General features: G+C 41.7%; 1 protein-coding gene across 1 annotated transcript; it reads left to right on the forward strand.

Annotated features, from left to right (window-relative positions):
- The first annotated feature begins 35,505 nt into the window (after nucleotides 1–35,505).
- Nucleotides 35,506–60,337, forward strand: c1ql1l2 (complement component 1, q subcomponent-like 1-like 2). The gene is made up of 2 exons (XM_077526866.1): nucleotides 35,506–36,261; nucleotides 58,994–60,337. The coding sequence occupies exons 1-2, from the start codon at nucleotides 35,653–35,655 to the stop codon at nucleotides 59,171–59,173; spliced, it is 789 nt and encodes a 262-aa protein (XP_077382992.1). The 5' UTR covers nucleotides 35,506–35,652; the 3' UTR covers nucleotides 59,174–60,337.
- Nucleotides 60,338–60,948: the final 611 nt, after the last annotated feature.

Genomic DNA, 60,948 nt, shown 5'->3' on the forward strand with positions numbered 1-60,948 from the left:
TGTTACAGCTTTGTGTTTGTGTGTACACATAAAAGCAATATCAGTAGTGGAGGTGGGATCATTTTAGAATCATATGAGCAAAGAAAAAAAAAACTGTAGTTGTGTGAGAGTGTTTCACAAATGTGCTTGTGAGGGTTCATCTTGAACTACAGGTATGTCTCTGATGGTCCCTTATGAAATATCATGCCGCTAAGTCAAACTGGTTTTGGGGTCTGAATTTCCAAAGATTAAGGGGTGCTACCGAGCTACTTTTTGGGGCTAATACCTGTGAGATCTTTCACATATAAAATTCCACCAGGATGAAGACATTTGTAAAATGTGTTCTTCATCTATCATGAACAAGCCTTCAAAGTGGCAATCTATGTGGCCTCAAAATAATTTATGCAGGGTGTTTTATAGTGCAATATAATGTGTCTCCTTGGTACAACAATGCAGTAAATCTGGACTAAAAAAGATTTGAGAGTTTGGATTAAAATTTGTAGCCACACTCACCTCCTCACTAATGGCCTCCCCGTGTGCGTTTCTAACCGGGGCGACCCAAGGGTGCAGGGAGGGTGTCGCTACCGTGTGGCCCGGCATGCTAATTTCCCCGCTATGCATTGATATGCCGTGAGTGACTGAAACAATAACGAACCGGGACAATGCGCATGTAGTGCTGCCGGAGTTCCTAATTGTTGCTGATGGGAGGGCGTCGTCAACGTGTGGGTGACAAAGTGCGCAGCGAAGTAAAAGGGAAAGGAGGGAATTTTTCAAATTCTGCCACGTGGCGAGCGGGATAGAATTCACGGTGAAAACGAAGCGGCCCCGTCGGTGTCACGGGATGACATCAATCTGCGGCGGGGCGCTGGTGCCAGGTGTTTGTGTTGTTGCAGCGCCATATAGACAGCTATGTAAATAAAAAGGTAAATAATAGACACTGTGGGAGCTCATCAAAAGCGAGGCCAAAAGTTCTCAATCACTCCCTGCTGGCTTGTTGCGGATCGGGCCATGAATCTCAACCTCTCTATTATATTGGAGGAGAAAAATAAACTGCTATCAAATGGATGTGTATACAGTAAATGTGTTTACTGTGTATTAGTATTTCATCTTCTTAACAGTCGGCTACAGTTACGACAATAATACGGTTTCTGAAAGATATATTTTTGGTGTGCATGTAGCCTCTTTCCGTCCAATCTCTATTGTGTATGGATAATTAGTGAATGTAATCTTTTTAACCGGGTGCAAATCATAATGAGAATTTTTCATTCATGTGCACACCAGATCGAGTATATGGCACTGGAGTTCAATTAATTGATTTTGTTTGTTGAATATCAACAGTTTGTATTACATTATGCACTGGATGCTATTTTATTTTATTTTTGGAAACATTTTGTAAAATTCTTTTAATTTCTTACTCCTGATAGTAAAGTGGGAACAAGAGGGTAGCCGATACTGGTATCAGCTGCTGTCACGAGTACCAGTAAGTTGAAATAAGGCCAGTTATTGGCCCAATACTAATACTTGGTATCGGTACTTGCCCATCCTTAACAGGATTACACCACACTATTTTAAGTCCTTCTAACAGTTAACTATAAACATATTATAATGATTAAATCTTACCTTTGACACCATGGCGATGTAATTTTTAATGAAATATTAGGTGTTTTGCTGGTTAGTTTTCTAACGCGTAAGTAAAACGCCCGGTTCAGTAAAACCCCGCCTCTCCCCGTGTGATTGCGTGCCCCCAGCGAGCCGACTACAGTCTGCTGTTGGAGATCTGCATTTGAGCACTCTGAATGCAAGCCATCAGTTCTTCAATAAGAATTTGAAACAAAACAGCTCCTTGACAAAGGAAATCGAGGAGGAGGAGGGGAGGTCAGTGAAGAGCTGGTCTCGAACCAGGGACTTGCTACTTACAGAGCGAGCACACTAACCACTATACTATGCATTCAGTGAGGTTCAATAGTGTGAAAGTTTTACTTATAGTTTACACAAAAGTACAATATGGATAAACCTCCCATGCCAGCTATCTATGACATTAAAGATGAGTTGTTTTTTTTATCCCTTTCTTTCTTTCTTTCTTTCTTTCTTTCTTTCTTTCTTTCTTTCTTTCTTTCTTTCTTTCTTTCTTTCTTTCTTTCAGTAGTATTTTGAAAATAAAGCTTGAGTACTTTTATGTGCATCTGCATCTTATGCCAAGTTATCTTTGGTAGTTCTAAAGGTTCTGCTATGTTAGAAGAACTGTTACATTCAGCACTGTCTGCTACAAATAAATGGGAAAAAAATATGACAATTCATCTTTTGTTTTTTTTTGTTTTTACTGTTATACCAAACTCGTACCGAACCGTGACCCAAAACCGAGGTACATACCGAACCGTGACTTCTGCGAAGCGTTACACCCCTACTAATGCAGAATGATTTGATCATGACATGTTATTACTCCAAAATGGAAAACTTCGTTATGTAAAATTTTATATCTATTAATACAGAGTAGTGACTCATTTGGGAAATTAATAAACATTCTTATTTTTCTATTTCTGAGAATGATTTTCTTAGCAGCTGTCAAACTTTGTGTTGACTCTCTCTGTCCTTTCTCTGTGTGTTGATATGACTGTTGGATCTTATTAGAAACAAATGATGTTGACTTACCGAAATAACTGAATACTTGTAGAAGTAGCTGTACAGTTGCCACCTTCTTCAAACAGACGAGCCGCCGGGATCGCCGTCATCCCATAATTAGACACACACTGCTCGTCATAGTCTCATTTGCTGCCGCCCTGTGTGTCAGAGGATGTAGATACCATCTTAATATCCTTCAGAGAAATGCCTCATTATCATCGTTTGCGAGCGGCAAGTTATTATCATTCTCATCAGTCAATGTGAAGCGAGAGGAACGAGCCTCAGAACAACAAAACGACACGGCTCACACAATGTGTCACTGTGACACAAACACATTTCAACGTGGTTTCTGTGTGATTAGAGGCCGCCAATGGCACAAAATAAAGCGTGTCAAACCATCAAGCCTTCGCACTTGCCTGACAGCTCTCGCTCCTTCTTTGACACACAGAAACCTGCAGTCTTGCCCACGTGGCGACTTGTGTGCTAACCATCCATTGCAATTCAAAGTCTTCTGACCCAAAGGGCACTGTGCAATCTCTTTTTGACACCCTCATACAGAACAATGTTTTTTTTTCTTCCTATACTTTATACACTAAATATTTGGTAGAAAATTCAATGAGAAGATCCAATTAACCACAGAAATGCACTCCCTGAATTTGCAAGTTCCCACGAGAAATTAGTCGAGAATCGTTCAAAACAAAGCACTGTGTTACATTTTCTAAGTGGACAAAATGGCCATGAACGTGCCTGAATGCATCAGACTGTAACACACTCCACAAACATATGTGACTTATTAATAACCTCACTGAAAGTAAGAGTGAGTGAGAGAGTGGCAAAAAAGCAAATGCAAAGGACAAAACTTGGTTCATGAGAGAGAGAGAGACAGACAGACAGACAGACAGACAGAGCGCAAACAAGTCTGAAAAGAGAGAATTGTTATGATGATTTGAGGTGAACTGGTGTTCTCAAAAAACACAACACAAGGACTAAACAAAGCTGTGTCTGTTAATTTGTACATTTGTGGAATAATTATGAAAATGAATAAGCGGATGGATGGATGGATGGATGGATGGATGGATGGATCTGAAAGTGAGTGGTTCAACTATATCTTTTAAAAAAAATGTTGAATGTTTTAGTATGTGCCCTGTGATTGGCTGGCAACCAGTCCAGGGTGTCCCTCGCCTACTGCCCAGAGCCAGCTGAGATAGGCGCCAGCACCCCCCGCGACCCTTGTGAGGCATGAGCGGTCAAGAAAATGGATGGATGGATGGATGTTTTAGTATGTAGTTAGAAGGGGCCAGATGGGAAGAGAAGAGAGAAAAGATCAAAAGAAATGTAGATGTGAGTAAGAGGAGACAAAAAGAGCAAAGGGCAGAAGTAACGAACAACAACTGAGGTTAAGAGGGAAAAGACAAAAATACATGGCAAGAGCACTTATAATAATAAAACAATAAATCATAATATTAAGGAAAGGAAATCACAGATTATTTTTCATTCAGTCCTACTTTCTACTAATTCTTGTCCAAAATGCCACTAAATTCTCAAGAGTAGGCTGCTCTTGCAGCAGTACCTCGTCCCCTCACATGATCCCCCTTGCACTCTGAAGCGCCCCACTGCTGACTGCTGACACATTTGCAATTCAAATGAAGTAAGGTTGGAGGGCTGAAGTTCGGGGGTTCGAACCCCGATCCAAACTCTGACATTTTACCTGGCATACCCGGCGCGCTCGGCAACAATTTCAATACCGGAGCTGCTCTGGGAATTGAACTGAATTTCAAGATAACGCTCGGACTGGTGGCGGCCATCTTTTGAATAAAGAGTGGTGTTACTAAGCGAGCGCAGGTACGCGCGGCAGCCGCGAAAGGTTAATGAATGCTCAGCGAACGCCACACAGCCCCCGGCCCGCTTTGGCCCATCGTGTATTCAGCTTCCACGCCGCTTTGGCCCTGCTCATGATCTACTGTACTCTCCAGACGCTTTATTAATATTTCATAACGAACCCCTCCGCAACCCCCCTGCTGAAAGTCTAAACTTTTTAGCAGAACTTAAACGGTGACGGCAATCATGCGAGCTGACATCACGCAAAGGGCTTTTTTTTTTTTCCAATGAGGTGCAGAGTAGTCAGCATGTCAAGGTGAGAGACTTCTGTAACTGTCACCTTGGGGTGACAGATATGGCCAATTAAAGGAGAAAGTGGTGGAAATGGCACGAGCTTTCAAAGTGACCATTAGTAGCGCCTGTGCTTGAGAGAGACGTGTCAATGGATTTGTCATGGGCAGAACAATGGCCGAGTGTAGTGTATACCCAACATTTAGTCCATCAAACAAAAATGTCACAAAAGCATTATGCAGTGGTACCTTGACTAATGTCTCTGTTTTCATGGACAGTGCATGAGGTGCAGTCTAAATCTGCTCAGGGGTGGGCTAGACTAAGTCTAGGTATTTGCTGGTGCAGGTGTGGCCTGGGGGGGGAAATTAGCGTTTGCGAGGGAATGAAAGCAGTCCTCCATGGCTAGCCCAGGAGATCACAGATCTGGGAATTGGGCACTTGGAGACTGCCTTTCAACTGGATCGTATATGTCCGTGTGTGGACTCAGTGGAGGTAATAACTTAACTAATTAGGCAAGCATTCCAACACAGCATAAATACTACGCTCTCTCTCTCTCCAGTGAATATCAATTGGCCAATAATTTCCCAGCACCTCCTCTCCACTCGCAGCACTTTTGTCACATCTCTTAGCGATTAAATGGGTCGATTTCTGTTCTCCGTGGGTGATTAATCCCACGGGGTTAGAGAGATTAGGAGAAAAAGAGAGTGGCTGCACAGAGAGAGGGAGGCATTCTTAATGGATTCACACAGAGAGCCTCCCATTCATGGGGCTAATGAGATTGGATTACAGGAGATGAAGAGAAAACACACAAGCGGGGGTGGTGGGGGATTGAACAAAAAGGAAGCGAGAAGTGACCCCTCACATGAGCCAGGCTCACACTACCGAGAGTTTGCTCTTACCGGTGTTCTCTCCCACTGTGTGCAAGGTGTCATGCTGCTGAGCCTGTGTAGTGAGTGCGCCATGACTGTGTAGTGACATCGCTTCGAGTGAATGAAGAACGCTCCTATCTCAAGGCCACAGGTGGATGTAGGTAGTGGTGGGACTGCCCGTGAGTCTCGCGCAACCTTGCGCCACGGTGAGTTCCAAGATCACTTACAGATATGGAAGCAGTGAATAAAGTTTACTGGAAGGAACAAATTTATAATCTAACTTGGTTTTGAGATTTAGTTTACATTCAATACAGTAAGGTAACAAAGTAAAAAAAACATAAAACTGAATATATTTTGCATAACAAGGAACATATTTAATGAAATTTAAAGTAAAACCTAAAATATTGCAAAACGCTAGCAAATGCTCCAGTAATCGAAACATTCTCATGCATGCATCAATTTTCTATACCAGTTTTCCTCTTTAAAAGGGCATGATTCAAGTTTAAGTGCGAAATAACTCTATTTTTCTCCCGCACATGTTTTAAAAATTGTATAATGAACAGGAGGCACTATTGTGGCACAATGACTGTAGAGTCAAATAATGAGGAGGGCTTCCGGTACGAAACATAAGGTTTCTGCCTGAGCGTAACATCAGGCGCGTACACGCTCTGGATAGCACAGCAGAGTGCCCATTCGGGAGGAGGGAAGGCGGAAGTGTTGGGAGTGTGTGGACATGAGCATAGAAAAAGTGTCCGCGACAGGGGGTATAAAAGTGTGTCAAAATAATAATAAACCAAGACTTGAGACCCTCCGTCTTTCGGTGGCTCCTTTTGTTTGAACATCGGACCGAAACTTTGGCGATGTCCCCCGACCACAGTCAGGAGACCTAGCAGGATAGGATGACACCTGTCTACTGTGACAAAAAGGGAAAGACTGAAGTTGGGGGGACGTGGATCAATATTGGAGCAGAGTTCACCAGGTGGAAAGACCTAAGAGGATGAAACGGGACCCACAGCTTGAGGACCACGAAAATGCAACAGGTCTATTTATGATGAGCAATGCAGAAAAAACTACCACACACTGACTAACTCGGCACTCTGGGCGCGTGCCCATCGCTGGCTTCCGTTCCGTTCTATTTATGAAGCACTTTAAAACAACCATTGCTGCATACAGAATGTTGTTCATGTACTAATGTAGTCAGTCATATGATAACAAAGACAGTTTTATACTAATTAACTAACCAACCAACAGACCAACCAGCCAGACCAGCATCTGTTCAGTTACACAACAAAGGTGCATTGGATCTTATAAATGATATTGGAAAACAGGTAAGTGCAAAGATACATTGCCATCTACTGGCCTGGCATGCACATTGAAACAGGAATGAAAAAAGATTGATTGCCAGTTCTGATGAAAAACTTGAACTAAAAAATAACAAAATAAAATAATGTACAATTATAACTGTATTCTAAAATGTCATTAGAAGTTACCACTTTTCCTATTCCTTAAATTTTTTAATGTCCATTTGTGTGTGCAGTGTTGCAATGTTTGACCACATTTCTCCCCTGAAAAACTACACACTTGGTCGGACAGAAATGATAGACATATTCCAAACAGCAATAGGCCATGAAATATATTCACACAACACACACCCGGATTGTTTTGCACGTGAATGTATGCACGAGAGCGATCTCGGAGCTGATTTATTTAGTGGCTTGGCGTGTGCGTTTAACATGTCGCCGCATGAGAAGTGACAGGCCGTGAGGGCGGGGGTTACACGAGGAAGCAAACTCGGCCCCCGAGGTGCTGTGTCTCATCACAATGCAAACAAGTCGCACACACTGACCTCAACCTCAGCTTGTCTGCTCCCGTCTGGACAGGATGTGCGCACAATATCACGACGAATGTGTCACCACACAATGGTGAACTAAGGCCTCCACAAATAGGTACAATTATCATGCTGGAAATTGCACATCTATTCGCGTGGACAGGTGCTGAAGGGAAAATTAATACAGATGGAACAAATTGTCTTGGTTTCTAGGCTGACCATACATTATTTTGAACACTGGCATCCCACAGGGTGGTGCGCTCAGCCCCTTATCGACTGTATAAGACAGCCCACATGTTCACGCTTCAAACTTCATTGGCAGATTTTTTTTAAATAAGTAAACAGGCTTATTAGTCACAGAAAACAAAAATCTCATTGCGACAGGGTACAACTAACACACACGTGATCACGTTGATGGACCAAACAAGTCAACTTTCAAATGATATGCATTTCCGACCTCTACTAGACTCTCAACACCATCAATTTGTTTGTCTTTAGATCCAACAAGAAATATTATAACTTATTCACATTACATTAATTCATTGTTACATGCATTCAGATGTACTTATTGCATGGCAATGAAGATATAATAAATGAATTTTACGTAAATAAATAAAATCTTACCTGAAATAAGGTATGATACCATGAAATCTAATTAAATTAAAATAAATTGCACCATTGTGTCTAATTTTCCTATTTAAAATGAATATATATATATATATATATACATACAGTGATACCTCGGCTGACGAACGCTTTAGCTCACGAACTTTTCGCCTCACGAACATTAAATTCGCGAGAATTTAGTCTCTGCTGACAAACTACTTTTCGGCGGACGAACCAAACCACGCGGTCGAACAGCACCACGGTGGCGGCCACGAGAAGCTGACGCACGCTCACGGCGTCCCAGTTCGTCACCCCCTTTCTTTTAGTGCGGACGTGGTTTGTGTTTGATAGACTTTTGAGTGTACTTTTGCTATTATGGGACCGAAAAAGACCCCACCACAGGCTAGTGTTAAGCCTAATGCTTACCAGCGAGGGACGGCGATTCGGCGGCGCGTTTGCATTGTAGTCAATGGAGTTCGCGCCACTAAAAAAAGCGAAAGTGCCATCACGTACCTCAAAAAAGGAGAAAATCGTGCCACGGCTATTTAGTCCCAGGAAAGAGGTGAAAGTAGTTGGCGGTGCTCACTTGTTGACTCGCTAAAGTGCTCCACTTCCTTGTCACCAAGGGACACACCTCCTCCGCTCCGGTGAGCACGAAAGTGCGAATGAGCGACAACCGTTCCATAAACACTCTACGCGGTGAAACGCTCGCGAATGAAGTAAGTCTACCATTGCTACCATCCTTAAGAACTACCATCACAAAGTAAAATAAAACGACTTTATTATACAGTACAATTTATTTCTTTAATTACAATACAATAGCACATTTATTATACATAAAATAAGGTATATTTTTGTGTAGTTTTAAGGCTTATTTAGTAGAAAATTATGTTTTATAGGGACCTGGGAACGGATTATTCTCATTTTAATGGTTTCTAATGGGAAATAAATGTTCGGAAGAAGAACTTTTCGGCTTACACACACTTTCTGGGAACCAATTAAGTTCGTGAGCCGAGGTATCACTGTATATATATATATATATATATATATATATATATATATATATATATATATATATATATATATATATATATATATATATATATATATATATATATATATATGTATATATATTTTAGGGCTTGCAAAGTTAAAGCGTTAATAGATTAATTAGTCACAGAAAAAAGTTAAATTAATCACATATTAACGCAGATTAATAAATTTTTTTGGACCGCACTTGAGCCTTGAACGTAACCGCGGATGGTTCCATTGAAGGCTGCACAGGTCAGTGATGAGGTCAATGCACGGCATTTCCTATGCCTGTTGTTCCAAAATGAGCGGGGTGACTCCATTTGGTGTGCTTGGTGGTAAATTTTGCTTTAAAAAACACCCTGACGGGACTTTAGATAAAACAAAAGTAATTTGCGTTTAATTAATTGCTGAATTGCACCCAATTGTTATGATGCTGTGCATTTAATCAATGTTTTCAAATGACATTCAGATAATAAAATGGGATTAATGTCAAAATATTACGGTACTTTGTATTTATTTTATATTACGCAAATACGCGAGTAATTTAGCTGATTAATCGTGATTAATCAAAATTTAAAAGTGTGATTAATCAGATTAAAAATTTTAATCGTTTGACAGCACTAATATATATATATATATATATATATATATATATATATATATATATATATATATATATATATATATATATATATATATATATATGTATATATATATATATTAGGGGTGTTAAAAAAATCGATTCGGCAATATATCGCGATACTACAGCACGCAATTCTCAAATCGATTCAGTAGGCAGCCGAATCGATTTTTTAACATCAATTTTTAATGGAAAAACATTCAACAAAACGTCTAACTTTCACATTAAGCCTTAATATTTTATTTCAATGCTGTTCAAACATGAAAAATGTTACAAACTGTTTGTTAAATACAGTGGCTCACAGTTCTAAGACTGAAGTTTCAGATCAATAAATAATACATTTTCATACAAATCTTACAGTGTACATGTACAAGTTTACTGAACGGTATTTTCTAAATTTGAGTTAAAATTTTTTCGCAACAATCGACTTGTAAATTCACATCGGGATTAATCGGTATTGAATCGAATCGTGACCTATGAATCGTGATACGGATCGAATCGTCAGGTACTAGGCAATTCACACCCCTAATATATATATATATATATATATATATATATATATATATATATATATATATATATATATATATATATATATATATATATATATATATATATATATATATATATATATATATATATATATATATATATATATATATATGTATACACCCTAGCCATCCATTTCTGACTATGCACTTTTATAATGGGATGCCATTATGAATGGCCATGTTTGCGAATTGGTCTTGTGCAAATTAGTGAGGGGCGGAGTTAGGGTTAGATATTAGCTAGAAGTTTCAACACTGCAAATGCTCCCTTACATCTATTCCAGTAATTTGCATGTGTGCATTAACCAGAGGAGATTCTTCGGTACGCAAACCAAGGTTACCTTAGTGTGTTACATTTTGACGTCACACATTAGAATTATGAGTGCTAATTATGGGGCAGCACATGGGAGCTTTATGTGGTCAAAGTGCACAATTACACGCAACCACACACACACAAAAAAAAAACATGGCAGACACTTTTTGTAGTGCGCACCGTCGTCTCCAGGCAGCAAGGCGCAAGTTTTCCCTAAACGGAGAAGCCATTAGTCAGAATGCTGGTGATTTATGGGATGTCTCCTTGCAGAATTTAAATGAAGTACCATGCTGTTCTCACGGAGAGCGGGTGGGAGTTTACCGCTGCTCTATGGGGGAGTGGGGGGCGCTCCCCTTTGTACTCCACCTCTTGCCCTCGTTGGGGGATGCTCTTTTGGCTTCAGTCGCACTGTCAGGTGGTCCGAGAGGATGAGGAAAGGAAGCAGGACAAGGTCAGCGGTTACTGTGCACTTTCCACATGCTCTCTCACACACAAATTATGTTTCACATGCACAAAACAAACACAATTCTAGCGTAAATACTTTGCTTCCTGTAATTGTTTTCTAGCATTAATAATAAATTTGCCATACAAAAAGACTAATCACGGCGTGGTTTCATTATTCCCAGATTCTGCACTCCACGATTAATGACTCTCATATTAATGATGTTGTTGCACTGTAGTTTCTCTTCCCTCAAGACTGTTTGATATATAATGAGCCGCCAGGACGTCCCGCAGCGTGAGTCAGCTCGCCATCGTAAATCCCCACAGTGGTTGAAGGGGCAAATGGGGCAGTGCCCAATGAGATCCAGCAGATGGTGCTTGGTTTTGCTTTACAGAATAAGAAGATTAGTACAGCATGCCCTTATAGATGACAGCTATAAAGTGCCACTCACGGACAAGGTAAAATGGAAAACCCCAAGCACAAGACAAAGTTTTTCTTGGCAACCATCTTTGTTATCTATATATTTGTATGTCATACTTTTAGTTCAGTTGTAGTGGGTGAAAAAGTCAAGTCAAGTTATTTATATGGCCCTTAATCACAAAAGGTCTCAAAGGTCTTTACACGCTCACAGTTGATAAATATTAACAACATCCCCTGATCTAACTCCCAGTGTGTAATTTGAAGTTTTTTCAGACTTAAATGGTGTCCAGAGTAGGTGTTGTTTCAGTGAGTGGATCACAGATCAACTCCACGTCTTAGATTAATTCCACCTTGCATCTGCATGTCTTCAGTTTGAGAGACAAGTCCTTGCTTATCACTGGGAAACACTTTCCCACAAAAGGAGTTTGGGCCCATGAATTCATTTCCACTCACAGAAGAGACTGTGCTCAACAGTAACATGCTTCAAATGCTCTCTTCAAAAGAGTACTGTATTCCCAGTTAATTGTGTTAAAGTTGAAAATCATCGTTACTCCGGTCTGTCATTGATGGATAACTAACATTCAGTGAGAGGTTCCGCATTTTACTTTACGCAAAGCCTTGAAAAAACTACACAAATCGAGTAGATGGTCCTTCTCGGTCTGTGTATTTTATTTTTATTTTTTTTCAGGCTTGGCTTCATGAAGCATTCGCTGTTTAGCCAGTGACATGTCAATGTTGCATTAAATGTATCTATGATGTGTAACATGTCATGTGGCTGGCTAGCTCAGTTAGCCAATTAGGTTAGCTAAGTTTGGTTACTTTGGTACTGTGGCTCGAATCCTGGTCATGGCAAAACTTGTTTTTATGAGTGTCTGAGAAGACTTAATTCTCGAATCCTAAAATGGATTCTTAACCAGTATGAAATATTGTCACTATTTTAAAAGTGCTGATTTACCTCTGGAACAGTGGTGTAGTGGTCCCAGGAGAAGTGGGTATACTCTCAATTTTCACCAGTTTTTTTTTTTTTTCATCTTTTAGAAACAGTGACATGTAAGAATTAAAAATCTGTCATTTGTACTTCACAATAATAAAATTGCCTTGTTAAGAACCGTTTGGTAAAACAAGCAGCCTGAAATAATGTAAAATGTATTTAGCGCGAAGCATACAAAGTATGTTATAAAACAAATTACTATATTTTGTGAATAATAAACAAAAAATAGTGAAAACAGTCTGGTTAGACTTCAGTATTTTGTGCGGAATATTAAAATATTTGTCCCCTTTTTTCTTTTTTTTTTTAATTTACCGATACTTAAAAATCAAGTAGCAGCATATAGCAACTGTAGTTGGTGTGTAACAGGCAGTGTCCACCCCAGGAATTGAACCCACATCACAATCAAGTATCCTGTGTATGAGGGTAAATTTCTCAGTCACCATTGTGGCTCGGGGGAGCATTTGAAGGATAGTTTTCCTCAACATAACCCACCCTACCCTGCCTCTGGCCAATCAGTCCTCATGCCAAAAGTTAGCCAATCCAATCAGTGTAAGCAGCCAATTCGAGGCAGAGGAGGGTAGGCCATGTCTGAACAGTGTGCATCAGGGGGGAGAGAGTAGTGGGCATACTCAATATTGACTGAAAAAGAAGTGGGTATCCTCAGTGCTGACTAAAAAAAACAAGTGGCTATACTCCGTATACCCACCTATACCCTGGACTACACCACTGCTCTGAAAAGTGTGGAGCTACAGTACAAAACTCTGAAAAAGTGCTAAAATTAACTCTGTAGGAGTCACTTCAGCACTGGGATTTTTGCTGTGTAGTTGATGGAAAATCATGAGTCTGGCCAGTCTGAGATCGAGACAATATCAAGACATTGAGGAGAACGAGACAAGACCATCATCATCAAAATGTGGCCGTGAGACCGGTGAAAAAGTTAGTTCAACACAACACAAAATATTCCACCATAACTCTACTTACTTCCTAATCCATGCTTCACTCTATGGCTTTCGCTGTTTGACTACGCATGCTAACGCTCCCTGTCCTTAGTGCGCAAATACTGCTTGGCAACAAGCAATGACAAAAAGCAATCCGGTTGGTCTTACTACAATTTTGAATTGAAAAGTTTTGTATGGACTCAAGTGGGCTACTAACCGCTTTTAAAACCTGATTTTCTAATCTGGAATAAAACGGAAATCATACAATTTGGTTCATGAGTTCACTGATACAGACTTGGTTCAACATTTGACCACAAAGAGCTGTGACCTCTTGTAAAACCGAACGCGATGCATTCATCACTTTTGCCTCATTCACAGTTGACAAAAACACAACTGCTCTCAGTGTGAAATGACTTGTGGGAAATACTGAAATATTGAAAACACTTTTCATGACAATAAAGAAACCACTTGAACCCACCACATACTGTTTCCAAGTACCTTACAAGTTTTACAAGCACAAAGATGATACAATTCTGTATGTCACTCTTCATCTTCAACTTTGGAGAAGACGTCTGTTCCACACAGATTGCTTCAGTTGCGAAGTATTCCTTTGTGGTTTGCGTTTGCTGGCAGTGACACTGTGAGTGTGTGTGTGTGTGTGTGTGGAGGGGTGGGGGCATGTCTTTGCCAGACTCCAGCTGAGCTTGTGACAGGAAGCCGCACCAGCACGGACCTCTATGGGTCACTCAACAAGAAGTGAATGAAAGAGAGGAACAAAAGTGCCACTTCACGTGCTGCTGGTGGTGTAAAAATATCACTGCTACACACAATGGTGTTTTGATTTACCATGTAATGGTCTTCGTGGTAACACAACATTATGATTATGAAAATGAATTCAACTTCAGCCACAATTTTCTTGACCCTAACCAAGATAGTGTTTAGTCCCAACCCCTTTAATTTACAGCAATATCTCAATAATTTGAAAATATTTACGCTTTCTTGTCTCTTTCAACTATTTTTATTATTAAGTAATTAAATGCTAATTAAATATTTATCTTGGTCACTATAGTGTTGAACATATTTTGGAAAACCCACTTGACAAAAATTGTTGCTGACATTTATATGAAAAAAATTGCAAATTCAAGATGTCTGATCCCGTTCATGTGACTAGAAATCGGACCTAATCGTAATATTATCAGTTGATCGGGTGGGGTGGGGGGCTTGCGGCGATGTGGGTGTGGGGTCTGGGGTGGGGCCTTTTATTAAGTTTTGAAAAAGAAAGTATTCATGTATTTATTTTATTTTTAAGGGCTAAAAAGGTACAAAGAAATCCAGAGGTTATACAGATATTACCAAAAGACAAAAAATGGATACACAGATAACACAGGCAGAAATAGTGAAAGGGTACTTCTATGCCAAATCACCCAAATATTCTGAACATTTTAACCAAGAAGATTTTGATTTTAATGAAAGTTGTTGTGTTTGTTGATAGCGATTTCACAACACTAAATCTAAAATTTTAGCTCAATTAGAGCAGGGATTTGGGAGCTACAGCCTGACAAAATTTGATATTTCAGCAAAAACGTTCATGAACAATCTTCCTTTGAACACTTATAATCTCAGGAATGAATGCAGTGGTCAGCAACATTTCCTGTCAAAATGGCCATTTTAGGCCAAATAAACAACCACATTTTTTTCTGGAGACACAAAACATTTGAAGATTGTGTTGAAGGAAAAAGTGTGTTAGTGTTAGTCAAATGTACTGAGGGCCCAAGAGCTAATTAGAGAGCTGCACGACAACATACAAATATGCAGCAGCCATTACTTCGACATTTTTCTTCTACCTTTGTCTTTTATTTATTTTATTTTTGTGTGTGTGTGTAATTTTTCTTACATTTTCTGCCTTTCTCTAAAGTTTCTGACATTTTTGGCAATTTTATGTTCATTTTCTGCCTCTCTACTTTGGACATTTTTCAGACAGAATTTGTGCGGACATTTGGTATTTTTTGTGAATTGTTTTGTTTTTGGACATTTTATAGTTAATTTTTGAACATTTTTCAGCTTTTTTATTTTATTATTATTTTTTATTTTTTTTATATATATACACTTTACACAATTCTAAAAATATTTGATGGTAATTTCTGCCTTTGTTTTGTTTTTTGTTTTCCTTTTTTGCCCTTTTAGTCATTCAATTCTCTGACATTTTTGACAATTTCATGGACATTTTATGGTAAATTTCTCCTTTTCCGTTTCCTTTTTGGACATTTTATGATCACATTTTTGGACATTTTTAGATTAAATTAAAAACCCCAAAAAAACAAAAACATTTTCATCTTTTTCTGACAACTTAAAAATTTGGACTCCAAATTATTAATTCATTTGAAGAATATTTTATCTAAAAATACAAAGACAATTGTTAAATAAATAAATAAATACATAAATAAATAACGGTTACCTTCCATAGATCCATAGGGACCCATAGGAGAGGGACTAAAGAGTCACATGTGGCTCCAGAGACACAGGTTGCAGACCCTTAACTAGTGGGTCAATCTTCACAAAACATGTATTTTTGGAAAGGGAAATCAACAAGGGTTCCAAATGTGCAATCATTAAGAAGATATTGTAGCGACCTTTTGTTGTAGTTGACCTTTAAATTGACCTTGTGATCATATACATATGAACGTTTCAGAGAGTGTTTTTTGTTGTTGTTTAACAGAGATAAGGAGTTAAAGTAACCATAACAGATAGTTAGATATTGATTCAATTGAATTTTCAAATTTAAATTTAAATGTAGGCGGCACGGTGGGTGACTGGTTAGCACATCCGCCTCCCAGTTCTGAGGTCTTGGGTTTCAGTCCAGGCTCCGGCCTTCCTGGGTGGAGTTTGCATGTTCTCCCCATGCCCGCGTGGGTCTTCTCCGGGTACTCCGGTCTCCTCCCACATTCCAAAGACATGCATGGCAGGTTAATTGGGCGCTACAAATTGTCACTAGGTGTGCTTGTGTGTGGCTGGTTCTTCGTCTCTGTGTACCCTGCGATTGGCTGGTAACTAGTCCAGGGTGTCCCCCGCCTACTGCCCAAAGCCAGCTGAGATAGGCTCCAGCACCCCCCGCGACCCTTGTGTGGAATAAGCGTTCAAGACGATGGATGGATGGAAATTTAAATGTAAATATTCAATGACTATTTGAGGGTTTAAGTCCTTATTGCTGCTAAACAAAAAATTTACCTCTCTGAAATCTTTATGTTTTGGAGAACATGTGAGCGATTACTTTTCATGAAAAATTTTGTTAGTCACGTAATATACAAGGTCAATTTTAAGGTCAACTTGGTAAAAGATGCAGATATCAAAGGAAGGCAGCCACGCCCCTTTTTGGTGACAATAATAAAATTTGGCGTCCCGTAGCTCCCAAACCCTACTCCGACTGACCAAAAATTTCAGATTCAGTATTGTGAGATCACTATCAACACATACAACAAATTTCATTGCAATCAAAATCTGCTCGGTTAAGACCACTGAGCTACTTGGCATGGAATAACCTGATGTACCCCCCAATACATTCTCAAGGTATCGGATTGGGACTCCGTATCGGCAGATTCTCATAATCAGGTGACTTGGATTCGGACTCGGGTGCAAATAAATGTGAACAGGACAACGCTAGACTGGTTGTTGGCTATCAACTGGACCTCACAAGAATTCACACCTATGGACAATTTAAAGTTGTCAATAAACCTAAGGTATATGTTTTTGGATTGGGGGAGCAAGTTGGAACACTTTAGAAAATAAATCAAATAAGAAATATTGAGAACACGTAAACTCCACACAGTGGAGAGTCGGAGAGTCGAACCACAGGGACATCATGCTCCTGAAACATACCTGTATACTGTAGTGTCGAATGAAAAACTAATGAAAAGCATTGACGTTGTCGTGATACTAAAGAAATGAACAATGGGGTCACAAAAGCCCGAGAGCCATAAACCCAACAGCGTTAAAATGAGTTAAATCCAGCGAGTTCAAGTGCAAAGTAGTAAAGTAGGCTACAGTGGGTGCAAAAGAGAATTCATACATACATTACAGCACCAATAGAGAGTACTGATAATTGTGTTGTGAGGCGTACAAACAATAACTGCAGCAAATCATGAATCACATGCAAGCAGAAGTGTGACCTTTCCTCGCAGCGGGGCGGGAAAATGGAGAGGGGCGCGAGCTAAGGAAGAGAGAGAAGCCACGCGGAGCGTTTAGCGAGGAGATGAGTTTGGGGTTCCGGCTGTGACCGACGCCGCAGTGCTGGCCCAGGGAGAAAGGTCACGCCGTCATTTGGACGGCGGCGAGGGGAGAAGAATCGAGGGAGAGGGAGAGCCAACCGGCGCCGCGGGCGAGGCAGATGGCGACAACGCCCGCATGAATCACGCGCGGATGCTCGGCGCGTTGCATTTATGGCGATACCTGGATCAGCGACTTCCTCCCCGCTGCAAGGGTTAAATAGCGACTTCGCCCGAGGCCTTTTTGCCGCTCAGTTGAAGGGAAAAGATGACATGAAGGCGAGCCTCGACACACATTCGCTTCTCACTACACTAAGTCATAAATATTACAAGTGTTTGTATTCGGAGCTCACGGCGCTAATCAGCTTAAAATATAACCACGCGACAACAACACGCACATGAGGCCATGGGAAATGAAGGAGGCCTTCAGGATATTGGGCCATGTAACAACCTCCATTCTTTTGGTTGCTAATATAACCCAAAATGTGGTGCAGTGTGCCGTGCTAGTTAGCTAGTTATTTGGCTTGGTAACAAGTTGACAGGATTCATTTCACTAATTGTAGACATGTCAACTATCATAGCTGGTTGCAAATGTTCATTTCAACACAGCACTGCAGTAAAATATGAGCGTTACCTTTATTTTGCAACAAGTGATGGATGATGCTCTTATAAATGTGAGATTCTACCTCGACCAAGCTGCTGTATTCACTGACTGCTTGCACCAACAAAAGTAAAATAAATAAATACATAAAAAATAAAATGTCTCAGTTCACCTTCAATAATAGTAGTTGTTCCCACAAAGCAAAGAGAATATAAGCCTGTGAGTATTGTTGCATGCGCTGTTTCTATGCGTTGCTTCTCCATGTGTTAAAGGAGCAGTTGTTTGTCTATGCTAATTTCCGTTAGCCTGTCAATGGTGTTCCGCATTAAATGTTAGCATGAAGCTACTAGACTTTTTGTTTCATAAATTCTAGGTTTTGTCAAGTATTTTGGGGTTTAAATACGCCATGTTAAATTCTCTTTTGTTTTATATGTCATTCTTGTAGTAAATCTGAACTGGGAGTGTCAAATAAATAGTTTGAAGTAAGAATGCTTTGCCTATTATTGGGAGAACTGTGTGAGCGAGACAGCTTGAGGGTGAGCGCAGGCCCATATTGCCCATGTTTTGTTTGACTTTCGAGGTCTCCGCCCCACCCCCAAAGAAAAATTGGGGTAGCCTACTCATCAGCAGCACAAGTAATGGCCTACATAAGAACACAAAAAGCACCAGGAGGGCAGCAGAACGGAATAAACAAACTGACAATCTTATCTCCCTGGCAGCTGCCAGCAACTGTACAAACCATTCAAGGGCTGTCAGGTGAATAAAGTTCCTTCCCTTCATCTAAATTGAACTGTAAATTACATATTTGGTGGACTGGATGAATTCTAGGATGGATGTCTTTTTGTCTCCTTGCTAAAAACTGCAACAATCACATGACTTTGTGTAAACAAGGCAGATGTCACACTTGATGGACACGTGGATGCAGACTATACAGCTTCGGGGCATCTGTGTAGGGGTGTGCGTGTGTGCTGGTGTGTGTGGGTAAGTCATGTCCTTCACTGCTTCAGCAGCCTTTTACCTGGATGTTGTGTATATTGTAGTGCAAGTCAGCAAAAATCACTGAGCCAGAACGAGCATAAGGCAAATGCATATTAATTTTCTCAGCATGCAAACGGAACACACACTACTGTGCAAAAGTATTGGGCTACTATTACCTTAATGACACCAAAACACACGCACACAAACAGTGGCATCTTCAGGTGGGAAAAAAGTCCCCCCCCCCCCCCATATATATGCTAAAACTACGATCTGGCAATACAGTATTTTTTTTTAAATATTTCAATGGGCAAAAATCATCACCCTCTGGCCCCATCTTGTGTCTCTCAAAAATAGCACTGTATTTAAAAAAAAAATATAGGACGGTATACAAAATAATACAAGAAACTGTATCAGGTGTAGTCAATCCGAAAATCTCACAGCTCATACGTATTGGACCTCAGGGGTACATAACTTAACAGTACGTTGTCATAGGTACGAATGCTCGCTTTGCCGATTTTCCTCCACATCCACAAATGCATCTTCGACCTCATCTTGTGTTTTGACTTCCTGTGCGGTGCCCACTTTTGTGTTGCACCCCCTCGCCGCTTGTGCCCCCCTCCCCCAGGTCTCCACAGCAGTGTTCTTGTGAAAGGAGCTCTTTGATAGGCGGCGGCCAGGAGCGACACAAGGGAAGCAATCAGAGTGTGGATGACTGTGCTCGCTTGTGATGTTGTTTTGCTTCTTTGACCCGCTAAACTTCTCTCTCTCTCTCTCTCTCTCTCTCTCTCTCTCTCTCTCTCTCTCTCTCTCTCTCTCTCTCTCTCTCTCTCTCTCTCTCTCTCTCTCTCTCTCTCTCTCTCTCTCTCTCTCTCTCTCTCTCTCTCTCTCTCTCTCTCTAAAAAAAAAAAAAAAAAGAGAATCCTTGAAGACTCTTCCACATGTTTTGTACGTATTGTCCCCTGTGCACCTTCTGAAACACATTTGTTCTGCCTCTGCTTGCCTCCTTTGTAACCACAGAGAACAGCAGCATGCAGGCTTTGAAAGTCTTTTGGATGACTGACGTAGTGATTTGCTGCGTTTTTTTTTGTTTTGTTTGTTTTTATTTCATTTTTTCCTCTCATCTGCTCTCATTGTTTGATTTTTTTTTTTTTTTTTTATCACAGTCTGATTGGCTGGTACACACACAAAAAAAATACTCATTTTTAGTTGCAGCTTTCCTTTAGATCAAGAACAATGCTGTCGAACACACGGGGGGAAGAAACCTTTACACATTCAGGACTTACAGTATTTGATTCTAAACTTTGTAAATGGTCAGTTTTAGGGCTGAACAATTATGGAAAATAATTTAATTGCGATTTTTTTTTCCCCAAAAAATTGTAATTCCGATAGCATGTGCGATTATTTTTTTCAAGGTCCTTTTCAGTGAATTTTTTTTTACCCCCCAAAAAAGTTAATATTATAATAAAAAAAATATCAGATCTATTATATATTACAGGATCTTAAGATAAAGCCAAATGAAGCCTTTTAATATCTTTTTTTTTCTACTAGTTACAATTTACCACTCAACATATCCAACTTTTCAAGTTGCATGAAACATGAGATGTAAATGTAACCCATGCAGTGCTGCACCGGCCCCTGCGCACTGGCGAAGTCTGCGTTGTGATATTCGGGATGTGTTGTGGTGCGGAGAGAGACAGCACAGGTATCGGAATGTGGCTGAGATGATTTCGCTTTAATCGCCTATTCCAAATCAAAAAGAAACTGACCCAAGATGGACGCCCACCCAAACACAGTCAAAATTACGGCGTCTCCAGAGGGACAAAAAGAAAACAAGCTACTTGTAAATTAAATTAAATTGTAAAAGGGTGCCACCCTGTGGCAGCCTCCAGTTACTACCCTACATCCACCCCCTCGTTGACTGATGGCGTCCCCGCCATCAAAATCCTATCCACAGCAACCCCAAAACAGCCGGTTTATAACATGTTCAAAAGAAACGCATTCAGTCAGCCATAAACTAACAAAGATGCCACAATGAAAGCAACACCAAAAAGAGAGAGAGAAAAAAAAAGAAAAAAAGAAAACCACCACACACATTTCGATGTGTAAAATTATGCAAAGCATGCTGCTCTCTTTGTTTTGACCCTTTGCCACAACTGCCGTCCCCTTTCTAACCTCCTTTGGTCATCTTCTAACTCCACCACTTGTGCCTCGTAAGATAATCTGGTTGGTGGACGTCGGTTTCTAGATGCATTTCGCCGAGGTACTCTGAGCTCCACTAGGGCCATGTCCCCATTGACATCATCACTCGCCTCTGTATCATGTTGGCCCGTGCCTGTGTTTAACAGTTCCATATTTGAGTCTCCACTCTGGTCCACTGTGTCGGGCAGAAGACTCTCCTCACATTCCTCAGTCTCCTCCATGATCCCAACATCCGCTGCATCGGACTCAGCCTCAGAATATCCTGCGTCTGGATTCAGCTCAACATCCTCACTCCCACCATCTGGTTGCACTGGGAGGAACATACACTGGGTGAGGAGGTTGCGGTGAACCACTCTTTCAGTTTCATCATCTTCAGACCGCAGGACATAAACGGGTACGTTTGGTTGCTTTTTTACCACAATGTATGGACGTGATTCCCATCTGTCTCCGAGTTTCTGCCTTCCCTCAACATGGCATACCTTAACTAGGACTCTGTCCCCAGGACTGAAGGCTTGGCTCCGTGCTCTTCGATCATAGTACTTCTTCTGCTGGCCTTTAGCATGTTGAGATGTCTGATTGGCCTGCGCGTAAGCCTGGGACAAACTGTCATGCAGCGTTCGGACATAGTCACTGTATTCACAGGCTTCGTTGGTGGAATCCAGTCCAAAGATGAGGTCAACCGGGAGTCTGGGATGCCTGCCAAACATGAGGTAATATGGGGTATAACCAGTGGAATCATGTTGTGTGCAGTTGTAGGCATGTGTCATGCAATCCAGGTATTCATGCCAACGGGGTTTCAAGTGTGGCTCAAGTGTACCTAGCATGTTCATGAGGGTCCGATTGAACCTTTCAGTGGTCCCATTACCCTGGGGGTGGTAGGGAGTTGTATGTGTCTTAGTGATGCCAGTACACTTGCACAGCTCTCTCACTACAGCACTCTCAAAATTGCGCCCTTGGTCGGTATGCAATTTTGCAGGGAATCCAAAACGACAAAAGAAGTTCTTCCACAGCACCCGAGCTACCGTGATAGCTTTTTGGTCTCTGGTGGGGTAGGCTTGGGCATACCGAGAGAAATGATCAGTGACGATCAGGACGTTTTCAATGCCTCCTCTTGACTTTTCCAGCGTCAAAAAGTCCACACATAGCAGCTCCATTGGTGCACTGCTGTGGATGCTGATCAGAGGAGCCCTGTTGCCCGCAGTGGGAGTCTTCCTGAGGCAGCATCTTTCACACCGTTCGCACCACGCCTTAATTTCTTGGAACATCCTTGGCCAGTAGAACCTCTCTTTTATCATTTGCAATGTTCGTTCCAGCCCCAAGTGTCCTGAGTCATCGTGGAGAGCTTTTTTTACTGATTCACGCATCGTCTCTGGCAAGAGTAGTTGCTCCACTACACCCTTATGCAGGTCTTTGACACGGCGGTACAGGATACCTTCCTTGATCACCAACCTCCTCCACTCCTTTAAGAGAATGCACACACCTCTCCCCGCCTCAAGCCGCACACTACGAGTAGGTTTCTGGTTTCGACTTTTGAAGTGCGCCACTGGGCCAATCACAGGGTCTCTCTTCTGCTCTGCACGGATCTCCTGTTTCGTCATGGCTGGGAGTGAATCGGTTCCCACATCACTATAGGGCTCCGGTACCTCCGGCGGAGGTGTGTTCTCACCCAGAGGGTTTACAGGCACCGGGGTGGCAGGCACCAGGGGGGCTCGTGGCCCATCGAGGCCCTGTTCACTGAGTGCGAGTTGAGGACAGACCTGCAAGGCTTGAGCTACTTCCTGGTTGGACAGACGTGAGAGTGCATCAGCATTCGAGTTAGTCTGACCCCTCTTGTACTGGATATCAAAGTCAAATGACGAGAGGAGCGACACCCACCGCTGGCCAGTGGCATCCAGTTTTGCTGAGGACAGCACATATTTGAGGGGGTTATTGTCTGTCTGGACGGAGAATTTACGCCCATAGAGGTGGTCATAGAACTTATCTGTCACTGCCCATTTTAAAGCGAGGAACTCGAGTTTATGTGCAGGGTATCGTGTCTCTGGTGGGCTCAAACCCCTGCTAGCATAGGCGATGACTCTTTCAACCCCATCTTGTACTTGCGCCAGGACAGCTCCCAGCCCTCTTCCAGAGGCATCAGTCTGCAGCACGAACGGGAGACTATAGTCAGGGTAGCCCAGCACCGGAGCAGTCACCATTTTTTCCTTTAAGGCCAGGAACGACGACTCACACTCATCAGTCCATAAAAAGGGTGTTTCAGGAGCCACTTTCTTCCTTCCTCTTTTCTTCTTTCTGGGGTCGCCCGAAGTGAGCCGATAGAGTGGAGCAGCGATGGTGGAGTAGCCAGGCACATAGCGCCGATAATATCCTGCAAACCCCAGGAACTGCAGCACTTCTTTTTGGTTTGAGGGTCTTGGCCAGTCCTTCACTTTACTGATTTTCTCTGGGTCAGTCCTAATGCCCTCAGCAGACACTAGGTGACCCAGATACTGCACCTCTTTCCTCAGGAGCTGACACTTTGAAGGCTTCAATTTCAAGCCATGCTCCCGCAGGCGATCAAACACGAGTTGCAGCCTCTGCAAATGCTGGTCGAATGTTTTTGAAAAAATAATGATGTCATCAAGGTAGATTAGGAGATGAGTGGAGTTTAGATCTCCAAAACAGCAGGTCATGAGTCTTTGAAAGGTGGATGGGGCATTCTGCAAGCCGAAAGGCATTCTGTTAGCCTCGAACAGCCCCATCGGTGTGCTGAAAGCAGTCTTGTGCTTGTCCGGTTCAGCCACTTCCACTTGCCAGTAGCCAGATGTTAGATCAAGTGTGGAGAAGTACTTCGCTTGACCCAGGGCCTCCAGAGCCTCCTCAATTCTCGGCAGAGGGAAGGCATCCCTAGTGCTGCAGGAGTTCAGCTTTCTGTAGTCGATGCATAGCCTCAATGTACCATCTTTTTTTGTTACAATCACAACCGGCGATGCAAATGGACTTTTACTTGGCCTGATAACTCCTGCTGTCTCCATCTCTGTCAGCAATTTTCTCACATCTTGCCACTGTGACGGGGGAATTCTGCGGTATGGGATCCTGAATGGTCTTGGATCAACAAGTGGGATTTCATGTGTCACAGTTTTGGTGCAGCCATAGTCCAACGGGTGTTGGGAAAAGACATTTCGGTTCTTTTCAATCAGCTCTTTCAGAAGAGACCGTTGGTGCTCATTTTCCACTGCTGCTTCACTCAAATCCACCTCACTCTTAGTCACCACTTGATTGAGACTCAGGCAGGCTCTTTTGCTCACATCATCATTGCACTTATCCTGTGCTTTATCAGAGAACTCCACAACGTTGTCCACCAGGAAAGCATTGGCTAGCTGTGTGTAAGGCCTAACAGTGATGGCATGGTGAGACAAGTTCACGACTCTGACAGGAGCATAACCCTTCTTGACATCCGCAAGAACTTTTGCCACCAAAAGATTTGAGGGAAGCTGCATGGAGGGGTGGCTTTCAATGAAAGCTGTGTAAGTCTGTGTTCGAGGGCCAGTTTTTATGTTGCACCTCAGGTCCATTTCCTTTCCTGCTGGAATGTGGATCTTGCGACCTACGTACACAGCAGGACCTACCAGGTCATCAGTTTCACCTTCTTCTGGGCCATCAACGGACTGAAAAGCTGTATGCCACTCTGGGTACAATTCTTCAACTTTGTGGAGGAACTGAGAACCATATACAGCTTGAAGGCGACTTTTTGCAGCACGGATGACATTGGTTCCTACAAGCAGCGGGACTGTGGAACGGTACTCGGAGTCAGGAACAACAAAGGTGGGGACGGCCTTGAGCTCATGACTCATCACTGTTAGATCAATGTGAAGGACACCATAGTAAGGCACCGGCTGGCCCCCAGCTCCTTCAATAGGGATACAAGAAGACTGGAGGTTCTGCTCTCGAAGGATGGGATGCTCACGCCAATATTTGTGTGTGATGCTTGTCACCTGAGAGCCAGAGTCAATGAGAGCCCGACACATTAATCCAGTAACATCCACTTCACCCTCATTCCTGGGGCCCACCAGTGGGAGGCCCACATCCTGCTCAGTAGTCAGCTCATCTTGTAGGGGAGGGCCTTGGTGCTGGCCCATGGTTGCCCCATCAACCATGGGCTCTAAGCATTTAAAGGATGCGGTGACTGGGGGGAAGTACACTCCTCCGAGGGCTGGGGCCGAGCTGGCTGTGCCCATCTGGGGGGTGGTAACAGTGCTCTGCACACTCGGGCTATATGCCCCTGCTTCCCACATCTGTAGCATGTCACACTCATAGCTGAATTGGCATTTAATGAGGAGGGTCGAAACCCGGGAGAGGGTGTAGGTGTGGGCGTCCCAATTATTTCTTCTAAGTGCGCCAGCTTTTCCATGTTTTTCTCTTGGTTGAGGGCCAATCTTTTTACCATCTCAGTTAGCTCTGTGAGCTCGGATGCATGCTTGGAACCCTCCACCTTCACATTACTGGTATTGGGTGCAACGTGTACCTGTGTGTAGGTTTTCTTCGACTTTTGCGGAGACTGGAACTTTCTATTCTCTTTTGACATGTTGCGTAACTCAACTTGCAGCTCTCTGAAGCTTAAAAGTCTGGGCTTCATTGGCGCGATTCTGGCAAACACCTCCTCATCATTAAGTCCTCTCAGGAATTGTCGAGTTAATTTACTGTCACGGTCTGGGAAGGGCTGGCCAATTCCTTGTGTTTCTTCCACCACTCTCAGCGTTGCTTCCAACGCTATGGCATATGAGCAGGCTGATTCTCCAGGTCGTTGACTGCGCTCATAAAAGTCAGCTAGAGGATCCAGAGAGCCATGCGCATCACCATACTCCGCTCTCAGTTCTTCAAATGCCCTCGCTGGAGTCTGTTCATCAGGTGACAGGTTCAACACTAACTTTCTTGCTTCGCCGCTTAGATGACGCACCACAGTGGAAAAACGGAGGTGTGCCGGCAGCTCAAGTGCCTCCAAAAGGTACTGCATATCTCGTATCCAATCCTCAACAAGTGTCTTGCTTTCAGCATGACCTGTAAACACTTGGACATTTTTAACTTGATGTGTCTGCACCAACCCACCGTAAGCCAGTTGTTGAGAACCTGGGTAAATGACAGGTGAGGGCATGTGGGCACTGGAGGGTTGACATTGAGCAAGAGCATTCATAAAACTACTTGGATGCACAGTGGGGTGAGGAATGTTTGTTGTTTGCGCCGGGATGGACACCTGGGGTGGGACTGTGTTCTGACGAACTGCACTAGCCATGTTTTGTGGAGTGGGAGAGCCTGCACTGGGACCCCACATACCTGTAGATGGGTGTAGCGGGTAGGAAACACCATCTGGCCCTTGCTGGTATGGAATGGGTGCTGATGCTATACTAGCTGGAGCAACTGACTGAGTAGGATGGGGGTCTTGGCGGGAGGCATTCGGATATGCATTCTGGAAGCTGGCCATGGAAGCATGAGGCATGGGGGTTGACTGTGAATAGTCCACGAATGATGGGACATCCGGGTTACAACTTTGTGAGGTATTGCGAGCCTCTGTTAGGGGTTGCATGCCGGTTCGTTGTTCACAAGGGTTAGTTTGTTGGTAATTTAGAGAAGGCAGATGTGATGTAGGATCATCAACAATGACTTCAAGTGGTGGGGTGCGAGCTGCTCCCACCCGGGGTACTGGGGGAGTCATCAGCGCATCTAATGGAGGCATAACTGGTAAACCATAAGGCGGCCCATTTGAGTAGTGCCTGGGAACTGGGGTGGGGGAAGCTAAGAAGTGAGTCATTGGAGGCTGGGCAGAAGCTCCTAACCCTGGAACAGTTGGTTCTCTATTGGCATAGAGGGGCCGCACAGTTGGTGGGGGTGTTAGCGCTGGATGTAGGGATTGACTATGTGTCGGTGGTCCATATGCATTGCGCTGCGTATGAGTGTCAACAAAGCTGGTGTTGTACTCACCGCATTTGGGTCTTACTACCGGATGAGGAGGCGCGGTCTTGTCATCTGCCATCGTCCTCGCACACTCGTGAAAAATTTAAATCCTACCCTACTTGTGGTTGAGGCACTCCACCAGACTGAAGAAGGATAGGGAGCAGTGGCAGAGGGTCTTTTTGAGCCAAACCGTGTCACTAAGAATTCACAAAACAAACACTTCAGTACACAATAGAAAAAAAACTAAAGCAAAATTATTTTGTTGATGTCTCAGAGGGCCACATCCGGGTCGCGGCACCAAGATGTAACCCATGCAGTGCTGCACCGGCCCCTGCGCACTGGCGAAGTCTGCGTTGTGATATTCGGGATGTGTTGTGGTGCGGAGAGAGACAGCACAGGTATCGGAATGTGGCTGAGATGATTTCGCTTTAATCGCCTATTCCAAATCAAAAAGAAACTGACCCAAGATGGACGCCCACCCAAACACAGTCAAAATTACGGCGTCTCCAGAGGGACAAAAAGAAAACAAGCTACTTGTAAATTAAATTAAATTGTAAAAGGGTGCCACCCTGTGGCAGCCTCCAGTTACTACCCTACATCAACACTGTATTTATAAATAAATAAATTCAGTCTACATATTTAAAAAAATAAAACTTAGCGATCTTCAGTCAGTAAATCTCACAGATGCTAAAGTGTAGGCAAAGTAAAATTATATCTCAATATATGACGTAACATTTGCTAAGTTGATTTAAAAAACACTACCATTTTGTAGCAAAACTAGCATTTTGTAGCAATCATTGTGGGTGGGTCGCGGGTAGGGTAGTTTCCCATGGTATGGATGGTCCGTGAAGGCAACACAAGATTTGTTTTAAGCGCGTTCGGAGCTGTCTGGAGTGGTTGCGGCCGACAGTTACATGCAAGTTGTCATTAAAGAGTTGTTGTTTGGTCGCCACTCGTCCTATTTCGTTCACCAACACTACAATACATGTACATTAAAGACACTTTAATGTACATGTAATGTAGACTCTTTAATAGAGGCTACGGTGGCGGCGGCATCTAAAATGACGGTGAGTAATAACAAGCACTAATAATTTCGTCCGTCCTAATCTTCATTCATGAAATCCAACGACACAACATATAGCCATATACAGCCTTATTCAGCCTCAAAATATAGGACACAATATTTGAGGTAAAATATCCAGTGCCTTAACAAAAAAATTACAAAATTATTGCAAATTATTATTATTATTGATTTTGGATGATAACTGTTGCACGACGGAAGAAACAAATAGAAAAGCTTCATCTGTGCATTTTGTACTCATCATAACTTTATAAATTCTTTTCATCAAACTTTTTTTTTTTTTAATAACAGCAAAAAAATCAAAGCAAGGCGTGTACACAGCAAATTCTGTAGAGTAAATTTGACTGTGTAGAGAGGGACCACATATACTCAGTTTTAGAGTAGGCTAAGAGAGTAAAATAAAAGATTAAAATAATAAAATAAAATAAAAGTCAGTCAAGATTTGAGGAAAGAACTCACAACCTTCAGCTAGGGAGACTGCCAGACTACCACCTGAGCTACGCCCCTTCTACTGTTTGCTTTTCCCCAATAGACCAAGGGCATCGTTTTTGTTCTCTTGGAGAGGAAGATTCCATGCAATCATGAAATTAGCTGCAGCTGACATGAATGATTTACTAACAGAAAGCAGGAGCTGCATGGCTCAGGGAATAGATAAACTGTCTCCCAAGCTGAAGGTTGTGAGTTTGTTCCTCCACCCTTAGGTCACTTTTATTATTTATTTTTTTTCCAATTCTTTATTTTATTCTCTTACAAGTGTAAATATTACTCTAAAACTGAGTCTATTTGGTCCCACTCTAAATAGAGTTAATTATACTCTACAGAATTTACCGTGTACAGTAGCTTCCAAAAATGTTAGCTGTAGCTGTGTTCTTTGTCAACATTCTACGTATTCCAATTTTTAAGTGATATTCAGTTTTTTAGTTCTTTTAATTTTATCAAAAACCTTGATGACTTTGAACGCTATCCAACTGGTGTTTGGCAACCAGCATTTCCGGTGAATGTCACCTTTTAAGGTCTGTGCTGATTTTGATATGAACATTCATTGAATAAAAGAGCAAAAAGAATTGGTCTGGCTCTTTATGAGGTGTAATACATGCAACTGAGTATACACAGCAAAGTGAATATTTTATTTCCCTTTGGGGTACACTAAAATATACAATGAATAGAAGTATTTGATTAGCTCAAATGACGAGTGGAGTTTGCCTGTTCTGCCTGTGTTTGCTTTTTGACGCCTTCCAAAAACATGTATGTTGCTCACTTGCTTACATAATGCTCACAGCTCTCCGTGGAAAACATGGCTTCGACAATGTGCTTTCATCTTCACCCCAAGTCATATTCGCTGGCTTCATTTCTGAGGTCACAATTAATCAATCAGGTTAATTCTTGGTCTTTTCAGGTGGAGTCCATCTCAAGGCAACTTTTGGAATGTCATCCTGGTCCCACCCATGGGAGCCGCCAAAGTGTAATTGTGAGAGTTTGTGTTCTTGTACAGTCTTTTTTTCAGCTATCCATGATGGAATGCATTTTTCTAGTTATCATTCACGCGCGAGCACTCTGAGCCTTACAGCAAAATTGATTTAACATTACTGTTATACAGTCGGATCTTGGTTTTTAGGATGCACCACTTTGATTTCCAGATGGTTTGGGGGCTTGTGAATGTGCTGTGTGCTCTCCTGAGCTTAAGACTGATGCCCTTGCTGCATGCATTATCCTTACCGAGGAGACTTCTCAGATATGTAAACTCCTCGACATTAGATGTTTGCTGTCCACGGAGCTTGATTGATGTGGTGTTGAATTTATGCACATCAGTTTGGCTTAGGAGAAGTTAATGTTCAAATCAATCCGACAAATGTGTTAATCAGTCTTCTCTTGCAGTTGAGTACAATTTGTGGGGAAAATCGCCAGGTCATCACCATTGTCAAGATCTTCTAGCTGGGAGAAGAGTCCACTGGATGTTCCTGTGCTTATCTGAGGGTTTCTTATCGATTGTCCAATCAATGGCAATTAGGGAATGTGGCAAATGATGCATCCCTGTGGTACACCAGATTTCACAGGAAACGATTGAGTAAAGTTTCCATTTAAAATGACACTGTACCGGTACACAAATTGATGGTAAAACATTATCAATCAATATTATGGAGGCTCTTAACAGCTATGAATCGGAGTGTGAATTGTTGTTTTTCCTCTATGTTCACTGTGATTGGCTAGCAAAGTTTCGATAAACCACACCTCTTGCCAAATAGGATAGGCTAAATCTCACCAAATGAGTACTATAGCGCATTGGCTCTCAATTGTTGTCACATGGGGACCCACATTTTCTTATTGTTGCCAAATTATGACTCACTGTAATTGCTGTTAAGAGCAATTAAGAAAATGTACTGTTTAAAAAAATAACCTTTGGAGATGTATTGTCATAGCTATTATAAGCGACACATTCTTAGGCTACATGTTCAAAGTGCCTTTCAGAATGCCTTATTAAGAACCCGATGGTGAACATGACTATACTCCAAATCCAAAATGTTTTCTTTTTATTGACATTTAACCTGAGGATCCCCTGTACATTTTTACGAGGTAAATGGCTCCGCGATATACCTTTGGATTTAGCATACAAGAAGTTGTCAAAATGGCAGTGGTATGGATGTGAAACCACCAGCAGTGCGCAATTGGCACGGATTGAAACTAGCCTTGCGTCACAATTGCGCCCTGTGATGTTGTAAGACATGAATAAAAGAAAATCTTTGAAAATGTACTTCTATGAAATCAATGATGATGCTGAACTTGGGCTCCATTCTCTTTGTTCTCCTCTTCATCCTCATATTTGTGTTTGTCCTCTTCCCTCCCAATGATCCCTTTGCTTGTGAGATTGCTGTTTGGGTCGCAGCCGATGTGACTGTCAGGTCCAGGCAGCAGGTGTCGGGAGCAAACAGCCACCACCACCGTAGCCACCCCCTCCTTGAACAAACCATGAAACCAATTTACGGCCTGTGTGCTTCCTCAAATAGGTAAACTCCTGCTCTGTTATGAGGACTAAAACAATAAGATAAATATGCATTGCAGGCACACCTGCTGTGTGAGGGGTATTTGGAAGAGGGCGCTGGGGCACGTTATTTGCTCACTGATAAATTAGACACGGACCACTGGCGAGCGCACAGTTTGGAAGTTTGGTCACGATGGAGACAAGTTGTACAAAGACAACTTCTTCCACTGATCTGTCTCAATCTGTCGCAAGAGTTCAGTCCAGCAGTCCAACGTCAGCCAGGAAAAGTCCACCGTGATATTTCCTCAGGAAAAAGCCAAGAGTGTGTATGTTTGGCCAACTTGTGGTCACGCGGTAGTTGAGGCCAGAAAATGTAAAATGTGCTGACGTCAGCGTTCGAAATGCCAATCGTGATGCACAAAGCCTTGAGACACACCCCTTATTCGATGAATTCATCAATAAAAGCTTGGACTCGACTCTTTCCTTGTCCAGTTTGAACAATTGTATGCTTCCAACTTTGCAAGTAGAGTTGGCAGAAGGGCCTTTCCGTTTGTAGAGCACAAAATCAAGTTCCACTAATGCACACTTGGATGAGTTTGATGTGGAAGAACATCAACATTAAAACAATAACAAATCATTGAACTACAATGAGATTCTTTATATCCTTTTTAGTTGTATTAGCATTTGGCACTCAATGTATATATATATATATATATATATATATGTAACGTGCCACTACTAGATGTGGCAAATGCAGCACCACGTCGCTGTTGCTTCAAGCACCACAGACACTCAGGTGGATAGTTGTAGTTGATGTTTCTTTTAATGTCAGATCACTGCAACACAGTGTGACAAAGGCAGTGGTGAATCGCTGGGTCTCGGGCAAGCGGAATCACGCCAAGACTCCTCGTAGCTCTCATTTTACATAAACAAAGTTACTCTATTATCAAATAAAACAACAGTTACACATTTCTAACAAAGTGATCGTATAGTGGTTTAGTTTTAACATTTCTTCTTAATAAACAACAAAATTCACATAGAAATACAATCCAACAGAAAAAGGGCACTTTCACTCTCGTTCACGGAGTGTCCCTGAATGCATCACAAGCAACGTAAAATGCGTCACGGCAAAATACAAAAATAATGGCGGCCACGCTGAGTCGTGAGCTTACAACATATATATATATAAAGACATTGACTTTTTCTTACAACATATATATATATATATATATATATATATATATATATATATGCCCTGCGATTGCCTGGCAACCAGTCCAGGGTGTCCCCCGCCTACTGCCCAGAGCCAGCTGAGATAGGCGCCAGCAGCCCCCGCGACCCTTGTGAGGAATAAGCGGTCAAGAAAATGGATGGATGGATATATATATATATATATATATATATATATATATATATATATATATATATATATATATATATATATATATATATATATATATATATATATATATATATATATATATGTTGTAAGAAAAAGTCAATGTCTTTATATCAAATCATGCCACTACAATAGCGTAGTGAAATTTGTCAGGAGAAACAATCCACAATTTGCATGTTATGATCTAGAATCACACAGCTTTGGCTGAGTTTATTTGAAAGATAACTACCAAATCTGTTTTTAGTATGTTGCCATGGTGAATTTGTCTAATTATCCACAGCACAGACCAGTAAACACAACACGAATGAGCTCATCTGAAAACGTTATTTGTCACTCTGGGGAGATGAAAATGTCATGAAAATGACATTAATGCTGCATATAGATTTTTTTTTTTTTTAACCCTCTGACCAGCAGCCTTAATTTGATATAAACCTGAAAATCTATATAATAGACGCCAATAAGAGGAGGTGTCAGCCCATTCAGGCGAAGGGATAACTTCAGCACATCAATGTCGGCGGTCCCGAAAGAGCAAGCCTTTAAAAAAAATAAAAAAAATAAAAAAAAATACAATAAAAAAAAAGACTGTATGATGTCAAGTGTATTATCTTCACCAAGGAATTATTCTCTCTCTGCCTCTCTTTCAATGCCTTGGCTGCTTTGTCCGTCTCAGCGTGGAATTCTCTACAAAGATACGGAGATAGTGCCTATGATCATTTTGATGATACTTTAAATTGACATTTAGCAAAAAGCGAGGCCTATTAAACAGAAGCTGTCATTAGCCTACACCCACATTCATAAACACTCAATCCAAGCTTCCATGTTACAAATCCAATGTTAAACATTTCCCATTAGAAGTGGAATCATGGCAGTCAGCCTTTTCAATTCATCCTCAATGGTTGAACCCAACTCCCAAATCTAACCTTGACTTTGAAGCTTATATGCAGATGACTAGTCGGTTTCTTGTAATTATGGGGAAAATAGAAACAAGTTAAATAAACAGCAATAAAATAGCATTAACAAGTACATTAATTTAATACATTGTTGAATTTCTTTTATTGTATTGAACTGAACTGATTTTTGTTCATGTACTTACAGTGCCCCATTTCAAGGTGCAGTGTATTGGTGGGGAAATGGAACATACATTGTAAAGTTTTATTTAAAAAAAACAAAAACAAAAAAACACGCACATGCAAACCTTTTTTGGATGCAGTTTTTCTTGATAAACCACATATATTTCTCCTTCTGAGCACCACTGGTCCACTTATACACTAATATTTTAGTGAACCAAAACACAGTTTGTATGGACCCGGATGCTTATTGTTGTTTTCAATCATTACTATTATTATTGTTGGGGCTGTTGTTATTGATTATTTGTTAAATAATAATAAATATATTGATAATTTCACATATTAATTGAATAATTATATTTTATAATATATTGCATTAAAATTTATTGCAAATATATCATATATCATATATATATATTTAGATAGTTTATTAACCAATTCGTTGGCCAAAACCTTGCACCTTCAAAATTGTCACTTTTTGGAAGACCCCAAAAACGGCTTATTTGTTCCACCATTAACATTGTATCATCAAAGAAAGAAAGCCATTTTCATCACTTAAGCTTGGTCAGTACCAGTAATTTGTTAAAAATAAAAAATACACCCACATGTGGACTGATCAATAGTGTAGATTTTGAAAATAAATAAATAAATAAATACATAAATAAACAAAATTGACCAAATTGTGACTTATGAGGTTTCAGCCAGACTCCAGCATATTTTTTTTTATTTGATATTGTTTAATGGCTAATCAAGACAAAAAAATAAATAAATAAATAAATAAATACTTATAGCAATATCAGACAAGTGGGAGTGACATACTCACCAACGTTTTTGAAACTGAGAGCTACGTCTTGGCTGCTAATTAATGCAAAGGGCAACTAGTTTTATATCTACTTCTGAATCTGTTTCACGTTGAAAAACAATTAGAGGCTCTGAGACCCCTTTATAGCTGCTTGCAGCTCTAGTTATTATTTGTATTTATTCCGTGCAAATGTGCATGTATCCTCTACAACTGCCTGCATCCCTGGAAATCGCACCAGCTTCTCCTCGCGTGGTTCTGTCATTATTTTTAGAGGTTGGATGGTGATGAGATGATAAAGCAACAAGAGTGAGAAACGGCAATAAAAAAATGAGAGGAAGGGCGGGCAAGCGAGGTGATAGTTGAACAAGGAAGAGGGGGGAAGTGAGTGATGAGAAAGAGAGAGATGGAGAGAAAGGGAGAGAGAGTGAGGGGAGGAGAGTAGAGGAAGGGAGGGAGGGGATGGATCCACTCTTGTCTCTCACTCGGTAGGGGACCAGAGGGGAGGGGAGGGTCCCCACTGCTCGCGCCTTATAAGAATCCAAGCCTGAGAATCTGGCTCCAAAAACTCACCACACACACATACACAACACACACATCTGGTGGTCGCAATACTCTCTCCCTCTCTCTCTCTCTTTCTCTCTCCCTCCCTCCCTCCCTCCCTCCCTCCATCCCCGCGGACTCCCTCTCGCATCCTTCTGTCTTCCGCTCACAAGTCAGAGAGTGTTTGGAAGTGTGCGCTGACTGTCTGGCTGAGTGCGCGCCGGCTCCCTCAAAGTGGTTTGTGCGTGCGCCGCCACGGACTGAGTGCAGCCGGGAGGTCCGTCCAAGTGTATGTGGGTCTCTGCCTCGCGCGCCCGCCGCTCGACCCATTGCGCCCTTCCTCAGGATCTGCGGGTCCTCTTCCTCGGCGAAAGGCTCCCCACACCAACCGGTCACCATTTCCGCCCCCGGGAGACCCACGCTGGCCGCTCAGCCCCTTCCCCGACTCAGCATCGGGAGGAAGACCCTGGTGGCGGCCGCCGTGGGGGTTATGCTGGTCCTGGTCCTGGTGGTACTCATCCCCGTGCTCGTCAGCTCCGTGGGTACCGACCCCAGCCACTATGAGATGCTGGGCACCTGTCGGATGGTGTGCGACCCCTACCTGAACAAGGGGACCCCCAGTAGCAGCACCAGCTCCACGGGCTTGCAAGCTGAGGCGGAAGCGCTGAGTGACCACAGCAACGTCCTGCCGCCCTCCACGCTCCTGCAGGGCCCACAGGGGAAGCCCGGCCGGCCGGGGAAGCCAGGGCCGCCGGGGCCCCCAGGCGAACCGGGGCCGCCCGGACCGGCGGGGCCTCCAGGAGACAGGGGGGACCAGGCGAGGACTGGGATTTTGGGTCTGGGGGGGAACGGAGCTATCAGCACGGCCACCTACAGCACGATACCCCGGGTGGCTTTCTACGCCGGCCTCAAGAACCCGCACGAGGGCTACGAGATCCTCAAGTTTGACGACGTGGTCACCAACCTGGGCAACAACTACGACGGCATCGCGGGCAAGTTTGTGTGCAGCATTCCGGGCACGTACTTCTTCATCTATCACGTGCTGATGAGAGGGGGCGACGGCACCAGCATGTGGGCTGACCTCTGCAAGAACGGACAGGTGAGTGCTTGCAAACTTTTGGCCAAGTCGGCAGCTCATCGCCTCGACCTGCTCGCCCTTCTAAAAGCCACACTTGCACCGTCTAATGAGATACAACACAATCGCCACACTGTCTCAATATGAATCCTAAAAAGTTACATTTATTATTGTGTTTTTAAAAAATATACATTTTACTGACATTTAAGGTCGCTTATACAAGCAAAATAAACATTTCACATGATCATGTTTTTAATTATGGACTGGTCATTGCAGTTTACAATGCGTGGTCTCTTTTACTGTCAGATCATGCGTGTTTATGTGGAACTATGGATAGAAATGAGTAAGAGCAAAAGCATATTTTCATGCAAATTTGAACACAGTACCCACCAAATAAACAAATGCATTATTATCTGTGTCAAGGTAAAATATTTCTACTGTACGAGATGTGATTAGATGGGTGCAGGTGTACCTAATAAAAGGTCCCACGAGTGTATAATTGCCCCGGTTGCGTGCAGAGCGCACATCTGTGGCATGCAGTTCGCCTGGAGATAAAAATGTGTTGACTGGTTGCAAACTGTGTCCCCCCCCCCCCTGTCCGTGTATGATGCGTCCTGACATTGCCGACCAACCCCCCCTCTCACCGATCTACATACCCCCCCACCCCCTTCCCCTCCACTTTAGAGAGCCTATCTACACCTTTCTTCCGCTTGTGCAGGGGAATTAAAATCAACCCCTAGAAAACAACATGAACACAACCTAATGCGATCACATGCACAGAAGGAGTAAAAGTAAAGCGCAAACTTCTTATGTCGTTTAAATGGCATCCACCTTCAGGGTTCTATGCATCATTTTTACGAGGCACTAATTTCATTTCAGGGGTCCTCTCGGGTCACTAATGTGCGTGTTTGCCGCGCAGTTCGCACTCTGTCAAGGCTCCTGTCATAAAATGTGGCCGAGCACTTTCTAAAAAAAAAAGGTGGACGTGACACTGAGTACACTTGAAATAAATCTGCAAAAACAGCCACTTTTATGCACAGACCAAATCAAATCACACAAAAGTTTTTTTTTTGTTTTTGTTTTTTAACTAGGTCCAATACGGAAATAAGATCATTTCCACACGGCACAGTTTTTAATGTAAAGCTGAGGGAGCATATGGATGATTTAATAAGATCCAATAAAAGCTGCGTTAAAAAAAATGTGTTTATAAATTTGATTTACACAATATAAAGGAGAATGAGATCATTAAAATGTGTTAAATGTTCAATACACATTATTACGGTTTTAGTTTTAATTGAGCCTCTCATCAAGCTAAATGATGCATCCAAAATAATAGAAACAGCTGTCAATACTGATGAATAATTTTAATAGACACACCTTGAGTACCTATAATTGTCTTTGGATTTCTTGTATTCATTTGACCTTGCAGGTGTACTTAATGAAGAGCCACATGCTCATATCATTGGGCGCAAAGAGTAAATATTGCATCATTTACAGCAAGCTGCTTAATTCACTGCCTTTGACAAGTATACCTGTCAATTATATTTTTTTTGAACGAGGATAGATTGGGGAGAATCTGATGATGCTCCACTGTAAATGTCAAACTTGGAAACAACTTTACTGATGAACAACCACCAGTAGATGACATCATTGCCCCATTTTATATGAAATAAACACAGTTTGAGAGTCAATGGGAGTAATGGCTGCATTTTGTGCAACCTGCATCTTTCTACTGTCAATTATTAAAGAATGGGACAAGGCAGAAAGTAGGGAGTTCATTCTGTCATTTGGCAGATTTGGTTTATATATAATGATTGAACCTAATATCGTGTGGGTATTGAATTTTGAAATTTTCTAAAATGGCTGGCAGTGAATGAGTTAAGTCTCCACCCACAGCAAAAGACAAGCATTTTCATTAGTTTCAATAATTGGCAAAACAACTGCTAAATCATTATTATGTGCAATATACAATTCTTTCTAAGTAACTTTGTCCAAGTTGTATATGCAAATGAGTCATGACAACTCGCTCGACGCAGTTCGAACAAAGCAGGAGGCTGCCGAGGTCTCGAGATGCCGCCTCTGTGTGCAAATTGGAGCTGAATTAACGAGCGCCACCGACTCTGCGGCACGAAACCCCACACACTCATCAAGGCAGCCAGGTAGAGGTTAACTCCTTCACCCTCGTCAAGTTCACAACGCGGCGGCCTCGGCTGCGTAACGTCTCACTCCACAGTATTTTTATTTTTTTTTTATGGTTGAGCGTAAACGCGTTGATATATAATCAGGGAGGAAGAACATATGTTGGTGTTAAGACACCTTCTGTTGCTGCATTACCGTGCTCCCCAAGGGGCGGGGTGGGGGGCTGCGGAGGCACTTAAGTTACACATTCACACACGTTGCATGCATCTCTAGGGGCCCACACAATGGTAATAAAAGTAGAAACTGTTTGTCTTTGTCTGTCCTTTCATGCTTAACTACATGAGGGCAGTGAAAGCGATAGACAACTACTCAGGAAGCTGATGTAATACTAGTCATTTTTCACAAAAGGATAATTAATATATATGCCTGTGTGTATTGTTATATTGCCTGTCTACATGTGTTGCTCCACCATTTGTGCTCAACTATTCACGACACCGATGCTATTCGTTACCTCTTGCCTGGTACATTTCGGCTGGTGTACTCAATTTAACACAAGAAGTAAGTGAAGAAGTAAATAAATAAATAAAAATGAATATCAAATACATTGACACAAAATACAACAGGAAGCACAAAACACTTCAAAGGATGCCGTGTACTCAAGTACAGTACACAACACTGTTGTGAGCGATGGACCATGGCTGGCATTTTTGGTCATGTGCAAAGTGTTACACAAACAATTACTAACGTCACGTGATTGTCAAATGTCCGAAAAGTAAAATCACAGATTTGTTTCTACACATGGACTGGTATCACATTAGTTTGTCATTGCATATGTCAGAAGTACAGGGCAACAACATTTACTTGACAGTTACAACCCGACCCGTCCAAGAGGCATAAAATAAAACAATAGCCAACAGAGGGAGAGAGAATGGTAAGCCTGATGGTTCGCCACTGCTCGACAGCACCCTCAATTTCTTACATTGTAAATATTTGAAGATAGTTGCTGGAAATGTGCAAAGTTATGTAGTACTCAAATGTGTTTTTCAACACCAGTTTTCTGGATTTTTGTGGGGGTGGCTAAATTGATGGCCATTGATGTACTTGAGCGTCTGATATTAGTCACCTAAAGCCTCGGAATTTGAGCTGCACAGTGATGTCGTTGACTGACGAGTCAGCAGTCACATTGTGTCACAAAAAATGAGTATAAGCTAGCGTGTGTGCTTCCTTTATGATTGTAATCCACAGCAACTATTTAATTTTGAAGGTGAGCCTCCAAAATGTGATTTCTATGTATTGTGGTAATATTTCATTGACAGTTGAGTGAGGCGGAGTTTCAGGGCATTCACACACAATTTTGAATCCTCATTTTATATATGTACAGCAATTTCAATTTCAACATATTTCTCAGTGGTGAGCCAAATCTACAGCAAACTTATTTCAAATTTTGCTTCACAGCGTTTTAAACTTCCAGCTGCTCTTAATAATCGGGCCCTTGCATGATGCAGACATCTGAAATAATCATTGCCGATAGAAAGAATGTAGTTGTAGTGTTTGAAATGTTCTATTTAACTAGAAGCAAAACTTCATTCCAGACATTTGCATCTAGATACAGATACAAATTGGGTAACCCAGCGCTGGGTCCAAAAGGGATCCGAGCCAGTGCTGTGTTATTTATATGCAGTGCATTAGGTTGAGTTTTTGACCCAGCAATGTTGGGTCAAGAGTTTGACCCAACGAGGGGTAAAAATTACCCATACTAATGAGTTAAAGCTACCAAGAAATGGGCAACAAGGTTATTATTATTATAGATTAAAAAAAAAAATAATAATAATAATAATAATTATATATATATATATATATATATATATATATATATATATATATATATATATATATATATATATATATATATATATATATATATATATATATATATATATATATATATATATATATATATATATATATTCAACTTTCCCCAGTCAGGGATCACCACAGTGAGTCATTCGCATGACATGATGTTTGGCCCAGTTTTTACACAATATGTCCTTCCTGACACAGCAAACCCCTTTTTGGGACCGGCAGTGGTTGGGAATCGCCATATTTCTTACAGGCCTTGGGTCCCAACTGGATATTACCGTTGACTATGACCAGGAAACTCGATCCTTGTGTCCAAACTCAGCAGTGCGACCACCATCTACAATATCTAAGAATGTTACATAAAAATTACTTCAACATCACTATGCACTATGCACAAAACAATGTTCAAAATGGCAAAAGGCTTCAGCTTTTCAGAAAAAACAGATAGGTCAAAAATAATTAACACTTAATGTTAAAGTAACCCAGTCTGCTCAAAATTCTACCAAGCATTGGGTTAGGAAAACAAACCAGCATGTTTTAGTGTGTAGTAGAAACAGGCCTTTGTTTGTGACATGATGATGGCAACATCCTCAAGAAGCTTTCGTGTTGAACATTTGGTGCTGACTGTTACGAAATGTTGGGCCACATTAGCTAATGGAGCGCTGGCCGTCCAGGTGGAGCTCGTGTCGTGGTACCAGAGCCTTCCTCAGCTCATTAAGGCAGCAGAAAGCCGCACTGTGCACTGGGACAAGAAGAGGGAGCGCAGAGAGTAGTGTACCACTATTTTATCATCTTTGGGCTGCAGTGGAGCGGCGGGGTTGGCATGCCCTGCAGTGCTGTTTCACCCCAGCAAAGTGCTGCTCCCACTTCTTTCCGAGCCGTGTCAAACACCAACACAACATTCAAAAGCTCACTTGCAGCCATCCGAGAGAACGGCGGCATTGTCCCCGGAACTTTTCTCCAGCTTTCTGGGAGATAAACAAATCTATTTTCAGCGCAGCCAATTTCCTCTCCTCTTCCTCCTCGCCATCTTTGGGCTCCTCCGGCGCCCGTTCTTTCACACCGAACCTTCCGAGCGATCCTAAATCGATGCTCTGCTTTGACTCGGGGAAAAAGCCTCTGGAGAGGAGCGAGTCGGAGCGACGATGACGACTAAAGCAGAAAATAAAACAAGGTGAACATGACGAGGCGTGGCGCTATTGTGTCACCCGCTCAATTTCATTGTAATTAAAAGGCATGCGAGCAAGATCCAGGATGTTTGCACTTCCCCTCTCTGCTCCTCCCTTCTTAATATTGTTATTAATCCTCAAAAACACTTTCAGACTTAATTAAAAGCAACGACTGGAGCGTGGGCCCCTCCAGAGGGCCGTAGTGAATAATCACTGTCTCCTCCTTTAATAAGCTTCAACGTCCTTCGTGCACATGGCGCTTCCCTTGCAATTATCGCCGCAGTCTCCCTCTCGCGTCCGCGCGTGGCCCCCAACCCGCGCTCGCGCTCACACACACTCCAACGGAACACTGCCCTCCATCTCCCCTTTACACCAGCTTTCCACCCCCCGAAAAAGACTCCAATGACAAACGGCATCGTTGTGATGCATCTTGCTCCATCTGATTTGTTTTTTGTTTTTTTTTAAGCGGTGCACAAATGAGCTGCTCCACAGTGCCTTCGGGGGTCTCTCTTTTATCCCCCTTTGTTGTGCGTTCAGGTGAAAACAAGACATTGAAATGTGAAAGCCAGCCCAGCGCTGAATGTGGGAGCCATCTGGATGCGGGTTGCTGACATATGTTTTCGTGCCAGATGACAAAAAGAAAAATTTGAAAGCATGTTTGGAGTTTTTCTCTTCTAGCCAAAGACGCACGGGTCCCGTCTTGATTGATTTTAGCATTCCGGCAATGTTTGGAGCTGCTATTCTTGGTGGTGATGAGCACTGAGAGGCCTCTGTGTGTGTGTGCCCGGTGTAACAGGAAGGCGTTGTTTGAAATGGACAGACTGGGCTTGAGAGAGAGAGAGACCGAGCCTCAGTCTCAGTATTGATCTCCTGTGAATGTGTATGAGTTTGTGCGTGTTCATGTTTTCTATTTGCGACATTTCTTTCCCTCCGTGACGCAAACGCAGCCACTTTCTCCATAGTCACACGTTGCACGGTGGCGGGGGCGGACCTTTGGCCTCGATCCGCTCCGTAATTGGACGGCTGTGCTGACACTCCGCCGAGTGGAACATTAGAGCTTGGGGCCTAATTAGCCGTGAGAGCTGTTAAATGAAGATTGTCAGGAAATACGGCACAGATTGGAAATGTCAGGATGACACCGTGTCGCAGCGTACAAACATCAGAGAGGCGAGCGAGAAAAAAAACACATTGAGGATTTGATCAAAAGCCTCCAATATCGGTCATTGTTGTGCCAAAACTATTTACAAATACGAATCGTACAGTCAAAGTGAAATGGTTACCGCTTTATACACTGATGTTCCTACAGTTCATTTCATTTGTTTATTTCATTCCTTTGTCAAGAAAAAGAAAAATACAATAAAAACAAACATTCTTTGAGGCAGAAAACAAACAGGTGTTATTTTCTTTGCCTCCTTTCTCCCCAGAATTCAGTTACAAAGTACTGTGTTTTGATTTCTAATAAATGTTTGAATATTAAACGTGTTTTCTGTCCTAAAATTTTCATACATATGGGGAAGTATGGTTAAGGAAATCAACAAGCTAATAATACATCCAAGTAAGTTCTAAGACATCTGCAGAAACACAAGGTGAAAAACATACGGTAACTTTTTTTTTTTTCCTAGTGGAATAACCCAATATTTTTAGTTAGTTTAAAAGAGTAGTTTTATATTAATGTACATGATAATAGTAATAATAATAATAATAATGTAGATTTAAATGTAAATTCCAATGTAAATGATCGCTAACTTAAAACATTTATTCCTCACATTAATTCACGATAAAATGCATGTAGATTCTGATTTAGATGATGGTTGAAACGACATTGATATTATGTGTATGGTTGAAAAGCAAACGTTGACTCAACATTTTATCAACCTTGCGCTTTCTGTATAATTTCTACGTTAGATCTCAACGTAGATTCAACACTTAAGCCGAACTATATTTCAATGTTGATTCAACCACATTTTGCTATCTGGGTATTTCAATCCACAAATATGTAAAAAATAAAATAAAATTTATCCGTAAGAAAGTCACAAATATGTAATAAGAAACCACAAATGTGTAACTGAAGTTAAAAAAATAATATATATATATATATATATATATATATATATATATATATATATATATATATATATATATATATATATATATATATATATATATTTATTTATTTCTTTATTTATATGACTTGTGAACACCAGGCCTCTTGATTGGCTGTATTTTTACACGTGACTTTTGTCACAGTCCTGCCGTGCAGGAGTCACAAATGCGTGTATGGAGACGTGTGTAACTCCGACCACCAGGGATCTCTAGCGTCCATAATATTTCCATTGCTGGCTTTAATCTATTCTAGACCATGAGCGAGATGACCCGGAAGTACTTGGAGGATCGTTCTCATCATCCTTTACGAAAGGATAGTGACCAATAATCAGTCACACATTTGTGGATTGTTCTTACGCATTTGTTGTAATAATTTCCGGGTAAACCGGATAGTGGATCTCACAAACGCAGACCCACAAAGAGATAGTTAACAAATTTATTGTCCACACGTTCTGCAACACAAAGCGCTGGACGAAGCCAGGAGAAAAACAGTTAACAAAAGGCGCTTGCAAAAGCTGCAAGGAGAGGTAGTAACAAAAATACAACTGAGGGCTATAAAATCGCACAACGCGAATAAATAAAACCAAAATACAAAACACGCTATACAAAGAGGATAATAAAGGCAACGTAGAAAAAAAAAAAACACGTGGTTACCAATCACTCAAGCGTAAAGCTAAGGAAACTCAAAACTACGGAGCAGGAAAAGGCTCAACGTGTGGTTATCAACACTCAGGCAAAAGGCCGAGGAAACAACAACACAAAACTACGTATCAAAAGTACTCACGAAACAAACTGGAAACAAGACGAGGCTAGTGGTTAAAATGTGAAACACAAGGTCAGAATAAAGCTCTTGGCGAAGGCGTAGCAAGGTCAATACTCCGACAAGGAGTGTCGGCAGTTCCAGTCCTGATGGAGTGTTGATTTGTGAATGAGAAACAGGAGCAGCGAAGGAGGACACGCCCCTCCACTCAATAAGAGACTTGAAAAAACAAAACACAACGCCCTGAGAGTACAACCACAACATTTGTGACTTCAGTCACACATTTCCAAGTTGTTTAAGTTGTTTTTTTCCCCCCCTTCCGGTTTTGAGTAGATCACGTATGATCATGCGAGAGGTCTCTCACGGAGGACTGGAATCTTGACCAGTGTTGAGATGATAATTTTTATGTTTGTGAGGGAGCTGTGATGAGATTATCTGCGCACCTTACACACAATACGACCAAAGATGTTAAATGCCCGATTTTTTATCTTTATGTGTGGCATCTGACAAAGATAAAAAATCTTGTAATATTTGAAGAATCCTTATATTTGTACCAGGCTTTACACGCACTTGCAAATATATTAGGCACACCCATTGGCCCCACCCTCTGCACACCCCTGATAAAACATCAGCCATTGGTTTATTATTGCGTATTTTGGTTATCTTGTGCTTTAGTTGATTAGTGACTTTGAAAAAAAAAAAAAATGTTCTCTGCACATTTGGCAACAATACAAATAATGATACAACAATACAATAACAATACAAATTAAATGAATCCATCCATCCATCCATCCATCCATCTTCTACCTCTTCTACTAATTGAGCCAGTGCTTCTCAAATAGTGGGGCGGGCCCTCCAGGGGGGTGCAAGGCTTCATCAAGGGGGGTGCGTTTGACCTCAGGGAACATGCTTTTTTGTTTTGATTTTTTTTTTTTTTAATTGTTTTTTTTTAACTGTTGTAGAATAAAACGCAATTGCACCTCCACTTCATTAGGGAGCAGTGGCGCTCTCATTGGCAGTGTGTGCGCAGGGAGCATTCGCTCGGTGGTGTAGGGGTTTTGTTTGCACTGAGCTTGCGCACTTTACACAGCACAGAGTATGAGTATGAAGTGTAGGCACGAAGTATAGCAGACCCTCAAGTGAGACCATGAAAAAATATTTAACAGGGATGAGAAGACAGGCGGAGAGAGCCAGAGATAAAGAGACAAACGAAAGTCGCCCGAAAGCTAAGACGAGCAAATATGACGAAGCGTATTGGGTGATGGGGGTGGAGGGTGCATGGGTGGTTGGGGTGGTGGGGGGTGGTGCGAGATGTTTTCTCCTTCCTAGGCGGTATGGCAGAAAATAATTGAGAAGCACTGAATTGAGCCTATATCAGCCGACTAGCAAACTACACCCTGGACTGCTTGCCAGACAAACAAACAACCATTAACACAGTCACTGAGTAGGAACTGAATTAACAATGCTTGCAGCATAGTCAGGTAAATGTGCTACTATAACATAAGTGACAATGAAATACATTAATTATTGCTATATCATGACTAACAACCAACTAGGGTGCAGGATCATATTTGGCACTGATTGCTAAGCAACCAAACAGGAAGTAGCCCGGTACCTTTTCTCGCTGGTTTGACCTCAGCTTAGCTATATGGATTTGTCACGGTGACAACTCAAAGCCGATTCTAATGGCATGGCAGGATCTGGGGCTGATTTGTAAGCTGCAGCTCCATGAAGGCCGCATTAAGGTGTACCTCAAAGTGAGCAGGAAGCAGTTTGGCAACCTGTTAGAGAAAATACACCAAAGCCTTGGGAGTTCAAACTTACCAGGCATTGGATTGGTCACCCACAAATACATGCTGTTTTCACTGCAGCACTATGCCAAAATGTCTTGCTGTTGTCACTCTGAAATTACCCCAGCAACATCTCTCTTATTGGATTACTTATCACTTACTACTTATTGGATTGCTTCACCCAAACTGAACATTTTTCAATTTGGTCACAGCAGCAGGCGCCCACCTTGCGCGCTGCCAGCCTCCGTGGCACGGCACTGTGCCGTTGGGCAGCGGCAGCACATACAGAAATGAATGGGTTGAAGGGCCATTAGGCAGCAACAATAAAGTTGGGTTTCACAAACTTTGCTGCTTCTGCATTTTAAAATGAGTTAATTAAGTTTTGATATGAGTAAAAAAAAAAGAAGAAAAAGCACTATATATATATATATATATATATATATATATATATATATATATATATATATAAATATATATATGTACATCAAATGCTTTCGGTCACATGAAGAAAATGAAAATGTTTGTTTGTTTGTTTGTTTGTTTGTTTGTTTGTTTGTTTGTTTTGTCCCACCACTCCCACCCCAAGTAATACACGAGTGACATTAAACTATTGTATTTACATGTCAATATAGCCTGTGTGCATTTTGGGGCGGGGTATCATTGTGACTCTTTTGAAAGGACCATTTTTCATCTTCAAGTTACGGTAAATATTTCATATCTAATTTTTATGTTCATGTCATCCCATTTAAAATAGCATAAAGTGAAAATGTGTAGTGATATTTGCGACGTATGCAGGCAGACTTTTTTTTTTTTTTTTTGACGCAAAGAAGTAGCGGCGTCGTATGAAATAGACATCGACAAGTCACTACATTTACGATGCATTATTAAATTAGTCTACATTGCATACAAGGCGTGGACGGCACGTCCGCCTCTCAGTTCTGAGGACTTGGGTTCGAGTCCAGGCTCTGGCCTTCCTGGGTGGAGTTTGCATGTTCTCCCCATGCCCGCGTGGGTCTTCTCCGGGTACTCCGGTCTCCTCCCACATTCCAAAGACATGCATGGGAGGTTAATTGGGCACTCCGAATTGTCCCTAGGTGTGCATGTGAGTGTGGATGGTTGTTCGTCTCTGTATGCCCTGCGATTGGCTGGCAACCAGTCCAGGGTGTACCCCGCCTACTGCCCAAAGCCAGCTGAGATAGGCGGAAGCAACCCCCACGACCCTTGTGAGGAATAAGCAGTCAAGAAAATGGATGGATGGATACAAGGCACTGGCGCATGTCACAACTTTTAATTCTTGACCCGGTCTGAGTGAAGGAGCAGTTCGTCTGCTCTGCGGGGGTATCGTGGCTGCATCACTCACTCGAGTTCGACATGGTTTAGTCAATTGTGTGAATGCAGTAATTTGAATTAAAAGTAGACAACGATTCATTAAGAAAACAATCCTGTTTGTTTGGATGACAATTTGTCGGTAACCGGACCAATGACAACAGGTTCTGCTCCGAGGTAGGATGACTGACTGTTCTGTTCACTTTAGTGCTGAGTGCTGACTGGTGTGTTTCGACTTTTTTTGGTTGCTATGTCCATCCATCCATCCAGTAGATGATTCACTTATCCTCACAATATTTATATTAAATCATTTGTGAATTACATCTGAGGCCAGGAAATTCGGGTTGTTTTTAACAAGGTTCGCAAGACACAATGCTAGCTAGCAGCTCGGCTAAAACATGCCCCCCTAGTTACGAGGCATACTGTCTAATAATTCCTTATTTTCATACACTTCTATTATAATTTTGAATTTTGTGTGGCTTGGAAATGAAACTAGAGACCTCAAGGAGGCTATTTGTGGAGAAATCTCAAAATTGACAAAAAATGTCCAACTGTCTAGTATCGTCCATTATGTCGAGATTGATCCTGCCGACATGCGGACCCTTTTATATATACATTTGTATGTGCATTAAGACCAAAAGCTAAAACAGGACAGTCTCCCGTGGTTGCGTGAGTCAAGGATGCTACTGTGTTGACTCACAAGGCTCCTTCATTATAATGAGGGCCATATGGGAGATAGACAAGTGCCCCCCGGCCCCTCTTATGCAAACATCCCTCTCGCCATCGCTCCCCACGCCCCTGACATTTAGCTGCCCTCCCCCGAATTCAGTCGTCAGCGATAGCCACAATTATCTTCTCCTTCCTCGACAGGGAGGCAGCGAGTCGGTGGCGTCACATGACTCATAGTCTGGACATTCTGCCTCCTCACTTATCCTCCTATTATTTCTTTGATATGCCCAAAAATGTGTATGTTGAGTATTGCTTAGCTTAACATTTTATACTGCTTTAAACATTATAAGCTTTTAAAGTCAATTACAGAGACATTCACAACATTAATTGCTTATATAACATATACAAATTATTTATATTAAAAAGTGATATCATTTACCATATTTTCCACACTATAAGGCGCACCTCATTATAAGGCGCACCTTCAATGTATGACATATTTTCAAACTTTTTCCATATATAAGGCGCGACAGTAGAGGCTGGGGTTACATTATGCACCCATTAGATGGTGCTGCGCTAAAGGGAATGTCAACAAAACAGTCAGGTCAGTCAAACCTTATTAATAGATTACAAACCAGCTTTCTGACAACTCCATTCACTCCCAAAATGAATAAACAGCTGTTATATTATTTTCTCTGAGGTAAAGTATTAGTATTAGCTCGCGATCCAAGATGGCGGGATCTTCTGCGCATGCGTGTCACCGATCGTGCAGGGTCACCGAGACCTGTTGCGGCTCAATATTGATCCATATATTAGGCATTATAAGGCGCAGGGTCAGCTTTTGAAAAAAAATGAAGGCTTTTAGGTGAGCCTTATAGTGCGGAAAATACGGTACTTTTTTATTCAAGCACTAGAAAAAGATTACTACATGAGACAAAGGTGAATAAAGTTAACAAATAATACATTTAATAAGTGTAAGTGAGCAAAAATGAAGAAAAATAAGGCTGGCAGAAGAAGTAATATCAAATGTAAAAAGTACATTTTAAAAGCTGCATGTTTGGGGAATATTTTGACAGAGAAAGTGTGGCGCTCGCAATTCCGCTAAAGAAGAAGTCGTCTGAGTGAACAAAAGGTCGACTTTGACTGTTTTTCGGCTCCGCTGAGAGCCACCGTTGCGTTTTGGGTGTGGGCGCTGGAGGCAAACAGTGCAGCTTCGCTAATTAAGTGATGAGTCAGGATCGCGAGAGAGTGAAGGGCGGGGCTCAAGTGACCGGACAGCGGCGTAAAAGTTGCAGCACGTCCTGCACCCCCGCCGCTGACGAGGCTCCCTTGACGCTTCTTTCGCTGCCTTCTTCTAACCAACTGGCCCGGCACCACACTCTCCTCACGTAAAACATCGGCGGGGCTCCTGCAGCCGTCTTTGAAAAGGAGGCAAGACAGCTGGTGAAATTAATTCTTCTCCTACTCTGCCGGTGACAGATGGCAAATCTCCCGTTAACGGTTTTCCTCCCCTTGTCATGTTTTCAATCAGGCCTCCTCTGACGAATAAACCTGACGCGAACGTCCATGTTGTCAGGATTCCACCGCCGTGCCCGGCGGCTTTAGTTGCTTTCACGCTTGAAACGTTTGGGAAGTTTTCCTACACGGGAGCGCGGATCGATGTTCTCGGAATTGGCTGCCTTCAGACGTATGACGTAAAATGCCCACGCTGATTTTTATGAAGACAAGAAGACATTTATTCTTAAAACCAAAGATCCAATATGAGAGCTGATTAAGAATTCTACCTTTAGAGAGATACATGGAAGACCTCCACCAAGGCCAACAACCCATCCATTTCCAATAGCATTTTTCCTTATAGATTTGCGGGTGAGCTGGAGCCTATCCCAGCTGACTTGAAAAACGGCGTACAACCCTGGACAGGTTGCCATCCAATCACAGGCAACACATGGACAAATAACCTTTCACACTCAAAGTCACACCTCTGGACAACTGCTAACATCATGTTTTGGAATTGGGAGGAAGCCGGAATACCACAAAAGCAAGAGAGGAGAACATGAAAATGATACACAAAAGAGGAACAGAGATTCAAACCCCAACCTCAAGAAATTTGAGGCTGCACATTAACCTACCATGTTGCCACCAAGGCAAAAGCAAGTTTTTTTTGTGTTTTTTTTTTGCTTAGATATCAAAAATACAAAAAGGATACAAAGTTCCAATAAAAGGAACAAGCAAAGACAGTTTTCACAAGTTATTTTACAACAATACAAACATCTAAATAGTCCAGAGTTTTTAAAATTACAAGGGTACCGTATTTTCCGCACTATATGGTGCACCTTCATTGCACGACATCTTTTCAAACTTTTTCCATATATAAGGCGCACCGCACTATAAGGCGCACCTTCAATGAATTACATATTTTAAAACTTTTTCCATATATAAGGCGCTACAGTAGAGGCTGGGGTTACGTTATGCATCCATTAGATGGTGCTGCGCTAAAGGGAACGTCAACAAAACAGTCAGATAGGTCAGTCAAACTTTATTAATAGATTACAAACCAGCTTTCTGACAACTCCATTCACTCCCAAACTGAATAAACAGCAGTTTTATTATTTTCTCTGAGGTAAAGTATTAGTATTAGCTAGCGATCCAAGTTGGCGGGATCTAATGTGCATGCGCGTCACCAATCGTGCAGGGTCACCGATAGCGTCTTGACAGCGAGACCTGTTGCGGCTCAATATTGATCCATATATAAGACGCACTGGATTATAAGGCACATGGTCAGCTTTTGAAAAAATTGAAGGCTTTTAGGTGCGCCTTATAGTACGGAAAATACGGTACATGTTCTTTTTGTCCTTATTTTTTTTCTTTTTTCAAATGACAGGATCTGCCTAACCATGGTGTTGGCATCCACGACAATATTCTTCATACTCATTACACACCTGGTCTTCCACAATTTCACACAACCAACAATTATAATAATTTGAAACAATTATTTTTCTTTCGGAGCTATATTATTTTCTGTCAAGCCATACATAATAGTAGTATAATTAATATCAACAATCAATCCAATATTTTTCATTTCATCCCAGACCTACTTGACGCCATAGCATTCTATTAATGTGTTTTTGTGTCTCATCTTTTGAGCAATCTATCATGGGACACTCTTTCGTTTTTACATGGCAGCTCCATGATACTATTGCCCTTGTGGGAAGCCGACCAACTGCCATCAGCCATCTTATGTCTGTCATACCATCGGGTATGTTTTTTTTTATTTAATATGCTCATCACCTGAGAAGATCTACCTTTGTCTAAGAATTTCAAATTGATGTCACCACCATACTATGCATCGTTTATTTTTATTGAATATCATTTTACTTGGTAGGCCATTCCAATCAATAGTCAAATGTTGATGTTACGAAATAAAATCTCTGAAGATTAGTTTATAAAAGCAAGTTTTTTCCACAAGGGCTCTATCGAATTGACCAAGTGGGTCACTGCAACAATTCTTCCCGATGCAAGCAGACTGTAACACCAGTTATTGTCTCAATCTGCAAGTTTTCCAAGATATGGACCAAAATAATCAGGAATCGGTGTATGTATGTGAATAAATCTCTCTTTGGCAGTCCTCAACGCTAGAAAGTTAGGGGGGAAAAAAATAGTTGCCAAAACCAGTTTGACTGAAGGTGGATAAATCTATCATTGGGACACATGAAAAAATCTTAAGGGCTGAAAAAATGTTACGCCCAATCATAAACAGGAAGTCACATATTTTCTGTTCCGTAGTCATTTCTCACTTAGTAGAGCCCCCTAAAAACTAGCTCCAATATGAGTTTCACTGATGGACACAAAATTGGGTGGATCAAATCAGGACAAATGAAAAAGTCTCAAGGAAAGATGTTCCCAGTGTGTGACAAATAAAGATCATTTTGTTTTATTTATTAATTTTTTTTAAAGATCATTTTATTAAGTTAGCCCAAATGTACGGAGCCCCTAAGGCGACATGGTAGGAAAAAAAAAAAAAACAACAACTTTGCGTTCCCTCGCAAAACATCTTTGCGTTCCCTCGCAAAGATTGCGAGGGAACGTAAAGATTGCGTGCCCTCGCAAAAAACTTTGCGTTCTCTCTCAAAGATTGCGAGGGAAAGCAAAGATTGCGTTCCGTCGCAAAACAACTTTGCGTTCCCTCTCAAACTCAATCTTTGCGTTCGAATGCAATGTTGTTTTGCGAGGGAACGCAAAGTTGTTTTTTTCGCCTACCATGTCACCTTCGCTGCGCCGTAAACACTTCCGGGTCATCTTCCATGTGAAGAAAAGCGACGTGTAAACAAAGCAGTGGGAAAATACATGCTCCATCCTAGTCGCTTTGGGAAAGCTTTCCCACTGTTTTGTTTCATGTTTACAAACGTTCCATCCTCGTCGCTTTTGTTCACATGGAAGATGACCCGGAAGTGTTTACGGCGCAGCTAAGGTGACATGGTAGGCGGAAAAAACAACTTTGCGTTCCCTCGCAAAACAACTTTGCGTTCGAACGAAAAGATTGCGTTCCCTCGCAAAGATTGAGAGGGAACGCAAAATGTTTTGTGAGGGAACGCAAAGTTTTTTGCGAGGGAACGCAAAGTTTTTTGCGAGGGAACGCAAAGTTTTTTTTTTTTTCTACCATGTCACCTTGAGGGCTCCGTAGGAACGCAAAGATTGTGTGCAATGGCAAAAAACTTTGCGTTCTTTGCGAGAGAACGCAAAGTTGTTTTGCGAGGAAACGCAAAATTGTTTTTTTCGCCTCCCATGTCACCTTAGCTGCGCCGCAAACACTTCCGGGTCATCTTCCATGTGAACAAAAGCGACGAGGATGGAACGTTTGTAAACATGAAACAAAACAGTGGGAAAGCTTTCCCAAAGCGACTAGGATGGAGCATGTATTTTTCCACTGCTTTGTTTACACGTCGCTTTTGTTCGCATGGAAGATGACCCGGAAGTGTTTACGGCACAGCGAAGGTGACATGGTAGGCGGAAAAAAACAACTTTGCGTTCCCTCGCAAAACAACTTTGTGTTCTCGCAAAGATTTTTTCTACCATCCATTTCTACCATTAGGGGCTCCGTACAAATGAGCCCCGACTTGAAGCAGCTCTTTTCAAGAGACGATAAATGGCACAGCTTATTTCCCTACACCACCTAATGTGGATGGAGCATGCCATCAGGAGTTTGGTGATCATTTGTAAGATTCACCATGATTAAGGGGGTGCGAGGGTCTCTTACCTGCTTCATGCTGCTTTAATGATTATCAGTATTATCAGTATGGGTTCTTCCTTGAACCGTATAGGCTTTAACTTGCACAAATGGTTGAACATTTATTGGAGGCTGTAAGGGACTCGTGGCATTTTAATTTGTTTCAAAAGGGAAATGATTTGTGATATGAGTACAATGAATTACAAGCTTGGTTACGCAACAGATTATACTCATACAGTAGTCAAGGTACCAATATGCATCAAGTAAGCAAAATATTAAGAGTCCCAACCCATATATTGAATCTCATTAGATTGTCTGCTGAGACTAGAACTGGTTTTAATGGGGCAAGATACAACAGCTCTCATGGGGAGAAATCTATTAATAATGTAGTCTTTGCGTAAACAATCACCCACCTGAGCTTTGATATACAGTACTGAACTTAATATGATTTATGATGTCATTTACTTACTAATGAAATGAGCATTGTATCATAGTAAAGGCGGAATCTGTGACACAGTTTTTTGCTTGTAACTCAATTTGTGAGTGTGCTCAACAGACACTTTCGTCACGATGCGTTTGTGTGCGTGCGTTTGGCTGTAAGCCGTCATTAAGCATGCAGCTGACGACCGGAACGTTCAAACACAATTAGGCAGCGGTGCACTTTGATTTAAGAAGAACCAATAGAGTCGTCGAGCCAAAATGGAGGCTTGACATCAAGTCAACAAAGCGCCGTCAGACACGCCTGGGGGACACGTCCTTGTCATGCAGACAAAGCCTCTTGTAAGATCAGCCCCCGCACCCCTCATGAGACATTCAAGACCCCCACCACACCAGAATCGACAGACCTCAAACCTTTATCATTTCAATAAACACGTTTGTTAAAAACGCCACAGAAAAAGTACACTATTTGATTGAGAAGTGTACAATGGTGCAGGATGCCCCATAAAACCTCACACAAACACACTCATTATTGATATCGCTGCCTTTCATTGTCATACACGGAAAGAAATGCGCGCTGAACTCTCGCCGCCATGCATTATCTATTAAGGCCGAGCGCAGAGTGAATATTCAATCAAAGCCATCATGTTGACGGATGCGAGCGCGTCAGCGACAACAACATGGGCTGACACCTCGTTTGCCAGCCTGCGGCCTCACGCTCTGTTTGCCTTGTCAAAGTTGCTCGCCTTACACGTCGTCGAGGTCACGGGCCGCCACTCGGCCTCGCTTTGTCCCGTTCGCAACGCCCGCCTCCTTAACAAGGCGCCTTCCTGATCATTATTCCCGGGAACAAGCTTTAGCCGTTCAGGCGAGATAAGAAGCTGTCGAGCGGAGAGACCAAACTAAATATACATACTGTAAGAGTGTCAGCGGGGCATCGCCACCGTGGAGGTCTTCTGGGAATCCCATTTGCGGGGGTCTTGACATGTTTGTGTCCATGCAAAAATGGAGACACTCGGGATGCACGATAATATCGGTGGCCGATAATTATCGGCCATTAACGGCCAATTTGACATCAAACAGATAAAACAGATCATAAAGAAATCCACCGATAATTATCGGCAGTTATTTAATGCAGGTACAGTTCAACAGCAATTACGTAAATAGACTTACCAGAACTTGTATTCTACTTGCTTGTTCACCATTTTGTCCCGGCTGGCCATGTTGTTGCGCTCCAGGTGACAACAGAGAGGACGCTATGGGTGACTTGAAGTCGATAGGCTACCGTGAGGCGAAATGCGAAAAAAAGTTTCAACTTTAGCGAATATGCGCGAGTGCGGATTTTCATCACAAATGTGGGGATTTCGCTGCACCGCGTCCCAGATTCTCAGCGCTCCAAACGCGTCCTCCGCGCCGCCCCCCGCACTTTCGTTCCGCTGCCCACGAAGTCCGTTGACTCCGATGCAAACGTGTCACCGAAACACCTCCCCCCGCTTTTGGTGTTGCAGCAAAAGACGTCATAGAGATAAACTAGATAATAAAGAAATCCACCGATAATAATAAACTTGCCACGTTGGTCCATCTGTTGTGTTTGTGGCTCAAGTTGAGCCCAACTCCTCAACCCCTCCCCTCTCTTAAAATTAATATCGCAAACAATTATCGGCTTACTTATCGGTTATCGGCATCGGGACTTTTTAAATTATTGGTTTATCGGTATCGGTTGAAAATAGCATTATCGTGCATCCCTAGTACACACTTAGAACTAATGGGTTAAAGTAGGGATGCTTGATACCATTTTTTTCGAGACCAATACTCAAGTCTTGAGTAGTCACAGATGCTTAGGATACACAAAATTTCCCCAAAAGATCACATGAACAGGAAGTCATCCATTTTAGTTTGACACAACCACTTCAGGTCTTGTACTCTGACAAACTCCAACAGGAACTTCGAGCCTCGATCAGAAGCAGGTAACCTCGACAGAGGAGCAAATGAAGATCATAATTGAAGATCTACGTATATTGCCAAAATCTGCGTATGTGTCTTTTGTGTGATCACCTGCAAAGTAAATGTTTTGATTAAGTCTCATTAAATTCTTAACTGACAAATCCTCCCAAGCCGTCACGCCTCTATAATAAGACGCTGTTGACTTTGCGCGGCGTGGCGGATTATTATTAATACGCGCTGGACGCAGACTTTGTCAGATCACGACGGCGGGCTTGTGTTTGCGCAACGATATGAGCTGCGCCAGATTTAATCAGACGAGTAAACAGTCAAAAGAAAAGTACAATCTTTTTTTAGATATAAAGCGCTGGCTACCTTGACTTCCAAGTCACTCAGTTGGTTTTTTGCTTCATGTGCAGAGCGAAATTTTTATCGATCATTTTGATCGCTTTACTTTAATTGAAATTTGTGTGTGTTTCATACCATTTTATCCATTATTTAATGGGTTTTATGTTATTATATGGATCATTTTGTTAGTTTTAAAAGATGCAATGGATAACTTAAGTTTTAGATGTTTGGTTCTTCATCTACTGTGTTTTCGAAGAGTCTTGCACAATTTGATAATTTTGTGAGTTTGAGACAATTTAATGGATTTAAATCATTTGATCGATGATCCCCTAAGTTTCAGACAATTTAACAACTTTGTGAATTGTACATGATTAGCTTGAAAATTTTGTATTTCATTCAATTTGATTGGAAATGTTGTGAGTTCTGGACAGTTTGACAATTTTGTGTATTTTGGACAGCAGTTTTGGGAGTTCTAGACAAATTCATGTATAATTTTTTTGAATTTCTGATGATTTGTGAGATAATTTTGTGAGGTTCAATTTTGTGTGTTTTAATCAAAACAGTTTTGAATCAGTTTTAGATGATCTGACAGAATTTTGTGATTTTCTGAAGACTAGGAAGATAATTATGTGAATTTTTGTTGACTTCATCTTTAATTTTTAGTTACTTTAAGTTAATTTTAGACAATTTAAGTAGTGCAATTTGGTGAGTTTTTTTTTTTTTTAATTTATGTATCATTCTGTGCAGTTAGGAGGTTTAGATGATACATTTCGGAAGATTTAACAAATGTGAGTTTCAGATGATTTATGAGTTTATGAAACATAATTTTGTGAGTTTTCGATAATTTGATACTTTGGTGAGTTTTTAATTGTTTCTTTCATCCACAATTGCGCTTATTTTTTGGAAGGAAATGCAGGCATAGGAGGGCAAATTTGAAACAAGACATTAAGGTTTAAGAAGGAGTCGACAGTCAAGCAGAAGCTTTTATCATTTGTGCAACGCGACTTTCCCTCACATCCTTTAGCGCCCCCTCCCCCTCCAGACTACCTGGCTCCCAAAACAGATCTGTCACCTGAACACGTAAATGCTTTTTAGCGGAGTGCTGCCAGAAATTTTTGGTGCTGGATTTCGTGACCCAGTCAGACCCTCGAATGCTTCTCTTTTTGCCCCCTCTCGTTTTGGCTTTTCGTTCTTTCTCAGGCTCTCGTGACTCAAGCTGAAGGCGACAAATGAGATTTAAATAGCATATTTGGAGCATATTGGAAGGTCGAGAGGATCATGTGGAATAACTCCATTTGCAGGATCCCTTTCCTCACATTCGTCAATAAGGCCACCTCATTTAGAGCGAGTAATTATGGGTGATCCTCAATGCCATCTGACAACAACTCGAAACGCTGCGATTTAAAGACACGACGCCGCGGCAGCAGCATCTTAGGAGAGCTGATAATGAGCCACGAGAAAATACGGCGGATACAAGAAAGCGATTGATTTGGATTCGACCTGGCTGGCCCAACTAAGTGACTAATGGGCTGATTTAACTGCCGGCGATTTTCGGGGATGTACAGTGAGCTTGCTTTTGCTCGTCCCCACAAGAGAAAAATAACGATCTTTTGGTTCAATTCTATTCCTCTTTAAATGGCTTGATGCACTTCTCCTTGTTAGGAGGTCACCAATAATTGCACCGAGCCAAAGACAACAATACTATAAGCGACCAACCAACTCTAAACACCAAACATGTATTGGAGTTTGACTGAAAATAGAATTTTAGCAAAGATGCATACGATATTGAACAACCAATGGATTTATTGATTAATGTTAAAAAAAAAAAAGGAAAAAAAAGCATCATTTGGAATAATTTCTGTGTTTTAACAACTACATGCAGAAAGAGATGAAGAAATAAGTTTATACTATACTGGATAAGAGTATAAATCCGAAACGTCAAATTCTGGTTTTCATTTATTTTTATTTTCATTCTATTGTTATTTTATGTATTCATGTATTGTATTCTTTGATATCATACACTATACAGCTTATATTTTGCAATGTTATATACATATTATTTTTTAATTGATCTTTGCTCTATTTATGTAGATATATCTAAACATTTTATTATTATAACACGTACTATCATTTATATTAATAATAGCTAAAAAAAATGTGTTTTTATTTTGCACTCATTAATTCAAATTGATTTAATTACAGCACATAAACTCACTGTTAAATATAAATAGTGTATTTTTTTAAAAACGTTTTTAAAAGACTGAATTATTAGCAACATATACAAAAGAATAAATGAATCAACTATGAATAAATATGCTATTAGTAACATTTTTGGACGTCATCAGTTCAGTATTTTGCAAAACCGTTTCCGTGCTGGACAATTTATGACTTTAAACATTTTTCAGTCTTCGTTCAGCAAAAGCTACAAATTGTTAGCAGTCAAAGTTATTGCAGCTCCTGTTTGAACAACAGACTCTCTTTTGTTTGAATAGTTTGCTCGCGCAGATGTTGTTTTAGCATGTTTGGCAATGCAACTGCACTTTCTGGTCCAACATTGTTTATTTTTTGTTTTTGTTTTAAGAGTTCCAGGACATTTAGGTTATTTCAAAACAAGATTCAAATGTATGCCAACTTGGGCAGACGTGCAGAAAATGCCGTAAGCTCAACTCAAGTTTCCTCATTAAGGCAACCTACACCAGCCTACAAAACTTCCACCAAAGGCTCAGGATTGAGTAGAGTTGCGTCCTCTGTGAATTGAGCAGCGCTCCCCTCAGACTGCAGGGAAAGTGGATGGATCGCAAGGCACTACCCCATGGAAGTGGCAGCAAGAGTTTTTTTTTTTTTTTTAAATGAGAGTTCTTAGATAACTCCTCAACTCCATCCGTCCATTCAATACATAATAACTTGTTTGCAGGTTCCAACGTCATCCTCACCGTCAAAACTCAACATATCAATCTGTACATATGTATTCCTCTGCTTGTCCTCCCAGGTTCGGGCCAGTGCCATCGCCCAAGACGCGGACCAGAACTACGACTACGCCTCCAACAGCGTCATCCTCCACCTGGACGCCGGCGACGAAGTCTACATCAAGCTGGACGGCGGCAAAGCGCACGGCGGCAACAACAACAAATATAGCACCTTCTCGGGCTTCATCCTCTACGCGGACTGAGCGCACGTCACCAAAAAAAAAGACAGTCCGGCTCGACTGAAGGAAAGACTTGTGGGGTGGAGAGGATGTGTGTTCAAGGCCTTCTATTCAAACCCCCCCCCCCCGCCCCATTCTTCTCTCCATCATCACGGACAACCCTCCGCTTCCTCCGGGCGCTGCAGCCGAGGCCTGGACACACTGGCAGCGGGGTGGGAGGTGCCGGAGGGGGGACAGTGGGGGGGTATGTGAGGGCGACACCCGCCGCCACAGCGCCAATGTGTCGGAAGCTCCTCGCTAACAGCGTCTCTTTCTCTCTCTTCCTCGTCCCTCTTTCCCCTCATTGCACAACGCAGACCGTCACACCTCTTCTCTCCACAAACGACTTGACTGAATCCGTAGTGTTGTTGCGTGCAATTTAAACCTTAGATTGTGTTTTGATTTGGTAGAGATGCATAATAATCCGCACCGATTGACAAAAAGAAAAAAAAAAAGATAATATCCTTGTCCCTTGTGAAGATATCCCCAAGAGATGTTGTTATGGAAAGTGGCAGGTGACTCTGTGTTCATCCAATAACATTCAGCACTGTACCTCCCAACTGTATGGAAAACTACTCATATATAGACCGCACCCGTCCGTACCCACGCGAGGCGACGTCCTGCTGCTGCTATCGGGGTTCGTCAAAGTGTCTTCTAGATGTTCGAGTTCTGCTTAGATCCTCTCTCTGCACAAGCGACGCAAAAGCAGAACGGTAGCTAAACGAGCAAACGTGAAAGAGAAGCGTGTCTCCAGCATCACTGATTGTCCTCCATTCGTTAGCGGCGCCAATCGCAGACACACGTGTTAATATTTACTCAACATGGCAGCCCGACCGCTCGCCCCAGGACGGTCGGACTGCACGTTTGTGTGTGTGTGTGTGTGTGTGTGTGAACGGTGTGCACGCGCAGCCATCAGGAGTGCGTGCGTGCCAGCACGTGGTGCGTCATCGCTCCATGCTCCTCTCCGCGCTCGTCTCCTGTGCTATACAGTCAATGATATTTTATTTAGCAAGCCCATGATGAGATTGTGCAACAGATATGATGAGGAGAAGAAAAACAAAAGCTTGTAAATGAATTCTATGACATGTTTGTCTTATCTTTTGGAATTGTTGAATACATTTAAATAATAAATGGGATTTTTTTTGAGTGGCTGGTCTCTCGAGAATCCTTGTATCCCAAATAGGCTGATTGCAATCGGTAGAGCAGGGGTTCGCAAACTTTTGGGGGGATAGGGACCCCTCCAGAGGAGAAATTCTTCCAAGGTGCCTCATTATCCAAACACCAAATAAACATGAACCCCGAAAGGCCATAAAAATAATAATAATAAAAAAAAGAACCTGTTTTCAAAAGAAAAAAAAAAAAATTCAGATTTATTTCAGCATATTTTAGGGGGTAAAAAAAAAAGCATATTCTTGACAAGAACAAAAGGATTTTTGTCAGGATTTAAAGTCATAATCTGAAGAAAATAAAGTCAACGAGGAAACAAAGTAGCATTTTAACAAGTGATTTAAAAAAAAAAACATTATTTATTCTCACATTAAGCTCTATTTAAACACTTTAAGTCTTGATAAAATATACAAAGGATTTTACATTGAATATTTAAAATATTAAAATATAAATATATTAAAAAAGAAAAAAAATACTCCCTGCAATAATTAGCATTTTGTTCCAAATAAACAGTATTTCATTCATGTCAAATGTATGTGATATGATACATGCGTTGTGTCAGGGTATTATATTCACGAAAAATCGAAAAATCA

Source organism: Festucalex cinctus, chromosome 1, assembly GCF_051991245.1.
Source record: "Festucalex cinctus isolate MCC-2025b chromosome 1, RoL_Fcin_1.0, whole genome shotgun sequence".
NCBI lineage: Eukaryota > Metazoa > Chordata > Actinopteri > Syngnathiformes > Syngnathidae > Festucalex > Festucalex cinctus.

Bases quoted from the DNA above. Each gene is read 5' to 3' on its own strand.
- c1ql1l2 (XM_077526866.1), top strand. From the start codon at position 35,653: ATGCTGGTCCTGGTCCTGGTGGTACTCATCCCCGTGCTCGTCAGCTCC. The intron at 36,262-58,993 runs GTGAGTGCTTGC...TTGTCCTCCCAG, and splicing joins ACCTCTGCAAGAACGGACAG to GTTCGGGCCAGTGCCATCGC.